The sequence below is a fragment of the Pistacia vera genome, unplaced genomic scaffold (genome assembly GCF_008641045.1).
Source record: "Pistacia vera cultivar Batoury unplaced genomic scaffold, PisVer_v2 Contig81, whole genome shotgun sequence".
NCBI classification, from domain to species: Eukaryota; Viridiplantae; Streptophyta; class Magnoliopsida; order Sapindales; family Anacardiaceae; genus Pistacia; species Pistacia vera.
This window is the reverse complement of record NW_022196679.1, coordinates 431,038-503,126: the sequence shown is the minus strand read 5'-3', so window position 1 is coordinate 503,126 and position 72,089 is coordinate 431,038. Positions and strand designations below refer to the sequence as shown.

At 35.0% G+C, this 72,089-nt stretch overlaps 2 protein-coding genes across 2 annotated transcripts; one reads left to right on the top strand and one right to left on the bottom strand.

Annotated features, from left to right (window-relative positions):
• Positions 1-36,677: 36,677 nt before the first annotated feature.
• LOC116117454 (putative disease resistance protein RGA3) lies at positions 36,678-40,539 on the top strand. The gene is made up of 2 exons (XM_031403478.1): positions 36,678-39,262; positions 40,308-40,539. Exon 1 carries the CDS (start codon positions 36,717-36,719, stop codon positions 39,252-39,254), a length of 2,538 nt encoding a protein of 845 aa, XP_031259338.1. The 5' UTR covers positions 36,678-36,716; the 3' UTR covers positions 39,255-39,262; positions 40,308-40,539.
• An 18,496-nt stretch (positions 40,540-59,035) lies between these two features.
• Positions 59,036-68,355, bottom strand: LOC116117440. The gene is made up of 6 exons (XM_031403461.1): positions 68,044-68,355; positions 67,456-67,483; positions 66,870-67,364; positions 66,583-66,732; positions 60,364-60,653; positions 59,036-59,221 (listed from the first exon to the last, which is right to left on the bottom strand). Exons 1-6 carry the CDS (start codon positions 68,353-68,355, stop codon positions 59,036-59,038), a joined length of 1,461 nt encoding a protein of 486 aa, XP_031259321.1.
• Positions 68,356-72,089: the final 3,734 nt, after the last annotated feature.

Genomic DNA, 72,089 nt, shown 5'->3' with positions numbered 1-72,089 from the left:
TGTTGGAAAGTTTGTATTCGTCTTCTTATCTAGGGTTCAAAACTCAATCAGCGATAAAGCCACTAAGGCATGAGTGGGCTGGACTTGGAACAATTTTATTTATACCCTTCTACTCTGTGTTTTAACATTAACACCCATTTATTTTATTTAGTCAAAATAGCCTAAATCAAAGCATTATCATCACTTATTTTTTTTATTTTGTTCTTCTGAAATATCAAATATATTTTAATTAGTTTCTTTTGTTATCGATCAAATACATAAAATAAATACAAAATTATTTTGTATATGAAGATCTATTAATAAAACTTAATAAATCAAAAAGTTAATTTATCATGGATAATAATATTTAAAATGTTTTTCACTTGTCCCCACTAAGACCAAATCCTTGCTCCGTCACTAAACCCAATCCACAGTATATGGTTCTCAAGAATTTTTCTCAACCAAAAACCACATATATTCGACTACCGCACATCATTCTCATTCAATGTTTTAACACAACAAAATATAATTCATTTGCGTCAAATACACAATTTTACAAGTACAACATTTGCAAATATACAATGGGATTGATTGTGTACTAAGAAACATTATGGCTTTGGAGCAGTATCATTATCCATGGGACACTGACGTTAGGGCGTCATAAGCTATATCTAAAACTAGAGGGGATTTAAAGTAATTTTTCTTTTATCTAAATTAACCCACTTTATTGTACCTTTGGTTTTTAACTGTACTAGATTCCTTCCAATCAAACATTAAGGTGAAGAGCAAACGAGAAATCTATGGATGGCAAAAATGGTGGATTAGATAGGATCCGATACAATCAAATTCAATCCAATCCAATCCACATGAATTTTTATCCCATCTAAGTCCAGTCCATTCTTAAAATCTTAAGGATGGATTAGATTGGATTTTTGTGGATAATGGATTGAATTATGGATTATTCAATTAATAATTTTAATATGTATGTTTAATCTAATTTTTGTATTTTTAATCAAGTTTTCATATTTTCATATTATTTTTTGTATTTAAGCCTAAGTTATTAGGCAAAATACAAATTCTCCTTCATACTAATTTGTATTTTAATAAGTATTTAATAAATATTTAAAAATGACAATATTAGTTGTTAGCAAGCACCAGTCAACCATGGTTGATGGGTCTACAGTCGGTCAACTATCGTTGAGCATTGTTCAATGCCAATCAAAGGTGGTGTGTTGGCATCACCTCTGATCTAGTCCGGATTAGACTTTCCCAGTCTATAGGAATCTAGTTGAATCACTGGATTTCGATGCTTATTTTGGCTGCAGAAGACGAAAGTGAATATTTGACCATCTTTTGCAGCCAAAATCGACACTGAAATCCGGTGATTCAACCAAATTCCTATAGATCAGCTTGTTCCTATTTTAATGGATCCAGATTTGATGCTAACGGGCCACCTTTGATCGATGTTGACCATTGGCAGTGGTGCCAACAACTATTGCCATTTCAGATTTTTTTTTTAATTTATAAAAAAATTATAAAATTATTTATTCAATGAATTAAACGTTTATTTAATTTTATTATTATTATTATATTTGAATAATTGTGTATAGATAATGGATAAGGGATTGGATATTAAATATCCATAATCTGGTCCAATCCATTTGGATTAATATGGATTTATGTCCATATTGATCCAATTTATGTGTGGACTGGATCCAATCCTTGGATATCCAATTTGTTGGATATTTTTGTCATCATGGACATTCAGAGAAAACATGTTAAACGTAATTGCATAACACATCCCTGCTGTGTGGTGGCTGTGGCTTTCAAGGGGAGGAAATCAACTCAGGTCAGGATACTATCATGCTGCTATTAAACTTTACTTAAACTAGCCAAAGCATGCACTTAATATTCATTTGCTTATTTATCTTAATCAAATTCAAGATCAATGGGATTGCCGGATTCCAACGCTGGAGAAAAAATTTCCAGCGAGTGAAATGACACCTCCGACGCCAATGTGATCAATGGCTATAAATCTAGCCTAGCAGTGTAGTCTAAATCATCACATATTTGTAGTTTCTAAAAAAATGAAACTTTAAATATAGATCTCGGCCACATCAAACCTTCAATGACCATGAAACTTGGACAAATATGTTTAGAATTATCTTCTCTTTCGTTTGGTGATAACAAAGTTAAAAATCTCATTTGCTATGGCAGTTACCAACCACTTTATTATTATTATTATTATTATTATCATTTTAAATTAAAAAGAATCTAATTGAACTAAATTTTAATCATTAATGTAATTAATTGAATTCATATGATTAAAGTATATAAAATAGTGCAATACATTTTTTAATCTACCTTTTTAGTTTGTATTATATACGGTTATGCTAATTATTACAGTATTATAATGTTAAATGCATAGTATTACTTTGGGGGGTATGTTATATACCTATTAACCTGTTGAAAGTTCTTTGATAGCATGAATAATGGTTCAGATGATGAAGTCTGTATGAACAAGACTTGTTTTCATTTGGATCATGGACTCGAGGTAAAATCAGAAATCGGTTTGTTAAATACTGTCATAGATAAGTTAGAGCTTTTGACCAAGAAGCTTGAAAACTTAGACAGGAGAGTGAATTATACGGTGTATCGTATATTTGCTCTGAACGAAGAATTGACCCAGATCGGGAATCAGATTGAAAAGGTTAATTATGTACTTCAAAAGGTCAAAACACTGGAACGAGTTCTAACTATTTTACTAAGCCGATGAAATATGAGATGTCTCTGGTTTTAAGTGACATCGAACAAGTGTGGCCTATTGAAGGATATACTGAACAAGAGGTTAAACGAGTTGTTTTAGACCTCTGTAACGGCAACCCAGATATGCGGGAAGAGTATCTGACTTGGCTAGGTGTTAAGCGTCTTTTGGATATTATCCAAAAGGCTTTTAGTCAAGGGTGCACAAAGATTTTGTGTTTTATTTGCTGGATTTCAACTATTGAAGTTGTCGAGTTGGAACTTCGGAATAAGTGGTTGGAAAAGGCTGAGGCGGTAATTCCTTACTGGTACGGTGAATCCCAGTCGGATCCAGATCCTAAACCGTATAAGGAGTTGGACTTTGCAACTAAGTTGAGAACTGATTCGGATTGACCATGGGTGGTCAGGACGTTTTGGATTAGTTTGCAGGAAAAATACCCTGGATTGCCTCTAGGATATGCACAGTTCGTAGCCAAGGAAACCCAAGGTGATTGGGAAAAGGCGGAAAAACTCTTTATGAAAGGTGTTAAGGAAGAAGACTTTGTTTCTAAGGTGGACGGAAAACGGAAGGTTGATTTTCCAAAAATTTCTACCTCTGATGCTGAACGAATCAGCAGATATTATGAGGAAGAAATGAAGAAACAAAGGAAAGGAGAAGAAACTGGAGGATTAAAAATTACTCCAAGTCCTAAAAAGGCAGAGCTCGATGAGCTAATCTCGAGACTCAGGGAATCTGAGTTTAAAGATGATCCCCTTGAAGGAATTCGTAACCCTTTAAATTCTTTCGAATGACTTCTTAAGGAAATATCCCACAAGGATAAGGTCAGAATTTGTACCTAGGGGAATACCTAGAATGGTGGAGATACCATCTAGCGGAAGTTTCCTAAACATCGATTGTGTTACGAATGTGACGGATGTGATCGAAGCATAGGAAACCGTTAATTGGGTTCATGTGGAAAATAAAAATTTTGGACTCAATGATACTTACAAGTTTCTTAGATCCACACTGCAGGGAGCTGCAGGAAGCTTTTGGAGAAGTTTAGAAGTTGGTACGGGTCTGTTAGATACTGTAAGGGACTTGAAGAATGCAGAGGCTATTTTTGCACTCTTTAAGGATATGCTCTGTAGAGAATTTACTGGGATAACCATAACCAGTAGGAATCTCGCAGAGGTAGTTGCCTTAGAAGCTTTGACAAAGCTTAGGCTTTGTGACATGTGTCTTTTTAAAAATTTTGTTTGTGAATATAGACGATATTTTTATCAGTTGCCTGGTGGTACACAAGAAGTCATGAAGAATACTTTCTTTGCTAAGCTTCCCCAAGGATGGGATAAGGCAGCAAACGAGGCGTTTAAGCTTCTACTTGAAAAGAATCAAGTTGTTGATTCTTTGGGAGAAAGAATAGAAGCTGTTAGACAACTCCTGAGGACAAGGTGTTTGAATGCCAAGCTGAATAAGGAAGCAAAAAGGCTTGAGTTCAACGAATCTTGTTGTCAAAACTTTGATGGAGTGCTAGGACAATATGGCTGTGAGTCAAGGAGTTTGACAAAACATCAAGGTTGGAAAACCCATATGAAGCGAAAAGGATCGTTCGGTAAAAGGAACTTTAAGCTGAAACGTTTTCGTAATATGGTAAAGAAATCTGTTACTAAGAAACGGAATCTTCCGGATCATGGAAGGTTTATTAGGCGAACAGGGAAAGGTAGACTAAACGCGAAAGAACGTGAAGCGCGTAAGTTTTGTGCTACTTGCCCATCTGGTAAAAACGTAAAAGATTGTAATTGTTGCTGGATTTGTGGTGACAAAGATCATTTTGCGGACAAATGCCCTCATAAGGGTAAGAAGAAGGCGGCGGTAAGATTTTTAGAAATCAACGCGGAAAGCCAAACTTCTGAATTTGAGCCAGTTTGGGGATACGAAATTAATTCTAATGATGAGGTTTATGAATTAATTTTGGATTACTCTGAAGATTCAGATTCTTCGGAAGATGACTTGAAGAACATGTCTTTTGAGGAACAATCTACAAATCTTCAACGCATAGGTATATTCATGCAACGGACTAGTAGTCTTAATGAATATCCTAGGAGTAGCGAAATTGGGAATGAAGATGATCTTATCCCAATTAGAAATGAAGATGAAAACCTTAACTTGGTAATTAGTTCATCATCTAATTACGAGGATCACTCGGGTAACCCGGAGACTTAGGTAATTCCAAGGTTAACACCTAGAGAAGTTTTCAAAAAACGCTCTAAGTGGTTATTCAAAGTTGAAGGCTTGGAAGATGTACACGAAAAACCTGTTCGTTTAGCTCTATCTCAGTCTCGAGAGGGTGAATTGATACTTTCGGACGATGAGTGGCTACGGAAGGTTAGAAGTCTTGCCAAATGGGCAAATGGTAAGTATAATTATTTACAACTTGGTGCTGTACAGATTCGTGGACAAGGACTATTCCGTGGAGGAATGAATGTACCTGTTCAGGTTGCTTTACTGGACAGACGATGGCTTATGTTTAGCAAAGCTTTGATTGGCGGTTTTCACGCTAATTTGGCTTTGGGGGATGCTTATGGGACTGTTAAACTAGGATATATGGTTAGTCTCACGGATCCAAATCTTAAACGGATTATGGTTCTTTGAATTCATACTTCAAGATTGGAAGACTTGCTGTCTTCTAGTGACGGAATCGCAGTTCAGTATAGGTTGATTTATCGGTTGATAAATTCGGTTAATCCTATACGAATGAACTCCAGCGCAGATACTGAGGTTCATGGCCCAGGACAGGATTCTGTACTTCTACTTCGACCTATGGTAGTTAATGCTAAGGCTCTTACGTGGCCGAAACGATGGGTTTTGGACTATTCAACGCAGCCTAGCGTGGTGGAATTAAACCCAAATCGGGGAAATCAAATCCAGGAACTTGATAATGAGGTTGAGGTTACTCTTCCTACGCCTAGAAACTCGGTGTCTCTAGAGCGGAATAAAGAGGTTCAGCCTATAATATCAAGGAAAAATATATTGGAAATAGATGACACTGCTAGTGGTACTAGGAGGAGCAGTAGTAGGAAAATTGTTGGGTATAAATCTGTGCAAATTCCAGTATATGAAGATGAGACTCCAAGCAAGAAAATGATGATGAGTCATGAAATGCACTGTCATGCAATAGTTCAGGGGACTATTGACACATACATACATGCGAAACTGTGTTTTTCAAAATATGAGGAATATACTCTGGATATTCTTGTAGACACAGGAGCAACCAAATGTATTGCAAGGAAGCAATGTTTTCCACAAGAGCTTTGAAAATCATTAGAAAGACCAATCCTCAATACGGTTGCAGATAGAGGTCAAAGTATGATCACGGATGTGGTTGAAAACATGGTTGTATAGTTAAATGAGAAAAGATTCACTCTAAGGGAAGTCCTGATAGTGGATTACTTAGAGGTAGATTTCATTCTCGGAAATAGCTTTCTACGAGGTCAAGCAAAAGTTAGGCCATTTACGCAGGATAACGACCACATTATCCTTGGAGGTCATAAAATCCCTATTCTTGCTAAGCCTGAAGTTTCAAAAATTAGAAACGGTTTTAGATCGGTGAAACTGAGGCAAGAAGTAGATCACATTGTTTTCCAAATTTCGGAAAAGGAAAAATGGTAGTTGAAAACTTCTGAAGCAGAAGAAGTGGATGAGGCTTGTAATGTTTTTTTTTCAGAGATTGTATCCTAGTCATCATATAAACCGGATCGCATGGGATATATCGCAGGAGGTTAATCCCTCTGGTGCATATCTTGAGAGCACGGATAAGTTCATACATAAGGAAAAAATCTTGAAGGTTGAAAACAAAAGCCAAAAGGACTCTTTAAGGATTGAAGAACTTGTAAAATCCTTTAAAAAGGAACTTTCTCCATGCTTTGATGATCAACCATTAAAGTTATGGGAAAGGAACGGTATATATGCTTCGCTTGAATTAAAAAGAAAGGATGATAAGATAGTGACCAAATCCTATCCTTATACTCCTGATGTCGAGGAGGAATTCAATAAGCAAATACCGAAATTGCTGGAAAAGCAATTGATACGCACCAGTAAAAGTCCACACTCTTCGCCAGCATTTATGGTTATGAATAGAGCTAAGCGGGAAAGAGGTAAAGCGTGGATGGTTATCGATTAAAGGCAGTTGAATGAGAAAACCATTGACGATGCCTATAAGATACCAAACAAATCGGCTTGTTTAAATAAAGCTAGATTTGGAAAAATCTTCTCAAAATTCGATCTAAAGTCAGGATTCTAGCATATCAGAATAGCGGAGTCAAGCATTCCTTTGACGGCTTTCATTTGTTCGAAAGGATTGTGTGAATGGATGGTATTGCCTTTTGGACTTAAGCAAGCACCATCAATATTCCAGAGGAAAATGGATTCAGTCTTTGGAGAGTTATCTAACTTTTGTATAGTCTATGTTGATGATGTTTTGGTTTTTAGTAAAACCAAAGAAGAGCATGTAAATCATCTTAGACTGGTAAGCAAAAGGTTCCTTGATAATGGAATGATTCTATCTGAAAGAAAGATAGAATGGTTTAAGAACAAGGTGAAGTTCTTAGGCGTAGAGATAGGTGAATGAGGTATTCAACTCCAAGAACATATCTCGAAGAAGTTGCTGGATTTTCCCGATGTGATAGAGGATAAGCACATGTTACAGCAATTTCTGCGATTAGCCAATTACATGCACGAGTATGTTCCTAATCTCGCTAATGTAATCAATGGCTTAACGCTTAAGGTTAGTGACAGAGTGCCTTGGATTTGGACACTTGAAGACACTAATTGTGTTAAGCAGACCAAGGCCTTGACAAAGCAATTAAAACCTTTAAAACTCTCGGAAGATGAGGATAAACTCATTATAGAAAGTGATGCATCTCATTTGTTTTGGGGAGGAGTTCTTAAGGCTAAGGGAACTGATAATATTGAACAGATTGTTCGATATGCGTCAGGAAAATTCTCTCCTGTTGAAATAAACTATCCTGTCCATGAGAAGGAAGTTTTAGTAGAGAAAGAATGTATTGACCGATTTTGATTATTCGTAATCAGTTAGGAATTTACTTTAAGGACAGATTCCAAATATTTAAAAACATTTATGAAATTGTCTTTAAAGGATGACAAATCTAGATTAATCAGATGGCAAATTTGGTTTGTAGATTATAAAATCAAGTTTGAATACATTTCTGGTAAATTTAACTTTGTTGCTGACTTTTTGTCTAGACATTTCACTGAAGAGTTGCAGGATAATGGCGGACAAGAAGGAAACTGGAAGTCCCTTCTCATGCTCCAAGTGTAAATAACGGGGACATTTGAGGAGGAATTGTCCTTTGAAGGTAACTTCGACTTTAAAGGTTACTGCTAAAAATGAGAAAACTGCGGATAAGCAGGAGGCTTCTTCTTCTAGACAGGTTACTGCGGTAAAGCAGGTTAGGGAAGGAAAGAGTCGGGATTATGACTCTAATACTTCGGAAAGAAGAAACTCAAAATTTCAATGATTGAAGGGTGAAGCTTCTACGAAGGACAACACTTCTGAAAAGGAGGTTACTCCTAAGAAGAAAAAACTCAGAAGAAAGCAATTGTTTGCTGGTCTTGTAAACATGAAGGACATGAACAGGCTAATTGTCCACTGCCAAAGATAAAAAATTCTGAGGAATCTTCGTCAGGCGCTGTAAGCGTGGTGACTCCACATACTCCACAAAAAAAGGTTGATTGACGCGGATATTTGTGAGAGGTTTATCTTTCCAGAAGGAGTAAGGTTAACTTCAGCTAGTCAAACACTCTGGGAGGATCTGAAAACCCAAATTAGGCTTGTTATGGTGATAGGCCAAGGGGAAGTACAATTGCAGAGATGTTTAGAGAAGCTAGCAAGGAGGTTAGCATGGCTGGAAGCTGATAAACTATTCTACGAGAATGAGGAGTTTAGAGGAACTTCTCAACTCTGTGAGGCAAGAATTCAAAAACCTGAGGTAATGAGGAAATGTCATTTGTTTGACATGATAAAACTCAAACTCGAGAATTTGAATGAATTAATAGTGAAATTGGGAAAAACTGACTTGACGGATTCAGTTCAAGGATTATCAATTTATCCTAATGGAGCTATGGAATTGTTCGTTCCATGGAAAATCTTTAGAAAAGGTTTTTGTAGAGATCTTTTGACTAAAGGATGGATCGATACAATGCAAATTGACGTACACGAAGCAATGGTGGACCCAAATATGCTAGATGCGATTAAGCAGATGCTCTGTGTATTGAATCGGAAGGTCGACACATTCACTTGCATGATTACTTCCTCATTGCAAGAGAGCTACGATGTTCAGCCTGTACAGATATGCGAATTTCTTGTAAGAGAACCATGGTACCGAATTATGTTAGATAGTGAGGTAAAAATGGGTTCTTACGCACTAGAAGAAATTCAGAAGAAAGAAGAGGAGGATTGGAGCAGATTACATATTGCAAAAATGTTACTGGTAAGTCCAAACTTGAGAAGCTTGTTAAAGCAAATGCTACTGTCCATATCCATGATGGGATAGTGGTGGTTCTACCAGACAAGTATGCGATGATCCAGGATACTCTTTTCCAACACAACCAGGCCCAATTGGAAACATTTCTAGAAGGGTTCGAATTAGCCCATCTATCACAGCAGGCCTTGATGGAGGAACTATTGATCTTCTAAGGTTGGTCTTGTTGGAGTAGGTGCCCTAGAGCCAATCAATTATTGTGGAATTGACTCTTTGTAATAATGTTCATTAATCAATAAAAGGCATTTTATTCTATATTGCGTAAATCATTATTATTGCAATATGTATTGATATATATCCTTAGAATGGTAGAACCGTGACGAGGGTATCAAGTGTTTCAAATCTTGATAGTGAGAACCCTATGAGCACATATGGTGGCCATTCTAGAAACGTTTGTAGCCCCAGTATTATTCTGAAGTAAGGGCACAGATAATACGGTAAGGCTATCATAGTGTTGAACGACCCTGTCGAAAGACAGTGACTGATCTCACTTGTCAAGGTTGTTTGGTGACAACCTGATGCAACACATGGGTGCTTGCTATAGGCGAATACATCGCAGCAAGTTCACTAGACTGACCCACCAGAGGATTCCATATGGATGGTAACCCTAGCGTCTATGGAACAAATCCTTTAACGAATGGGGGTGCATGTGATCCTTAGACTTGAGATCAAAGGAGCGCCTTGTGCATCGATTGGTGTAGTTTGACACTAGCCTAACGTAGTTCTTTTCAAAGCTGTCAATACGGTGGTGATTGGCTGCATCAAGGAGTGTATCAAGACTATGGTGGATCGACAGAGGATTCATCACTCCCGAGTACGAGAGAAGTTATCTCACAGTGTAATTCAGTATATGGCAACTATGGCCACAATGTGATTGAGTTGTTGCTCTATCTAGTTTATAATACAAGTCATTGGTCCAGAAACTGAATACATATTATCGAGAGTAACCGAAGGTTGACGCTATTTCTATGCCTTCATCTCATCGAGATAACGTATGATGAAAGGATCGAATTGCACGGTAACTATATCATTGACAGGTAGCTACTTTGCTGAATCCGAATCTATCGGGTGGCCATGATGCCTTGCTAGGGGCCAATCTTGGTCTGTGTATTAGTGAGACGATTAATTGGTGTTAATCGCGATACTATACACTACCGGTATGATGAGGAGCCTATGGGTCACACACATAGAAGATAATTTAAGACTCAGGAAGAAAGAAGAGCGTTTTCGTCTTTTAAGGCGAAAGGGTATTTTGGTAATTTCACAGTGCAATTAAATTTTTTGAGGTCGCAGCCTTTATTTAATTTATTAGAAAAATTAAATAAATGAAATTGGGTTTAAATATGTGTTCGCACATATTTAAATATATTATCATTATTGTTAAATGTTAATATATATTAATTTATTTTAATTGAGATAATGATGGAAAATAAAAATATCAAATTGGGAGTGTTTGGTAACATGGGGTGTTTGGGTTGGAGCCCAAGCTTATTCCATATGGGAAAAGGGCATTAAAGTTTTACTATAAAAGAAAATGTTTACTTGTAAAGTGTGTGAGTTTTCATTAGTTCATTTTTCTCTTTGAAAGAAAAACACACAGCCCCCATTTTTCACTCTCACGGCAGATTCATTTTTTTGCCTAAAAATCAATTTCATTGATTTTTCTTCTTCTTAATCTTAAAGCCAAAGAGGATCTAGCAAATCCCTCTTTGGTTCTTTGTGATTGTCTTCGTGTGGACTTCATAAGTTCGATCCTATGCTTGGGTCGGTAGCAAATACGTACAAAGACTATTTTGGAGGAGCCTCCAAACGTGCGTATGTTTTCCTAAACTCATGTTTAATTTCTGCAGATTCTTGTATTTATATAAACTGTAAAAATTGTACCTTTGATCTTGGCTCAATGGGAACGATCCTTGTTATTATCGTTTTGTTTTTCTACTGTGTTAACGGGTCATTTCCTAACACGTCTTAGCCCATGACCAGGAAGCCCAAGAAGAGGACACTCTGAAGGATTTTACTGATCTAATAGAAGTGGATAACTTCAAAGGTTGATAAAAATCTAAGAGGATGGAAATTTGGACAACCGTAAACGTCCAACACGTAATACGCTGACGTGTATCAAACAGCGGAGAATATACATGGACATCCAGGATTTTGTCAACAGAATTCAATGATCCAGATATAAAGAGGCATTGGATGTTAACTTTTATATTTTAGTCGATTGTAATATATTGTATGTAAGGCACATGGAAGACATGTGGACCCTAGTGTCTTTGTCTTTAAATTTGTTAGTCAAAATTGTATTTACTTTTTTTTTTTTGCTAAGTCAAGTCTTATTTAAGACATTTTGTACATTATTTAAAGCTTTGTAAGCTTTTGTACGTTAGCTTAGACTTTTGTAAGTTTTGTTTTGTTTCTTTTTTACGGATTCAATTCCAATTGAAGTCCGAAACTTCTCTATATAACGAGAAGTGTGTGTACATTTTATTCAAGAGAAAATTAATAATATTTTCAGTTTGTGAAAAATTCTCTCAATCTCTTGTTTACTTTTAAATTGTACACTGGAGACAAGAAAAAAAGTTTATTCAAGACGATTGATATCCACCCAGTCTAACAAATATTATTACAATTAATTACTAAACAACCTAGTTAATTAATTGGAGAGAAAATACATAGATTCAGTTTAACAGATTAATTCATACCTGGATATCAATCGTCTTGAATAAACCTTTTTCCTTGTCTCGAGCATACAATTTAAAAGTAAACAAGAGATTGAGAGAATTTTTCACAAACTGAAAATATTATTAATTTTCTCTTGAATAAAATGTACACACACTTCTTGTTATATAGAGAAGTTTCGGACTTCAATTGGAATTGAATCCGTAAAAGAGAAACAAAACAAAAATTACAAAAGTCTAAGCTAACGTACAAAAGCTTACGAAGCTTTAAATAATGTACAAAAGGTCTTAAATAAGACTTGACTTAGCAAAAGAAAAAGTAAATACAATTTTGGCTAACAAATTTAAAGACAAAGACACTGGGGTCCACATGTCTCACATGTGCCTTACATACAATATATTACAATCGACTAAAATATAAAAGTTAACATCCAATGCCTCTTTATATCTGGATCATTGAATTCTGTCGGCAAAATCCTGGATGTTCACGTATATCCTCTGCTGTTTGATGCACGTCAGCGTATTACGTGTTGGACGTTTACGGTTGTCCAAATTTCCATCCCTTTAGATTTTTATCAACCTTTGAAGTTATCCACTTTTATTAGATCAATAAAATCCTTCAAGGTGTCCTCTTCTTGGGCTTCCTGGTCGTGGGCTAAGACCAACCTTATAAGATCAATAGTTCCTTCCATCAAGGCCTGTTGTGATAGATGGGCTAATTCGAACCCTTCTAGAATTGTTTTCAATTGGGCCTGGTTGTGTTTGAAAAGAGTATCCTAGATCATCGCATACCTGTCTGGTAGAACCACCACTATCCCATCATGGATATGGATAGTAGCATTTGCTTTAACAAGCTTCTCCAGTTTGGACTTTACCAGTAACATTTTCGCAATGTGTAACCTGGTCCTATCCTCCTCTTCTTTCTTCTGAATTTCTTCTAGTGCGTAAGAACCCATTTTTACCTCACTATCTAACATAATTCGGTACCATGGTTCTCTTACAAGAAATTCGCATATCTGTACAGGCTGAACATCGTAGCTCTCTTGCAATGAGGAAGTAATCATGCAAGTGAATGTGTCGAACTTCCGATTCAATATATAGAGCGTCTGCTTAACCGCGTCTGGCATATTCGGGTCCACCATTGCTTCCTGTATGTCAATTTACATTGTATCGATCCATCCTTTAGTCAAAAGATCTCTACAAAAACCTTTTCTAAAGATTTTCCATGGAATGAACAATTCCATAGCTCCATTAGGATAAGCTGATAATCCTTGAACTAAATCCGTCAAGTTAGTTTTTCCCAATTTCACTATTAATTCATTCAAATTCTCGAGTTTGAGTTTTATCATGTCAAAAAAATGACATTTCCTCATTACCTCGGGTTTTTGAATTCCTGCCTCATAGAGTTGAGAAGTTCCTCTAAACTCCTCGTTCTCGTAGAACAGTTTATCAGCTTCCAGCCATGCTAACCTCCTTGCTAGCTTCTCTAAACATCTCTGCAGTTGTACTTCCCCTTAGCCTATCACCATAGCGAGCCTAATTTGGGTTTCCAGATCCTTCCAGAGTGTTTGACTAGCTGAAGTTAACCTTACTCCTTTTGGAAAGATAAACCTCTCACAAATATCCGTGTCAATCAACTGTTTTTTTGTGGAGTATGTGGAGTCACCACGCTTACAGCGCCTGACGAAGATTCCTCAGAATTTTTTATCTTTGGCAGTGGACAATTAGCCTGTTCATGTCCTTCCTGTTTACAAGACCAGCAAACAATTGCTTTCTTTTGAGTTTTTTCCTTCTTAGGAGTAACCTCCTTTTCAGAAGTGTTGTCCTTCGTAGAAGCTTCACCCTTCAATCGTTGAAATTTTGAGTTTCTTCTTTCCGAAGTATCAGAGTCATAATCCCGACTCTTTCCTTCCCTAACCTGCTTTACCGCAGTAACCTGCCTAGAAGAAGAAGCCTCCTGCTTATCCGCAGTTTTCTCCTTTTTAGCAGTAACCGTTGAAGTCGAAGTTACCTTCAAAGGACAATTCCTCCTCAAATGTCCCCGTTGTTTACACTTGGAGCATGAGAAGGGACTTCCAGTTTCCTTCTTGTCTGCCATTATCCTGCAACTCTTTAGTGAAATGTCTAGACAAAAAGTCAGCAACAAAGTTAGATTTACCAAAAATGTATTCAAACTTGATTTTATAATCTATAAACCAAATTTGCCATCTGATTAATCTAGATTTGTCATCCTTTAAAGACAATTTCATAGAAGTTTTTAAATATTTGGAATCTGTCCTGAAAGTAAATTCTTGACTGATTACGAACAATCGAAATCGGTCAATACATTCTTTCACTGCTAAAACTTCCTTCTCATGGACAGGATAGTTTATTTTAGCAGGAGAGAATTTTCCCGACGCATATCGAACAATCCGTTCAATATTATCAATTCCTTTAGCCTTAAGCACTCCTCCCCAAAACAAATGAGATGCATCACTTTCTATAATGAGTTTATCCTCATCTTCCGGGAGTTTTAAAGGTTTTAATTGCTTTGTCAAGGCCTTGGTCCGCTTAACACAATTAGTGTCTTCAAGTGTCCAAATCCAGGGCACTCTGTCACTAACCTTAAGCGTTAAGCCATTGATTACATTAGCGAGATTAGGAACATGCTCGTGCATGTAATTGGCTAATCGCAGAAATTGCTGTAACATGTGCTTATCCTCTATCACATCGGGAAAATCCAGCAACTTCTTCGAGATATGTTCATGGAGTTGAATACCTCCTTCACCTATATCTCTACGCCTAAGAACTTCACCTTGTTCTTAAACCATTCTATCTTTCTTTCAGATAGAATCATTCTATTATAAAGGAACCCTTTGCTTACCAGTCTAAGATGATTTACATGCTCTTCTTTGGTTTTACTAAAAACCAGAACATCATCAACATAGACTATACAAAAGTTAGATAACTCTCCAAAGACTGAATCCATTTTCCTTTGGAATATTGATGGTGCTTGCTTAAGTCCAAAAGGCAATACCATCCATTCAAACAATCCTTTCGGACAGGTGAAAGTCATCAAATGAATGCTTGACTCCGCTATTCTGATTTGCCAAAATCCTGACTTCAGATCAAATTTTGAGAAGATTTTTCCAAATCTAGCTTTATTTAAACAAGCCGATTTGTTTGGTATCTTATAGGCATCGTCAATGGTTTTCTCATTCAACTACCTATAATCGATAACCATCCGCGCTTTACCTCTTTCCCGCTCAGCTCTATTCATAACCATGAATGCTGGCGAAAAGTGTGGACTTTTACTGGCGCGTATCAATTGCTTTTCCAGCAATTCCGGTGTTTGCTTACTGAATTCCTCCTCGGTATCAGGAGTATAAGGATAGGATTTGGTCACTATCTTATCATCCTTCCTTTTTAATTCAAGCGAAACATATATACAGTTCCTTTCCCATAACTTTAATGGTTGATCATCAAAGCATGGAGAAAGTTCCTCTTTAAAGGATTTTACAAGTTCTTCAATCCTTAAAGAGTCCTTTTGGCTTTTGTTTTCAACCTTCAAGATTTTTTCCTTATGTATGAATTTATTTGTGCTCTCAAGATATGCACTAGAGGGATTCACCTCTTGCGATATATCCTCGTGCGATCCGGTTTATATGATGACTAGGATACAATCTCTGAAAGAAAACATTACAAGCCTCATCCACTTCTTCTGCTTCAAAAGTTTTCAACCACTATTTTTCCTTTTCTGAAATTTGGAAAACAATGTGATCTACTTCTTGCCTCAGTTTCACCGATCTAAAACCGTTTCTAATTTTTGAAACTTCAGGCTTAGCAAGAATAGGGATTTTATGACCTCCAAGGATAATGTGGTCGTTATCCTGAGTAAATGGCCTAACTTCTGCTTGACCTCGCAGACAGCTATTTCCGAGAATGAAATCTACCTCTAAGTAATCCACTATCAGGACTTCCCTTAGAGTGAATCTTTTCTCGTTTAACTGTACAACCACGTTTTCAACCACATCCGTGATCATACTTTGACCTCTATCTGCAACCGTATTTAGGATTGGTCTTTCTAATGATTTCCAAAGCTCCTGTGGAAAACATTGCTTCCTTGCAATACATTTGGTTGCTCCCGTGTCTACAAGAATATCCAGAGTATATTCCTCATATTTTGGAAAACACAGTTTCGCACGTATGCATGTGTCAATAGTCCCCTAAACTATTGCATGACAATGCATTTCATGACTCATCATCATTTTCTTGCTTGGAGTCTCATCTTCATATACTGGAATTTGCACAGATTTATACCAAACAATTTTCCTACTACTGCTACTCCCAATATCACTAGTAGTGTCATCTGTTTCCAATATATTTTTCCTTGATATTATAGGCTGAACCTCTTTATTCCGCTCTAGAGACACCGAGTTTCTAGGCGTAGGAAGAGTAACCTCAACCTCATTATCAAGTTCCTGGATTTGAATTCCCCGATTTGGGTTTAATTCCACCACGCTGGGCTGCGTTGAATAGTCCAAAACCCATCGTTTCGGCCATGTAAGAGCCTTAGCATTGACTATCGTAGGTCGAAGTGGAAGTACAGAATCCTGTCCTGGGCCATGAACCTCAGTATCTACACTGGAGTTCATTCGTATAGGATTAACCGAATTTATCAACCGATAAATCAACCTATACTGAACTGCTATTCTGTCACGTTTCGTATGATAATTATTCTATATTATTATTACAAAACCTGTTATCATAACATTAATGGTGAGTAACAGAAAGAGGGCAACTTTGAATAGAGTATATTTTAGCAATCTATGGAGAGGAACAGCAACTATTGCAACAATTATACTCTTGCTTATATTATACAAACCATATGTTCTATCTTGCAAGTTGTGAGACTTTAATTCATATATACTTTAAATTCCACGATGACAATCCAGATGACTGAAGAGTAGCAAACTTTTGTAGTTCTATAATTTAATGATAAATCCTGAAAACATATTGTATAAACTTTAAGACATGGATCACAACATAAGGCTATCCTGCTTAGCAATTCAATACACAACAATTTTTATGTTAGTTCTCACCGTTTCCACTAAGAAAAATCAGATTTTGCGGATCTTTAACATCTCCATCAATCTGCATTTGTCTTCCAAAATTTTTATAGAAGATGTGACTAAGCCTTGGATTTCTTCCCTTTAGCTTCAGCAACTGGTTTTGTTTTGAAAGGCAGGAAAGTCTTGCCACCCATGAATTGAAAGACTGTTGGTACTTCAACACCTTCTTCATTTTGGTAGTTCTTAAGGATACTGCAAATGGTCCTTTCGGTTACTGTGAATGTAGAGTTCAATAAGTGGACGTATTGCTTCGTCTGTTCATTACTCTGCAACATTTCAAAATTACAAAAGCAAAATTGTGAGGTTGGAAGAATTCTGGCCACAAAATTAATATTAAAAGATCAGTGAATGCTCTATTTAAGAGGTGTTTGTCTAAGCTTATAAGTTGATCAAACTAGTTTATACGCTCTAAAATTAAGCTAACTTTTTTATTTATAACTTTTTTGGGCTTATAAACTAAGTTTATAAGACAAAACAAAAAAAACAAAAAAAAAAAAAAAATGGGGCGAAGGTACCTTTTTTTTTTTTTTTTTTTTTTTTTTTAATTTGACGAAGTATATTACCACATTATTCTTATTTAATTTTAAAATTGCATCTTATTATTTATTATTTGATAAAATAATATAGTACATTTTTTAGTCATTTTAATAATAAAATGTACTTATAAGCCACATTTTACCAAACACGCCCACTACTTATCAATCACTTAAATACTTTAAACAAATACATAACTGTTTAAAATGGATAACAATCTGTGTGTAAAACCAGCAGAAGTTGCTAGCTTCTATATCATAAAAGAGTTTGTTTATTTTGAAAATGAATAGGGGCATCACACTACTCATATCATATGGCTTTCCCTGCACTAAAAAGGAACAAGCAAACAGAACATACCTTTTTCTGTCCATATCGAATCTCCAATCTTCTCCATTGATAATCTGTATAGTTTGAACATGACACCAACTCTCTATAGGTTTGCGATGTAGGAAACCATCCTTCTAAATCGTACTTCTTCGCAGCCGCAACATTCAAAGCACCAAAGACAATGGCCACAATTTGATAGGGGATGCCTAGCTGCATGTAAAGTAAAATCCAATTAGAGCCAAACCTTTCCTCATTAATTAGTTGATTATTGCTTATAACTTTGCTACTAAAAAGATCCATATAAGAAACAGACTTATTATAGCCAGTTTAAAGCTTTGATACTTCAACGCCATCTTCCTTTCGGTAGTTCTCAAGGATAAAGCAAATGGTCATCTCTTATTGTGAGGGAAGAGACCAATAACTGGACATATTGCTTCCTCTGTTTAGTGCTGTGAAACAGTGCAAAATTACAAAAGAAAAACTTGAGTTTGGGAGACCTTTTGCAAAAAAAATTGATATTTAAAGATTAATGAAGGCAGGTTCACTTGCTCTAACACCAACCAAGTTCTATATGCAAGCAATATAGTAGTAATTGTTCACTATCTAATCAGTGCAGCAAACAAAATGTATGACAATCTGTGAATCAAACCAGCCATAAGCTACCAACAATCAAACTAAACATTGCTGAGAACTTCCTTCCCTTATAAATATAGCTTTGCCAATCCAGTAAATAGGAACAAGCCCATGTTGAATCTCCAATCTTTTTGCTCAATAATCCGCACAGTTCAAACAGGACACTTGTTAGAGTCATGAAAGTGACTCTATTTTTGTGATAAAAATACCCCATGTGTGATGAAATTAAAGTATATTGAGACAATTAAAGAATTTATGAATTTATTCACGAAAATCGCTTCCTAATATTTTTCTTATGAATTTAACGTGTTTGGAATGATTTTGGAAAGGATATGAGTTGATATTAGGTTGTGGTTTATGGATTAGGGGTGATTTTGTCTCATTTATGTTGTTTAGGGGGTAAACTGTCATATTTATAAGGGTTGATTTTGTTACTTTTCAATCTATAAAAGAAAACGAAAGGTCGCGTTTTCTAGGGGCACTATTCATCCATTGTCCGACGACGCTTCATCTTCTTTTCCGACGGCCCTCGACGACAATCCATCTTCCCGGTGCACCGATCTTCACTAGCCGCCATCACCACCACAAATCACGCAAAGGTCCAGCGACGTTTTGCATTCTAGCGCCGTGACTCTTCGCATTCCAGTCGAGATTTCGTCATTTTTCGGCAACATTTCGGCTCCTTGGAGGTTGATCTTCCTTCCCCACGGCCGGATCTACCCATTCCAAGCTTCAGCCTCCGCAAAAACCGTCGGAATCCACCAAATAGCCGCCGCACCTCTTCATTTCCAGCTGAGATCTTGCTCATTTTTGACGATCTTTCACCTCCCCAAGACCTGATTTGAACTCCCCATCACCAGAGCTTTCCATCGGTATCTTCGAATCCCATTTCCGCCACCATTTTCTGGAAGACCAGCCAGAAAATTAACGTTTTCTGGTGAGTGCAACTGTTCGTATTCCGGACTGTCCGTTGGTCGTTTTCGCCCCTTGTTCACATCATATCGCTGTCGGTTACCTCCTCTTCGCCATGATCAACTTCGTTTCCACCGTTTCAGCCTTCGTCATCACCACCATGAGCGGCTAAGTTTCCGATTGTCTGTTACGGTGTAGGCGAGATCGAGATTGGCTCCACGGCTCTGTTCATAAGCTCTGGACTAGTTGGATGAGGCTGATTGTAGGACATTTGGTAGTATTGTGTTTCGAATTATATTTGTTTTCGTTTCATGTTTGATTTCAATACTTTAATATGATTTGAGCATAATTTGTGATGAATATTGTTGTCCATTGTGATTTAATGTTTTCATAGAACTTGCTGAATGATAAATGTTGGTTTGAAATAATTGAATGATGAATATTGCTTTTCATTACTTCGCATCAATTGTAATTGAGTTGTGTTCGGATTTAATTTCATTTCTACTGTTGTTGCGTTTATTGTGAAGTTGGTTGATTGGAAGATACGTGTTGACAAATTGTATTTGTTAATCGTGTACCAACTAGTGGTATTGTTGTGTAGCGTTTATCGGCATTCAATGATAGTTTTTAACCATGATAGATTATACCTAGAGTGCCGAGAAGCTATTTCATTGATTTACCTTGCCTTGTAGGTTTAGGGGATCATAGAGGGTGGAGAAGAATTGTGTGAGTCAGCCTCATGTCGAACCAAAATCATAACGGCAACATTTTTATTATAAAGTCTTCATTTGTTTTAATTTCACGCTTTTATTATTTGCATTTAGTTTGTTTTGTTTAATTAATCAAATTACCAATTTCATTTCTGCTACTCAATATACATTAGGTTATTAGTCTTGCTCTCTGTGGATTCGACTCTGCTTACCGCTAACTATGGTATTTAGGTTTAATTTTGTGACCGTGACAACCGGTTCGACAAAATTTTGGCGTCGTTGTCGGGCAGCAACGTGCTTTTGACTTTGTGTGTTTGGGTAGTCATTAGTTTTTATTCTAGGTTTATTTTAGTTGTTGTTTTTGTTTGTGTTATTTTCTTTGTAGTGATTATTTGTTTGGGTGAATTGTTTAATTTTTGAGTTCCGTTTAGTTTGTCTCTTTGCATTGTTGGTCAATTATTTTCTTTTTAGGTTGTTTGTGTAATTTCATTTTTACTTCGTTTTATTTTATTTTCATTGGAATAGTTTTATTTGTGTTTGTTTTTGTTTTGTAGGAAAATTGCAATTGGGAAAACGCTTCAACGTGTCATGAGCAGTAAAGATCTTGCACGACCCGATTGTGAAATTCTCTTAACCTTTGATTTTTTATTCCTAAGATTTAATTTTTGTTCTTAGTACTAAATTCTTTTAGGTTGCATTGATAACTTTAGTTTTGATTAAGCATATTTGTTGTGTGAAATTTTGTTGGGTATAGTTTTGTTAGATTTTAGATTTGTTTTAGTTTTGTTTCGTGTGCTTACTAAAATTTGTTTCTTAGGATTTGCATTTAGTTTGTTTTGTTTAATTAATTAAATTACTAATTTCATTTCCGCTACTCAATATACATTAGGTTATTAGTCTTGTTCTCTGTGGATTTGACCCTGCTTACTGTTAACTACAGTATTTAGGTTTAATTTTGTGACCGTGACAACCGGTTCGACAAAGACACCTATGCTATCTATAGGTTTGTGATGATGTAGGAAAGCACAGATCAAAATCAGATTATCCTTCTTTGCAGCCACATCATTCGAAGCACCAGAAACAACGCAATCAGGAAGGGAAGATGATTTGAGATATGCAAGGCTGCTGTAGAATCACTCTCCAACTAGAGATACTTCCAAACCTTCAGGGAACAAACTAAATATGTTTTAAAAAAACTCACCTTACAATATAGCTTTACGGTTCTTATCACAAAGACATTTGAATTGAATTTATACTTCAAGTTTGCTATATGCTTTTCGCTTTAACACGTTCTACTAAGCCCATTATCTAATACTTCAAGTTCAAGTTTGCAATTTATTTTCTCTCAAATTAAACCAGCACCATTGCTAGATCAATCATATCGGGAGAAAACTATTCTCTGGATTACTAATTAAACTGAACAGCGGTCTGTTATGAAGATATTGCAACATTGATCTCATTTCTGTAACAGTGCCAGAAAATTACAGAACAAAATTTATAAATTTGAAAGAACTTCAGCCATAAGAATGAGAACAAAAGAAATAGGGAGTGCTAGCAAGTTCTGTGGTTCAATTGAATCAATTCCATGATCAAATCTAAACTAACTAGACATTATTTAAGAGACATAGATAAGAAATTTTTTAACTTAGTGGGCAAAACTATATTAGATTCAAAACAATTATCTAGTAAAAGTATGCTTATCTTTAAAATGTCAATAAATTGAACATATTTTGTACAGTAAATTATTCCACTTTATTTTATCGTTCGTCGCCTATTTGTAATTAAACATATTTAGTTCTGTAAACTAAATGTCACTTGATATTCCCCCTGGTTAGGCTTTATAAAATCAAAAGGGCAACCAAAGGCTAGCACTTAAGTATTACGAGTGATGTCATATTACAAGAGGATCACGATCGGTATATAAGATTTATTCTTTGTGACAAGTTAAATCTGTCACTTTTTCGTTTGTACAAGTCATAAAGAATTGCAGTAATACTTCACGTAATTTACTTCATTTGCATTTATAGTAAGTGTATATAGTTTTTGTATTACTAAACGGTAAAACCCAATTAATTTATTTACACCGACTTTATCTAGACTTTCCTTTATTGTTCGATTAGCATATTGAAATGGGAAATATGTGCATAATACGAGCAGGGAAGCTTATATGTGACCACTTAGTGAATATAAGCCTGGTGGTTGACTTAACTATAGTCCTTGTTTAATCGTTAAATTGAAAAGAGGAACCACATGATTAATTATATAATCCAATATCAAGATAAACTTGTATATATATAACACATAGTAAGACAAATTTTTCAAGTAACACATCCCTGGGAGCTGTGAAATTATAGTTGGAGAGAAGGACGAAGGATCTCGGGTTACTACTGCTCTCAACAACACTATTAATTATTTCTTAATTTCAGGCCAAAATATTTTCGGCTCAAATTGATGCACTTATTTATGTTCGTAATTTGTTTTATGACATGTACGATAACCAGACAAGATGTTAGTGAAACATTTTACTCATTTGATGAGAACTGGTCTATTGAAAAATTACCCAAAAGTGACTTAAATTTAGGCTTACCTTGTGTAGTGATTACATGAGTCAAGAATAAAAGTTTAAGCGTATTCAAAGAGAATGCCGTTTACTTGACATAAAATTTGAAAAGCGAAAGCATTGAATCCCTGGTTTGAGTTGCAAATACCACACAGTGCTATCAAATTGATATTCTGATTTGTTACTATTAATTTTGTTCTTCAACTATGATACAACTGTGAAGTAAATATACATTCAAGCACCATTAAGCCTGAGAAGCTAGAAACCAGCAGAGCTTAAAAGAAAAAGAAAAATATATAATCTCTTGACTAATAGCAGGGTAATTGCTGCCAATTATTCAAAACAGAGGTTTGATATAGTTTGGCTAAATTACAGGGGATTTGACCAAAAGTTTACCCGCACTACTTGATGTAAGATTCCTAGCAATCGAAAGAGTAAATTCTATAAAATAAAAAATAAAAAAACAACTTTCTAGAGAAACAAACAGAAAATTTAGAAAGAAAAATTTTAAAGAACAGAGCTGCTCTTCTATTTATACAATATTGAGTTTATAAAACACAGCGTTTCATCTGTTGACTTGTCAAAAGCGCAGCACTTCATTAATTGACTAATAGATGCTGTTAACTTCCGTTATTCTGAACTTGTTGCACTAACGTTTCCTGTTAAACGAACGTTACCAGACATTCAAGAGACTTTCAAACACTTCAAACTCCCTTTTTATCAAACAGTTCCCAATAAGCAATAGCAGCCGCTGAATCAACCTTCTGAGCTGCTTTCCTCCACTGCGTTTTCAATCTCACCTTTATTACTGTCTTCATTAACACATAAGCGTATAACACTATCCAGAAGAAGAGTAGCAAAATTTTCGTTGTTCTATTATTCAATAACAAATCCTGAAACATCTAAATGTATAATTTTTAGGATAATTAATATGGTGCGTCTAAATAAGATACAGTATCTGTTCCTTCAACTCCGGTGACTAAAAATTCAAAAATAAGAGATGGTGAGTTACACAATCACTCTAACTTTAGTCAGTTCTTACTGTTTCCACCAAGAAAAATTTTGCAAGTCTAAGCCAATTTCAGTAGGTCTTATTTCATTAATCTTAACATATACCACATTTGATTTGACACCACTTTGTTACCTCGCATTTTAACATACTCTTACTAATTAAAGATATTAATTTTATTAGTAAATCTCTCTCGTCTCTCCAATATACTTTGCTCATATATTTGTTTAATTTTGAAAATCTTTAATTGCCTGTCTCTTACCCCCTTTACCATTTTAATTATAACTCTCCTCTGTTTATTATCTATTGGGTACAATCAGATAATCAGATAAAGATCTAAAATATAGCACCATTTAACATTTACAAACGGTAGAAAAATTATTCAAGTACTTACCATCTAGTGTAATAAGAGCATCACCAATAGTACTCTTTATTTTAAAGAACATCTTCATTAGTTTCTAACTATAAAAAATAAAATTTTTATTTAAATCCAATTGACTCTTTAAATTAGACTTAATAAATAGGAGAAATATTTGATAAAAGAGAGAATTAATAATAAAATACATAAAAACTTGTAATTCATTAAATAAAATTGAGATAGAGAGTGAAATTTGACTATCTAGATGTGGAGAGTTAAATTCACTTTTTAATTTATATTTAAAGAATAAAGAGTCTATTAAACTCTTATTTTTGTGGAAAAACTCTTTATAATAATAAGTTTGGATTATATAAATTTTTTTTGAAGATACTTATACACTTAAAAAACTTAAGCCGGACATGTACATATTAAGTAGATCCCTATATTTCAGGAAAATGTTAGATATATATTTTTTTATTATCTTTTTTTTTTTTTTTCAAATAATTGTAATTGTAAATGATTTTTAATGTGACAAATTTTGGTAAAACGAAGCATTAATTGACATGAAACATGACAGGTCACCTCATTTAAGATTTTACAGAACCATTTCTTTTTAGGATCCTTTATGTATTAACTTTCTTACAGATGGTTGTTGCCCATTTGGTATTTTATTTAATTATTGACCTGACGTGCTAGATATTTAGGCACCTTAACAAGATGGTTGAAGTATGTCAAACCTATATATAGTGGACGTGTCGAGAAGAGAGGGAGTGAGATACCATAAGTTTAAGTGGCATTTCTCTATGATTAAAATATATATTTGAGAGGAGGAGCTCTGGTGCTATGGACGACTACTTTAATTTCCGGCCAAAATATTCAGGTTCAAATGCGCACTTATTTCATTATTTTTAATTATATATTCATGTTCTTTATGTTTATCATTCTGGTCCAGAAGAAATTATTCCTAGTTATTCCCATGTTTGGTTTAAAAAATTAATAAACTATGCATAAATAACATGGAATGAATATCAATGTATATGCTTACAAAGAAAACGAAAAATTTTTGTTCTATATTTCTATAATTTCTAATAAAAATAGTTTAAGATGTTATATTTATCAACTCATTTTAAGGTACTACAGGATTTATATATTAAATTGAATCTTATTTTTAAGTTGTCATTTCACCTAAAAGCATGCATAAACTAGTAAGTGGTTAGTTAACATTATATTAATCTACCTTTTTTATTTATTTATTTTAGGATTATAAACAAAGAAGCCCTTAATTAGCATCCAAGTGATTGAAACAATCTAGAGTAGTACAAAATTAAAACATTAAACACACACAAATAACAAACTCGTAAAGAGAAAGAATAATACATACGATTTACCTTGATTCACCTAATTAACAGGCTACGTCCAACAAAGTTAATATTATTGAAATACTGTCTCACTTCTCTTGTTACAATGAATGTAATGTGTCCTATGATTTGCTATTACACTCATACAAGAGAAAAATAAATTTATATACCATGTTTAAATGAGTTGACGTAATATTACAAAAATCCATTTTCCTAAGCCCAAACCCAATTAGGAATTAATTACTTAGAGAAATCTTTCAACAGAACCCCCGAATGCATCTACGTGGCCCGTTATTGTTGAAGTGATCAACAACTCCAATAGTGATGCGGATATGAGAGATTGTGTAGTATCTTAAATATTTGTGATAAATGAGAGAATAATGCATGCATATAAGTTAGGAACTCGAGACAATTTGAAGTAAATAACCTCATCCACAAAAATGATTTCTTTTTGAGTTGCATTTATCTATTTATTTTTAGTGACTATTTGGTCTGCACGTTGTGTTAAGCATATGATACAAAGGGTGCAGATTGTAGTTCGGGAAAACATAAAGGGCCACCCAGTAAATTTCCAATATGCTGTCGTTTTGAGTTAGTTTTTAGTTAAAACACTTGAGCTCAAATGAGCTACTGTATTTTTACTTTACTAATTCTCTTCTCCTTCGTGTTTTCTCTCCTCTGTATATAAGAGGGATTTTTTATTGTTTTCAATTAATTTAATCAATTCAAATCAGATCCAGTTTTTGCTCTTTTCTTTTTAATCTTCACATGGTATCAGAGCCACTGACTCGCGTCAATGGCTGAGAATTCTAGTGTTGACAGTTCTTCAAAGAACGTGAATAAGCTTGCGTCAATGGCTGAGCTTCACACATCTATCGTTCCTTCAAGTCTTCAAGTGATAAATCTGAAGCTAACAAGGGACAATTACCGTGATAACTACCGTTTTTGATGCTCACAAGTTTTGTTTACAGTAAAAGCTCACGGATTGGAAGAGCATTTGACAGGTTTGATCTCCTGTCCTGAGCCTTTACTTACCTCACCTATTGATGTTTCAACTGAATCAGGAATAATTAGTTCTAAGGAAACCCTAGCTAAAGAGAAAATTAATCCTGAATATGTTGCTTGGAAACGCATTGATAAGTTTCTTGTCACCTGGTTACTTGCATCAATATCCGAGTGTATGTTTAGTTGTGTTTCTAAGTGTCAACTTTCTACCGATGTTTGGTTTACACTTGAAAAGGAGTTCCTGTCAGAGTCTAAAGCTAGGGCACTTCACCTGAAAAACTTACTCCAGAATACTCAAAAAGGTAGTCTTAGTGTTAGTGACTACATCAAGAAAATGAAAGGCATAGCTGAAAGTTTAGCATCCAGTGGACAAGTTGTTTCAAATGAAGATGTTCTTCAATATGTTCTGGATGGATTAGGTCCTGAATTTGATGCTGCTGTAGTCAATTTGACTTCTAGACTTGAGTCTAGGTTTGATTATGTGAGTATTCAAGAAGCACAGTATCTTCTACAGAAATATGAACTAAGACTAGAGAAATTTAACTCGGTTGATTTTCCAGTAAGTTCAGTTCACATAGCTGCAGTGAGTAATTCCAGTAATTCTCAATTTAAACCTACTCATTCAAGCACTGTAAACACCTCAGTTAGCTCTACTGGCAGTCCAGCTTCTTTCACACAGTTTATACCTTCCCTAAACACTTTATCTAATCCCTCCTACACAAAACATTATCCTCTAGGAGCTACTGTTCCCACTGAACAAACCTATTCACACTATACTCCTCCACAACCTTATTATAATCAGTCAGCCTATAGACCTGCCGTCTTTCCCAATGTTGGCAGAGGTCGTGGTAGGAGCAATGGTAGAGGGAGGCCAATATGCCAAGTCTGCAGCAAGATTGGTCACACTGCAGTACAATGTTACCACAGGTATAACTCCAATTATAATGGGACCTCACCTCAATACAACCCTTCCCTACAACAACCAGGTGCTGGATCATATTTCTCTCCTGGTTCCCAAGTTTCTGACACCTCTGGACACAATTTTGCCAGCAATTTCACTAGTAACATCCTGCCACAACAATCTGTCCAGTCCTCTCAGTCACATGAAGGATCACAATTTCAAGGATAGTTTATTGAAACCTCTCATCAACCACACTCACAGCCTCCAACAAAACAACCAGGATTCCAAGTACCCAGCAAACAGCAACAAACACCTAACCAAGCCTACCTAGCCTCTCACCAGAACATACATCACCAAACATCTAACCAAGCTTACCTAGCTTCTCAAACANACCATGATCTAAATGAAAACAAGTCTTATTCAAACAGACTTCATCATTTAAATCATTATTCATGCTACCAAGAACTTTAACAGGTTAACAGGTATAAACACATACCCCCCGTCTTCCAAAGCTCTGATACCATTTTCACCCACATAATATTTGTAATACCTAGTCTTACAAATATTATGTGGGTGAAAATGGTATCAAACATCAAACACGCCATATGAGATGTAAAATTTGGAAATAAATATTTAGGACGATTAGTATTGCTCTTATTATAAATTCTTCCATTTTATGATTCTTTAGATTACATAGATTATATTTATTTGCACAAGTACTTTGATGATTCTCATTTGTTAATATATAGAGTTCAATATGGATATCTTGAGTCAATACCTAAATAAGATCTTCAATAGCATGACAGAAGATATTCATATGAGAAAACATAAGTAAAGGATCTCTACCTAAAAGCCTCTAAAGATACAATTACGTGAACAACTATTTCCTTTCTAATTTGTCTTATTGTTTAATCCATTAAGAACTCTCTTGATAATTGCAAATTTACATAAGGGCAATCCAAATATGAAAATATATAGAAAAAATTGTTAAATTTAATTAACATGAATGTAAATTATTAACAAACTTTTAATCTTTTTTTATAAAATAGGGAAAAAAAAATCTAAAATACTACAAGTACTATATCATGTATATCACCATTAAGTGAATTTGTACCACCTTTGAGTTTTTTCTCTTTCATCTATCTTTAGATTAAATATGATTGATAATTACTTGACACGTATGTATTTACTTATTTTTATCACATCAGTTATACCATCATGGTATCATAGACTTTCTCTTATAATTCACACAAATGATTTTGGCTTTACCAAAATCGGGCCGATATGTAATGTTTAATGGACGACAAGGCCAGAGATTTGAAAGTTACATTTTTGGGGCCATGGGTCAAGTTCAAAAACTAAGGGGGCTACAGTGAAAGTTTAAATTAGAGGGACCAAATATTTTCTATATAAATTTTAAAAAATTCGTGGGCCTCGGATAGCCTCCACCTTTGGGTTGGAACACTAACCAACTACTATTAAGTATTAACCTTAACCTATATTTAATCTAATGGTTGAGTGAGGTTAGTGAAATAAAACTATACATCACTCACGCCCAATAATTTCCTTTAAATCTTAAACAATTACACAATCTTTCAACTATACCTAACAAAAAAATAATAATAATAAAGATTATATATGGAACAAGAAATCAATTGAAACTTTGATTTCAAGAATCGTAATTTTTAATTTTTAAAGTTTTTCTTAACAATATTAATCTAAAGAAAATATTCTCGAGAAATAACAAATATGAATTATAGATATATATATTTTTTTCAATTTATTTTGCACACAATTTTTAGGGCAAAAAACACTCAGGAAGGAATACATACATGACATAATAAATCCAGATGAACATGAAAAATATATATATATTTTTTTTTGAGTGATTACCAATTTTCAAGCTTAATTGGTAATTCTCTAATCAAGACGTCCTAATATAATTTTATCACGATCATGCATTGTGTCACATCCGACCCAAGCCCAAGTCCGTATAAAGTCGAATATCCAATTAAAGAGGATTGACCCAAACTTGACCCAGAAGTATCAAAGAATATACCAAAGAATATTTTTAGAAGCTTCCAAAATATTCGTTCACCAAAAAGGCAACAGAATAAGATTATGATTCTACTGCTTGCATACTTAATCCTAGCCATTCATTTTAATGGATATGTATGGCTCTAGACCATTGGATCTACTTGTAAAATCCTATATAAAGCTAGCTAGTATTAGTTTTAATTCAATGATTCTATTGCTTGCATACTTAATCCTAGCCATTCATTTTAATGGATATGTATGGCTCTGGACCATCGGATCTACTTGTAAAATCCTATATAAAGCTAGCTAGTATTAGTTTTAATTCACTCCAAACATCGTATTCAATGAAGAGCAATACAATAGAGTCTCTCCATTTCGTGTTCTTATTTTTCTTTGAGAGTTTATGGGTTTATTTAGGTTGACTTAGTGTTTGTTAACCATATAATGCAAAGGGTGCAAAGTGCATTTCTGTAAAGCATAAAGGGTCTCACAATAATTCACCAATATGATGTCGTTTTGAGTTGACCTTCTTTACTTTGAGCTCAAACAAGCTACTGACTTCATTTCACTTTACGAATTCTTTCATGTATTCTGTCTTTTGTATATAAGAGAGATTTTGGTTATAATGTTTGGCTCAATCAATACAATACAAATCAGATCTATACATTGTTTCTTTCTTCTTTAAATCTTCACATGGTATTAGAGCTCTTCAAGTCACCTGTCCTAAACAAAATATTTCATCACTCTGGCATAGACGATTAGGACATCCATATTCTGAAGTTTTTCAGAAAATTATGTTGCAAGTTAACCATAATCCTTCGAAACATATTCCTTCCATTTCCTTTTGTGATGCATGCCAACTTGGCAAAATGCACAAAAGCAGTTTTCTTGTCTTTAATTCCAAAGCTACTGTTGCTCTTGAATTAGTTCATAGGGACATTTGGGGTCTGTCTCCAGTAGCTTCCATTGAAGGTTTTAAGTACTATGTGCATTTCCTTGATGATTTTAGCAGGTTTACCTGGCTTTTCCCTTTAAGAACCAAAGCTGAAGTGCATTCTGTTTTTGTTAAATTTCATCATCTAGCTGAGAGACAGTTTAATCAAAAACTCAAGTGTCTACAGTCTGATCACGATAGTGAATATAGAGGTTTAGTTCCTTACCTAACCAAGTCAGGCATTCAGTTTAAGCATTCTTGTGCTTATGTCCATCAACAAAATAGACGAAGTGAGAGAAAACATAGGCATATAGTTGAAATTGGTCTCACCCTACTAGCACATGCTTCCATGCCTATGAATTTTTGGTGGCTTCCATTTGATACTGCTGTATTTCTAATCAATAGGATGCCATCTGCTGTTCTTGATTTTCATTATCCTTATCAGTTGCTGTTTTGTAGATTGCCTCTTTATTCATCTTTAAAAGTTTTTGGATGTGCATGTTTTCCTTACCTAAGAGACTACAATAGGCACAAACTTAGTTTTCATTCATCTAAGTGTGTGTTTGTAGGATATAGTCTAGTTCATAAGGGCTATAGGTGTTTAAGTCCTGAAGGTAAAATCTTTATTACTCCTAATGTCATCTTTAATGAAGGTGAATTTCCTTTTGTGCACAACTTCCTTCACTCTTCAGTTTCAACTTCTGCACAGCCAACAAACATCTCTTCTAGTATTAGATTTCCCTCTTTGTCAATACCATCATCAGTGTCTCCCACTGGTTTAGCAGCTCCTAGTAGTAAAGTTTCTCCAGTAGTATCATGCTCTGCAACCATTCTTCCTTCAATAGTTGGTGCACAAAATTCATCCTCAACATCACTTTCTCATCAATCCAATAATGTTTTCACCAACACTTCATCTTCAGAACATGTACCAGTCACAACATCTCTTTCAACACCTTCAATATTACACCCTATCACCATTCAAAAACAACCCACCACATCACAACCTCACAGCTTACAGAAATATAAATTTTCACAAAATCAGGAACCTCATTTCTGTCCTCTTACAGTAGACTTAACACCATCTCAATTAGTCATTTCCTCCACTGATAATCCTACTATATCATAGACTCTTATCACACAAAATCAATCCACTACATCTCAATTCCACCAGTCACAAAATCAGGAATCTTCTCACAGCCCTCTTGTAATTGATTTGACTCTATCACAGTTCCGTACTTCATCAACTGGTCTACCTACTGCATTAACCCCTACTAAAACAGATCACTCACTGTCAACAACCTGTCCTATACCTCTAAACCTTAAACCCTGTGTTAACTAGAGCAAAAACCAGTCTTCAACACAAAACTACCCTTATCATATCTGGTCAAAAACCTGTTCTACCTGAACCTAATTCAGTTACTGAAGCCTTGGTCAGTAATGAATGGAGAGAAACTATGCAACTTGAGTATGATGCATTGTTAAAGAATAACACTTGGTCCCTTGTTCCCAAGATGAGTGATACGCAGATTGTTAAACAGGCTCCAACAGCCTAGTTTGATAAACTGAAGTTTGCTCTTCTGCACAAAGGATTTAAAAACTCTATATCTGATTCCAGCCTATTCATTTTCAAAAATGTTTCCTACATCATCTATGTCCTTGTATATGTTGATGATATCTTAATTACTAGCTCCAATATCTCATTCATACATTAGCTTGTTCAAGATCTTAATGATCAGTTTGCCTTAAAAACTCTTGGGTCTATTAAGTACTTTCTTGGTTTGGAAGCCACAAGAACCTCTGCTGGAATTCTTTTGAAGCAAAAAAAATACATTGTTGATTTGCTATCCAAAACCAAGATGATGGATGCTCATGCATGTCCCACACCCATGGCTATTGGCACAAAACTGTCTTCCACTGATAGTGAACTGTCCAAAGATCCCAACCTCTACAGAAGTACCATTGGAGCACTTCAATACCTAACTCTAACCAGATCCGACATCAACTTTACTGTCAATAAGCTGAGTCGGTTTCTACAAGCACCAACGGAGCTTCAATGGCAAGCTTGTAAGAGAGTTTTAAGGTATATCAAAGGTACACAGCATCATGGGTTGCAATTCAGACCAGCTGCGTCTTTGAATGTTGAATGCTATGCTGATGCAGATTGGGGTAGCAGTTTAGATGATTGACGGTCCACAAGTGGGTACTGTGTTTATCTAGGCCCTAATCTTATCCAATAGAGTTCCCGAAAACTGAGAGTTATTGTTCTTTCTTCAACAGAGGCTGAATATAGAGCCTTAGCACACACAGCCACTGAAATAGCTTGGTTGCAAAGTATGTTTTCTGAGTTAGGTTTGATTCTAAACACTCCTCCAGTAATTTGGTGTGATAATGTCAGTGTTGGTGCTCTTGCTGCAAATCCTTCTTTTCACTCAAAGACCAAGCATATTGAGATTGATATTCATTACATCAGGGATCAGGTTTTAGCTAAAAAACTCATGGTTCAATATGTTCCGTCTAAACTACAAATGGCTGATGTCCTTACTAAAGCCTTATCAATAGCGCAATTCCTTGAATTAAAGGAAAAATTAAATTTTGTAGCAATGACCAGTCCAGAAGTTGAAGCAGAAGCTCAGATTACAAAGTAGTAGTTTAGTTGTAAAAATGAAGCTCTAGAAGTGATCTGATGTCTATGTTTTTTTTTTTTTTTTGTAAGTGCAATGCTGGAGGTTTGGAAGTGTTCTGAGAAATTGATGCAGGTCTGGAAGTAGCAGTTTAGTTGTAAAAATGAAGTCTGGAAGTGGTCTAATGTATATATTGTTTTGTGAGTACAGATTTGCAATTCTGGAGGTCTGGAAGTAGTAGTTTAGTTGATTGTTGTGAGTGCAATTCTAGAGGTATAAAGCTGTGAAAATGAAGTTTGATGTGTGTGAATATGAAGTTGATGTGTACTAAGTAAGAAGCAGTTCAGTTATGAAAATGCAGGTCTGAAGTTGTGAAAAATGCAGGTCTGGAAGTAGCAGTTTAGTTGGTTTTGTGAGTGAAGTTCTGAAGGTTTTTGTGAGTGCAATTCTGGAGGTCTAAAGCTGTGAAAATGAAGTTTGATGTGTGTGCAAGAGTTCTTTGTTAATGTGCAGGTCTGAAGTTGTGAAAATGTAGTTTTGGTGTGCACTATGTAAGTAGTAATTCAATTACAAAAATGCAAGTAGCTATGCAAATGCAATTCTAAGTGCAAATGCAGTTCTGTTCTTTGTTGATGTGTACTATGTTGCTGGAAGAAAACAAGAAATCTGATAAGAAATATGTAGTTTCTTTTTGGTGCAGTTCTAAAGCTGTACTAACTGTAAATGCAGTTTTGAAGCTGTAAAAATGTAGTTCTCTGTTGATATGTAGTATGTTGCTGGAAGAAACAAGAGGTTTCAACCGTATGAAGAGTAGTCTAGTTTGAGGGGAAATGTTAACCATATAATGCAAAGGGTGCAAAGTGCATTTCTGTAAAGCATAAAGGGTCTCACAGTAATTCACCAATACGCTGTCGTTTTGAGTTGACCTTCTTTACTTTGAGCTCAAACGAGCTACTGACTTTAGTTCACTTTACGAATTCTTTCATGTATTCTCTCTTTTGTATATAAGAGAGATTTTGGTTGTAATGTTTGGCTCAATCAATACAATACAAATCAGATCTATACATTGTTTCTTTCTTCGTTAAATCTTCACAGTGTTCGATCTCTTGTTTGTTCAATCTTTTGTTTGTGCACTAAGGCCGCACAATTCTTATAGGGTCTTGACAATTGGTACCGTTAGATTTGAGTTGTGAAATGTCATTTCAGTTTACTAAGCTGAACCCAACAGTAGTTTAGCATAGTCATGACAAAATTAATATAAAGACATCTTGACTAGATAACCTAATATCCCTAATTCTCTAATTAGGGTGTCCTAGTATAATTTTATCAAGACCATGCATGTATATCATTGGATTTGAGTTGTAAAATTATTTTAGTCCAATATAATGAACACTTGTTTCTTTTTTATTTTATTTTTTTCTTTGATTTTCTAATCTACCACATAAAAAAATATATTATAAATTAATACTTTATGCTTTACTTGAACAAGGAAACACGAAAGTCTTTTTTTATTTTGTAATGTAGTAAATTTATTAAAATTTAATATTAATGCCTTGCTCTTATCTTATTAACTTTAATAAAGAAACAGGGCTAGTTAGGGTGTTTATGTCTAATAATTTAGTGATAATCTCCTTAATACATATGTAACCAATCGACAAGCGTGACACCTTTTCCTATAATAATTTTTAATTCCTTCCGTAGTAATAAAATTTTTATTTCATTAGAGGGATATTATCATTGAGGTTCACAAGTTTACTAAATTATTAATAAGAGGATACAAGTTTCAAAAATATCAATTAGAGGACCCTTCCGGTCATTGCCCATGTGGAGTGTGCTTTCTTGATGGATGGATCCATATGCATCTACATATAAATACTTTTGGGTTCTTATCAATGTTTTACAACCCGGCTCAGCCTGACTAGTTCAACTAGTCAGACTGGGAACTGAGGGCTTCGTCGGGCCGGTTACACCAGAAAATTGTTTTTAGCAATTAACTTGCTTTGACCTGCAATTGGACTGAAGGAACAATAGCGAACCGCTAGTCCAACCGATCCGGTGCCGAAACCAGGTTAATGAAAAATGAAATTGTGAAATCCCTACATTATTCTCATTTGGCATCTTCAAACTTCAAAGCAAATTTCTTCTGAATCTTCACTGAAATCTTCTACTCCTGCCATCTGTCGTTTATATTGTTGTTGTTTTCATTGTTGTCATTTTGGGAAGTCGAGAAAAGGTGAATGAGAGATGGGTTAGAAAGGGATCTGGGTTTGGTTTTACAAAGATGGATCCCCTTTATATTCAGCGAAAGTGCCTTCTTGCTTTGAAGCTGACTTGGCAGAAATGGACTCTTCTTTTCTTTCGCCGTGAATTCTGATTTTCTCTTCAATCAGTAATCGATTCTAGGAGTAAAAGTGAAACTGTTTTTCCTTTCTCAATTGAATTCTATTGCCACTTCATCAGACAGTGTGATAGCATAGTATGAAAGACTAAGAGTGATGAAATGGAAGGCTAGGGTTTGAAAAATGAAGGGAAGGGAAACAATGGTATGTTGGTTTAGTGGCTTTGGTTTGAGAGTTGGATTGGGATATTTGATTCATTAATCTAGGGTTTCCTACCCAAATAGCAAGGGTGTGTTTGCTAGATTTCAAACTTACAAGGACTGATAGAATTTCTCAAGGTATGTGTGTTGGATTTCAAACCTGCTAGATATAACAGTCAAACCATTGGCCCAATCAGTCCAATTGGTCAGACCGGGTCAACCTAGGAACTGGCTCCTTGACCGGGTCAAGGCGTGGGCTGAGTTTGAAAACATATAATTATGAATAAATGACATAACATTATATTATATAATAAATAACAGTTTGTATAACCAAATGTATAATATTACTTTTAATTAATTTATTAAAAAAAAAAAAAAAGAGTTTTAACTGAAAAAAATAAAAATAAAATGAGACCCCTATATTAAAAACATATATATTGTTTATGATGCATAATTATGTCTTAGGGCAACTCATAGGGTTTGAAGTGATAACCTTTTTTAAAATCATATAACTTTTTTAAACTTGTGCTAGAGCCTAGCTGTTATCCTTTGAATCCTTTCTATGAGAAGGAGACAGCTCACATTAGAAGAATCGGTCCTGATAATTCTCTTTTCTTCTCTAAAACCATTCAAATTTGCTTATAGTTAAAACTTATGTAACGTGTAATCCTTACTTTTAGCCGATAAAAAAAAAATATATTTATTCGAATGTAACATGTAATCTTATCAATTAATAGAATACATACATGGATATTAAATACAAAATATTAATAATAAACACAAATAATTAATAATAAACATAAATAATTAGTAGTACACTTCTTTACCTCTTGATTTTATGGGTGACAGAGCAAGAGTACCTAACCGCATTATAATAGAGCTTTGTTTTTCAAAAGCACACACTTTTAATTGGATACACTCATCACATAGATCCTTAATAAAAATATTCTACTACAAGTAATGTTACCGTTTGGGCAAAAGGATTAACCAAAAGATAAAGCTACCTAACAAGGTAGTTAAATCCTTACCAGGGTGTGAATCTAAATTACGTAACATTGCTGGCTTTGTTTTAGAAGTCCATGTTTCATCCTTTGAGCTCATAACCTAAGTTGTCTTGTATCAACCTACTCATAATCAAAAGATCAAAGCATCGTTTTTCACTTCTCAGCCAAGTTGTTATCCCAATTTTTCTTTCCTCTCAAAGAACATGGCAGAATCATTTCCGTCAACGATTGCAGCTAACATTTTGACGGAGATAGACTTCCTTACTTCCTCAGACAGTGGCTTGTCATCAAGGATTCGAAAAGAAATAATGAAGGCCAAAGAAATCTTGTTCAAGGGGAAAGCCGTACTCATGAAGGCAGAGGCACAACAGTTACATAACTGCGAGCTGCAGGACGGGCTCGAAAAGCTTTCAGAACTGTTGTATGACGCTGAGGATCTGTTGGATGAATTGAAGTGTGAAGTACTGGCGAAACAGGTAGGCAAACTCAATATTGTCAAATATAATCTTAAAATCAAGGTGACTAGAAAAATATTAGATGAAAAGATAGATAATATTCGGTCTATATCTATAGCTGTTAAGGATCCAGACACCAAGCTTGTTTCTTCAGGAGAGAATGTAATGACCCATCCCTTTGTCGGTACTCCTCAAGATTTTGGACGAGACACTGATGAGGAAAACATTATAAAATTGTTGATGAAACCAAACAAAGAAGCTGAAAGGGTGTCTGTAATTCCTATAGTTGGATTAGGAGGTATTGGAAAAACAACTCTTGCCAAACTAGTGTATGATGACAAAAGGATAGATGAACACTTCAAGTTAAAAATGTGGGTAAGTGTACCTGAGGACTTTGATATGATTAAGATAATGAAAGAAGCCTATACTTCTGCAACTGGTAAAGATCAGTCTGAATTAGGAGTCGTTGAGTTAGAAGACTGCTTGTTAAACGAATTGGCTGATAAGAAATTTTTGCTCGTCTTGGATGATGTGTGGAATGAAAATTATGATCGATGGAACAAGTTAAAACAATTATTCACGCAAGAAGCAAACGGAAGTAAAATTGTGGTTACAACGCGTAGTAGCCAAGTTGCGTCAATAACGGGCACTGTTGATAGTTATCTTTTAGAAGGCCTTTCTCCGGGGGATTGTATGTCGTTGTTTGTGAAATTCGCGTTTGGGGATGAAACAGACAAAGCAGAATCAGAATTCATTGGAATTGGGAAAGAAATAGTGGAAAAATGTGGCGGTGTTCCCTTAGTTTTAAAAACTTTAGGAGCCCTACTTTATAAAAACACAGATCCGGAGGAGTGGAAATTAATTAGAGATAGTGTCAAATGGGAGCCAGAAAAAGATAGAGATAACATTCTATCAGCGTTAAAATTGAGTTATGCTCATTTGCCATCTCATTTGCGAAGATGTTTGGCCTATTGCTCTTTATTTCCAAGGAATACTTGTTTTAACAGTGATTATATGATTTGTAATTGGATGGCGCATGGTTTTCTTAAATTTCCAAATGAAAATGAAGATTTGGAAGATGTTGGGTTGCGATATTTGAAGAAATTATTTTCGAGGTGTTTCTTTCAGGATATTGAAGATCGTGGTTATTTTTTTACATTTAAAATGCACAATCTTATATATGATCTTGTGGAGAAGATGGCACAAAGAAACTACAAAACGGTAGATCTCAGAATCTTGCTTGACGATGTAAATTGTCGACAGTTGTCATTTCTTGGCAATGCTCGACATTTTTCATTTCTTGGCATTGCAAATGGTAATAAAAAAGTTCCATCTATTTCGAACAACTTGCGGACCATCATCATGCAAAGTCTACAATCTCAGCGTGTTGCTGAATCTTTCGTCAGTAAATGGATATCGAATTTTAAGTGCCTCTGGCTGTTATGCTTAAGCGGTTTACAATTCAAAGAGCTGCCAGATTCTGTAGCTGCATTGAAACATTTGAGATTTCTTGACTTATCCTGGAATTCAGATTTGGAGAAACTCTATGATACTATTTGTAAGCTTCTGCGTTTGCAAACCTTAAAACTTCGTGGTTGTTCAGCTCTTAAGAATTTACCCCGTAATATACAGAAGATGATTAGCCTTAGACATTTGGAATTAACTATACAGTGGGAGCGTCTACCACCAATTGGAGCTGAATGTTTCAAATCTCTCCAGTATCTGCACTTATATAAGTGTAAGAATCTAGAAAGTTTGCGTGAAGGGATGGAAAGTCTCACCACCATCCGAACATTGATTTTGCAAGGTTGTGATAGCTTGACCACGTTGCCAGACAATGTAAAACTTCTGGAGACGTTAGAGAAGCAAGTGATATCCAGCTGTCCGAAGCTTAATCTGAAGATGGACTTGCAAGGGGAAGATCTCATCCTGACGCTTAAAGTGTTCATGATTTATGAATTGAAAGAGCTAGAGGACTTACCCCAATTAATACTTCAAGGGTCTGCTAACACTTTAGAGTACATCCGTATTGAAGAATGTCACAAGCTCACAGAATTACCGGCATGGCTTGCAAGTCTCACAGCCCTTCAAAAACTTGAGATTGTGAGTTGCTCAGGATTGTCATCTCTGCCTCCTGGGATGGAGAAACTCACTGCCCTTAGAGAATTGAAGATACAAAAATCTCCTCCCCTGAGTGAAAGCTGCAGACGGAAGCCGCTAAACATTCTTAATTTGGAGAGTCATCTTGACCCTGAAGTTGCTTCATCATCGAGGGACAATGAATGATCGATCAGGTACGTGTAGAAATCTCTCTTCTTATTTTCATTGTTATAATTAGGGGTTTTCGGTTCTGGGTACCCTATACTTTTTGAAGGAACCGGAACCGGAACCAGAACCGACGGTTCCTTGAAATTTGGAACCAGAACCAGAACCGACGGTTCCGATTCCTAGATACCCAGAACCAGAACCTGTAACAACTGTTCCAGTTCCGGTCCTGGGTATCCTATAAAATTACAATGACCCCCCAAAAGTTTTTAAAATGGTAAAAAAACCCTTAAAAACTTACAAATACGCCCCCACCTGGCACTTGTTAACAAAAATAAAATTACAAATTATAAATTCAAAATGATAAACTCCATTACTTTATAAAAGCAGATTCTCAAAAGTCAAACCAACTTACTTTAAATGTTATGAAATATAAATATAAATGTATTCACATTACTTTTTCTACAAAAGTTTTTATTAACCCCCCTAATATTTAATTTTATTTTATATTAGTCTCGGTTCCTGGTTCCTAGTTCCGGTTCCTAACTATAGGAACCAGAACCGGAACCGTACAGTAACGGTTCCAAAAATTTGGAACAAAAACCTACCCATTGACGATTGGTTCTGGGTAGGAACCGGAACCAAACCCAGGGTACCCGCCGGTTCCGGTTCCAACCGGTTCTTTTGAACACCCCTAGTTATAATTGAGCTTGGAAATTGTTTAAATGTGCTAGCTATAATGTTATTGTTGGAATACCCTTCAATACTGGTTATTGCACTAAGGAGAAATTAATTTATTTCTATTTCTATTCATACTTCCATAACAGCAAAGTTCAAAATAAAATTTTCATAGTTATAGGCTCAGCCCATCGTTCATAAGTTTGACAATCCACGGATGAAAACAAGCTGTATTGATGATAAATATATTATTGTAGTTTTTGGATTAATGTTTCGTTGCGTAGTTTCTGTGTACAATGTCTCTATAGGCTTTTTTTTTTTTTTTTTTTTGGTATAATTATTTTCTAATATCTACTTTTTGCTTATTGTGTAACTTGTGTTGTTCGACTGTCCCAGTTTTCCTGGAGGTTCTGTCAAAGTCTTCAGCAAGTGCAAGAAGTTTCGATTCCGATTGCTGCTAATGTGATGTTTTTTTATCTTTGTGTTCTTGAATTGTTATTTGGGGTGTATTTGTCACTTTTTGAAATTTGCGGTTGTTGTACTTCATTGAACTTAAAGGGAAAATGGAAATTCCCTATTTTTCTGCTTGATTGAGTGCATGTTTGTACTGAATAACCCTTTGGAAAGTTTCCCAATCGACTGTTTGTTTGGTTATCTCTATTTCTATTATTCTGAATAATCTCAAAATTAAGTAAAGCGTAGTCTAGATAATTTTTCTGTTTATTGATTTTCTCTTTGTTGAGTCTATATGTTCTCTCTGTTATTTCTCTCCTATATATAAAGAAAATTAAGCTTGATGTACAAAAGCAATAAAAAATTAAAAAAATGAAGTGAATGAATTTAGTTCGTGCATACCCATTAGCAATCCCTTCCCAAGATTTTATTACTACAATTATTAAAACTATTATTGTCACCAAATAATTCTTATACACTTACGTTTATAAAGAAAATAAATATATTCTTATGCACTTATGTGTATAATACTTTATGAAAATAAGGGATGTTGAAAACTTTAATAATCCTTTACGCGGTTGAGTTATTTTGGTTAGTTAACACTACAAACTGATCATTAAATACATTTAAATTTGGTTCACTTTCAAGCTCATGATTTAACAATATGCCAATTACTAAATACCCTTATGAAAGAACGTAAAAGATGAAGTAAATTAATAATAATAATCATTGAATTTAATCTATAATTTAATATCTTTTAAAAATAAAAAACAAACATTGGTTGTGTCATTGATACTCAGTCACTATGCATCCAATTAACGCCATCACCAATCCTAAACTAATAAGGATTAGTTGATCTATTAAAATTACAATAACAATAAACGTACAAAGAAATCTTATAAATAGTTTTGTACAAAGTGATGTGATAGAAAATTAATAAAATAATGAATTTGACAAGTTTGATTTTTTGTATTTGTAAATCTAGCTTAGGGTTTGCAAATGAAATAGAAAAAAAACAGAGAAAAGTGTTTAATTTCGTATTTTCAATGATTCAATTATCAAGCTACAGTGAAGAGCTACTTTACTCTTTTTATACAGAAACAAGAACGAAGAGTAAAGTGGTTTTAAGTAAAGTGTATTTTACAACTAACTTTACTGAAAGCAAAAACGACATCGTATTGCAGAATTACAATGTCCTCCTGCTATTTGAATTGTTTGCAGTTTCATCCTTTGACCAACATCCCCTCTCAAACTAGACATTTTCCTTCTGCTGCTTCAGCAATCTTTCTTCTACTAGCATTCCAAATTTATTGGCTCTTTTACCAACACCCCTTCTGAAACTAAAGTATCTGTCTGATACCTTTGTGTTCATATAACCCCTTGAGGTAACACACACTCAACTTCTTCAATTTCAGCTACTCAGCTACTCAGGATAAGCAGCTCAACTTCAGTTCTCCATATGCATTGTCAATTTAAGATGAGCAGCTTTTCAGTGGCATTAAAAACAACAAGAAGACCATAATCCAGCTCAAAGCTACTCTGCAATTTCAGCTTCACCAGTTTTAACTTCAACTGATCACTCTGCAGCAAAACATTTTCAGTTGCAAAAACAACAAGAAGAACATAATCTAGCTCAAAACTACTCTGCAATTTTAGTTTCACCAGTTTTAACTTCAACTGATCACTCTGCAGCAGCACATTTCCAGTTGCAAAAAAAAAAACAACACCGATGCAAAAACAACTCTACAATTCTAGTTTCAGCAATTTCAACTTTACAACACCAATGCAAAAACAACTCTGCAATTCTAGTTTCAGCAATTTCAACTTTCAGTAGATCAACTCATCAGTGGCACATTTTTAGTGGAACTCAGCATATTTAGCTGGCTAAATCATAACACCCAATGAAGAAAAAAAAACCTTCAACTAACTAACTTCAATTAATCAACACCAAGAACAAAACAACTAGCTCAAAACAATATCTCAACAACTCAACTTAACAACTCCTCAAAACAATATCTCAACTACTCAACTTAACAACTCCTATCTCAATCATACAGTTCAACCACAACCTCCAGTTTAACAACTCTACACCCAACTCTTCTCAATTCTGTAAACTATCTCAAAATCATCAAAAAAAAAATCACAATCTGCCACTACTATAGACCACCCATCTGTCACTACTGCCACAACTCTACACTCTACCACAACTCCTTCAAAACTCCATTTGTAAACAACCATCAAAGAAAAAACACATCTGTCACCTTCTGTACTACAGAACTAGTAGCACAAACACAGAAATCAGTAAATCAGTAAAATGACAGTTGAGACTCAGTACAGTATAGACTGCATTTTTCAACCATTTTTCAACAGCAGATTTCAACCACTTTCCAGGTGCATTTTGATCTTCTTCTGCATTACAGAAACAGATAAGAATCAGTACAGTATAGACTGTATTTTTCAACCATTTTTCAACAGCAGATTTCAACCACTTTCCAGGTGCATTTTGATCTTCTTCTGCATTACAGAAACAGATAAGAATCAGTACGTATTACAAGAAACTGCAACCACATTTAGTTTCTGCCTCAGCTAAGTAAATTGAGCAGCAGATAAAGCCTTTGTCAACACATCCGCAATATGCAATTTCGATGGTACATACTGAACTGTCAAATTCTTGGCAAGAACTTGCTCCCTAATATAGTGAGCATCTATTTCTATATGCTTTGTTCGTGCGTGAAAAACTGGATTTGAAGCTAAGGCTCCAGCACTTGTGTTGTCACACCAAATGACAGGTTTCGAGGGCAGGTGAAGATTGAGTTCAGTAAACATACTCTGAAGCCATGCAACCTCTGTAGCAGTTTGTGCTAATGCCCTGTATTCAGCTTCAGTAGATGATAATGCAACAACTTTTTGTTTCCTAGAGCTCCACTGAATTAGATTAGGTCCAAGATAGACACAATATCCACTAGTAGACCTCCTATCTTCAACATTACTACCCCAATCAGCATCAGAATAGCACTCAATGTTTAGAGAACTTGCTGGTTTAAACTGCAACCCATAGTGTAGTGTCCCTTTAACATATCGAAGGACTCGCTTGCATGCTTGCCATTGTAACTCAGTTGGAGCTTGTAAAAACTGACTAAGACGATTAACTGTGAAGCTAATATCTAGTCTAGTCAATGTTAGGTACTGCAAAGCTCCTATTGTGCTGCAATATAATGTAGGGCTTTCAAATAAATCACTATCATCAGTACTCAGTCTACAGCCATTGGTGTAGAGCATGGGTGAGCATCCATCATTCTGGTTTTGACAAGCAAGTCTGAGGCATATTTGGACTGCCTGAGATGTAAACCAGTGGATGTCCTAACTGCTTCTAAGCCCAAAAAATATTTAAGTGATCCTAGAGTTTTCAAGGCAAATTGCTCATTTAAATCTTCCAACAACTGAGTTATATAGGCTGCATCAAAACCAGTGATTAAAATATCATCTACAAAAACAAGAACATAGATTAGTCCTGATGATTTCTTAAGAACAAATAAACTCGAATCTGAAACTGAGTTTTGAAAGCCTTTGGCTTGGAGAGCAGCCTTGAGTTTATCAAATCATGCCCTAGGGGCCTGTTTAAGGCCATATAGAGCCTTGTTTAATTTGCACACATATGATGGGTGAGCAGCTGATTGAAATCCACTTGGTTGCTGCATAAACACTATCTCACTTAAAGTACCATTAAGAAACGTATTGTTGACATCAATTTGTTGAACATCCCATGCATTAGTTACTGCTAAAGTGAGAACTATTCTGATAGTGGATGGTTTGATAACTGGACTAAACGTCTCAAAATAGTCCAAACCAGGAGTTTGTTGAAACCCCTTAGCTACTAGCCTGGCTTTGTACTTCTGCAAAGTACCATCAGCATTCAATTTTGTTCTGAAAACCCATTTATTGCCAACAATATTCATGTCTGCAGTGGGAGAAACAATATTCAATTTTGCTCTGATACCATGTTAGAATTTGAGTTGGGCCTAACTCCTCACCCAAAAGGCCTTATTGAGTGGGAGGATTGTCCACTCTTATAAACCCAGTGGCTTGAGTGTGCCTAGTCGATATGGGATCTCCAACACTTCCCCTCACAGTCAAGCCCATATGGTCCACTTGCCTATGAATGGGGGTAGTTTGGCAGCCCACCGCTGGTCAATCACTCAGCTCAAATGGGGCTGGCTCTGATACCATGTAAATCTAGCTTAGGGTTTGCAAATGAAACAGAAAAAAACAGAGAAAAGTGTTTAATTTCGTATTTTCAATGATTCAATTATCAAGCTACAGTGAAGAGCTACTTTATTCTTTTTATACAGAAACAAGAACGAAGAGTAAAGTGGTTTTAAGTAAAGTGTATTTTACAATTAACTTTACTGAAAGCAAAAACGACATCGTATTGCAGAATTACAATGTCCTCCTGCTATTTGAATTGTTTGCAGTTTCGTCCTTTGACCAACAGTATTCACTCTTTTATTATTTATTTTTTATCACATCATTTTATACATAAATTTTTGAAAAATTTCTTTATACGTTTAACATTACTCTTAAAATTAATATATAAATCCACGTTCTAAAAAACATTACAAACGTGCTATTCTTATATCAATAATTTACAGTATATTATTTTATATAAATTTTGAAATAAAGTAATAAATATATTTTTTAATTTCTAAAATACTGTACTGTAAAATTATGCTTGTTTAACATATATGTTAAAATATTCATCTATAGAATACTAATAAAAGAATATTGTTTATTAAATAACAGGGATATTCAAATCGTAAACCTGTTAAGTTTTACACTTTAGAGAAGCCAATATGCCCTGAAAAGTTTTTACACTGTAGAATACATATATGTTAAATTTTTTTGTATATATAAGAATTTAATACAATTAAATACTTAACAAATGTGAATGAGTGATATGATAAATACATATAATATAAGTTTGCCGAAAAAAATTGTAAGTGTAGTTTGTTTACGTAAGATAGTAGACAACTATGTCAAGTAATGCAAGGTTTACAAGTCTTTCTTTAAAATTGAAATTGTTATTATTATTTTAAATATAAAGTTGGATGTCAAAAACACGATATATTAAAGTTGGCCAATTATATGTTTAATTAAAGACCAACTTGCTCGTCACCTACCATTATTAATTTATTCGCACTACTATTATTACGTAAAGAAATCTTATATTTAAATTTAAACTTAGAGGTAAAATTACTTTAAGATATTATAGTTGGCTAATCTTGTGTATAATTAGAGGTCAACTTCTTCTTTACCGACCGTCATTTATTGGCAAGACCTAACCTTGGTCTTTCTTTATATTAATATAGTCTTAATCAACTAATTGTATTCTTCATTGAGCGAACCCCCTCAGCTACATTACTTAAATTTTGGATCTCACTTAATAGGTCATGATATTGTTACTTAAATTTTTAACTTAATTTTTTGACACTCTTTGTGAATTGTTTATCATTAATGATCCAATGGTGATAAGATACACTAGGTTAATATTAAATGTAATGATCTTAAACTTCTCTTCTATCATTATTGGATTAACAAAGATGAACCGCTCATGTGAAATGTTTAAAATTAAATCAAAAAATTTAAGTCACAAAATTTCATCCCTTACTTAACTAGAATATTAACTTTACTAAGAAACACAAAATCTTTTTTTTTTAATAAGTTAATACTCCATCCTTTACTTTAATAAGGAAACACAAAGTCTTTGTTTATTAATTCTTGGTCCACTAGTGTCTAAAAAATTACAATATTGGTTCTGAAATTTTCCTTTTCAATGCACAATGTCTACTCATTTAGGGTTAATCTCCTTAATACGCATCCAACCATTCCACAAGTGCTACACTTTTTCCTATAATCATCTTAATACTTTTCTTACTGCGTAAATAAAATAAAAAGATCTTACGTTAATAAATAAAAATCTGATTTTATCTTTATAAGCTTTTATTTTCTGTATTTTTTATTTTATTTAGATTCAATGGTATTAGAAAAGATGCGAAGTACTTGTACTAGAAAATCAGGTCCGTTTTCAGGTTTTAATTATCACCTAAATTAAAATTAGAGTAATGCTACAGTCACATAAATAATACACCGAATGATGTTTGTTTGAAAGAATTGGGTTTTCAATTCATTGATTTATCACTAAGGAATTACACCCTTTGTATAGGGAGTATACGATCTCCTAAATCTCTTAATTATGTCAATTGTGGATTATAGAATATTTTGTCTGACATAATTAGGAGATTACATAATCTCTAGAATATTCTGAGATCGTATACCTGACATAACTAAAAGATTACATAATATTCACTTGATTACAAAATATATACAAAATATTATGAAAATCTTAACACTTCCCCTCAAGTTGGTGCGTAGATGTCACATATACCCAACTTGTCTAACACTTGTGANGTTGGGCTTGGATCCACATCCCAAATAGGGATGGTATTATTTGAATTAAACAATATGAATTCAGGTTCTTAAGTACATACGAGGAAAAATGGTATTCGAACATCACCAAAATTCTTAATTTCCAGCTACTATTAAAATGAATAGATCTTACATTAATAAATAAAAATCTGATTTTATCTTTATAAGCTTTTATTTTCTGTATTTTTTATTTTATTTAGATTCAGTGGTATTAGAAAAGATGTGAAGTACTTGTACTAGAAAATCGGGTCCGTTTTCAGGTTTTATCACCTGAAATTCGACCCATTAAAATTAAGCCCAACCCATTTTAATTTCAATTCTATTATAATTACTATTATTATTTTGTCCATTTAGTTTAAATAGACCTAAAGAGTATAAAAGGCCCAATCCAAAATATTGTGAGTAATGGGCATATTTGGTTGGCCTTAGGCTCGGCCCAAACACAAGATATTGTAAGAAATGGGTATATTTTTTTTTTTTTGGATAAGTAAGTAATGGGTATATTGGGTTGGCATTTATTTGTTTTTAAAGGAAAATCCAAATCCTTCAATTGTTGTAAAAACAAAATTTTCTTCTTAACCCTTTTATTTGCAAAAAATTTAAATTGAGGCTAACAAGAGCCAATTCTAGCTCTATCTACTGACGGCAATCTATGCAGCAGTCTAATTTTCACCGGTGTAGGATTTAAGATATGAAAAACAAAGCAAATTTGAATATCAAACTCATTGTCTTCACATTGCAACCAGAAGTGATTATATAATAATGATATCAATATCAATAAACTACAAATCATGATGCAACCCTTAAATTGTTTAGTCAGTCCCTAAGGGCATGTTTGATGTGCAATATTGTATAGTATAAAAATATCATATAGTAAATACTTAATGCAGTATAATGTTTGGTGTAAATTTCCATTGTTTGAGCTAATACAAAGTTACAAATACTCAGTGAAAATTCATATACATTATATTATTTAATGCAAAGCGATAATATTACTAACAAATTTATAAAATTTTATATTTTATTTTTATCTCATCATTATTTGATTTTAATAATAATTCATATATAAAATAATCTGTTTTACAGATTATTTTATATATGAATAATATTAATTATTATTGACATAAAAAATAGATAATAATTACATTGGAATAACTACTTTTTAAAATTTCTTTTTGCAAACTATAATAATTAAATAAATTATTAATTATTCTTTATAAAATAATTCTAATGATTTATTTTGAAAAAGATATTATTATAATTTAACTAAAAAATAAATGTAAATTAACATAAACAAAGCGCATGAAAGACACCCTTATATTTAATATACTATTATAGTGTTAAATATCCAATACAAAGTAATACCATACATTGATACAACACCATGTTATACAATGTCGCGTACTAAGCATGCCCTTAAAAGTNTTACACCCTTTATATAGGGAGTATACGATCTCCTAAATCTCCTAATTATGTCAATTGTGGATTACACAATATTTTGTCTAACATAATTAGGAGATTACATAATCTCTAGAATATTCTGAGATCATATACCTGACATAACTAAAAGATTATATAATATTCACTTAATTACAAAATATATACAAAATATTGCGTCACGTCATTGGATGTACAAAATCGGTACATTACTTTCGATGTCTCTATTATTTCCCTTAAAATTAAGTCTAACCTATTTTAATTTCAATTTCATTATGTCCATTTAGTTTAAATAGACCCAATAAGTATAAAAAGCCCAATCCAAAATATTGTAAGTAACAGATATATTGGGTTGGCCTTAGGCTCAGCCTAAACACAAGATATTGTAAGTAAGAGTAATGTTAGGTCCACAACCCAACCTCGCAACATTTTCTCATAAACCGTGACGTAATAATTCGTCATTGGTTAGCTCGTAAAATGGGTCATGTCTGCTTGTATGGGTTTTGCCCATCCATTTGCGAGTTAACCAATGACAAGTTGTCATGTTGAAGGTTGTGAGAAAAGGTCGTGAGAGAATGTTGTGAAAGAAAGTTGTAGATCAAGCATTATTGTGTAAGTAATGGGTATATTGGGTTGGCCTTTATTTTTTTTAAAGGGAAATCAAAACCTTCAATTGCTGTAAAAAAACAAAAATTTCTTCTTAACTCTTTTATTTGCAAATAACACACACACACACACACACACACACACACACACACACACTCACATATATATATATATATATATGCAGTTGCCTTTTAATTTTAATCTCTGTGATTATTTGTTTTTTCCAACAGTAAATTTTCACTATTAAACTCTAAAAATATCTTTTAATTTTAAAAAATTGAAATTGAGGCTAACAAGAACTAATTCTAGCTCTATCTTCACATTGCAACTAGAAGTGATTTTATAATAATGATATCAAATTATCAATATCAATAAACTACAAATCATGATGCAACGCCTAAATTGTTTAGTCAGTCCCTAAGGGTATGATATTATTTTTATCTCATCATTATTTGATTTTAATAATATTATTAATCATAATTCATATATAAAATAACCTATTTACAAATCATTTTATATATGAATAATATTAATTATTATTGACATATAAAATAGATAATAATTTCATTGGAATAACTACTTTTTAAAATTTCTTTTTGCAAACTATTATAATTAAATAAATTATTAATTATTCTTTATAAAATCATCTTAATGATTTATTTTGAAAAAGATATTATTATAATTTAACTAAAAAATAAATGTAAATTAAAAAAAACAAAGCAAATGAAAGACACCCTTATATTTAATATACTATTATAGTGTTAAATATCCAATACAAAGTAATACCATACATTGATACAACACAATGTTATACAATGTCGCGTACTAAGCATGCCCTTAAACTGTAATGTAAATTAAAAAATAAAAATAAGACACAATTATGTATATTCACTAGATAAATAAACCAAGACATAAAAGAAAATATATAAAATAAGATGAAAGTTCACAGATAAATGTAAATTCAACTATATAGAAATAGAATTAACAACGAAATTTAATATTTTTTTTTCTCTCTTATCTCATCACAGAGAAAAGACACGTGTCCACCTTTGCGGGAAATGACAGAGCGAGTTTTCTTGTGGAAAATGCCCGGGAGATATGTGCAAACGTGTAAGTCTCGTAAAAGGGGAAACTACGAAAAAGCATACATGAATACTGGTACCAAAGCTGATCCAACCACTAAACCAAGTATCCAGTAAGCCCTTTTGTCGGTAAACACCAGATAAACAGTGGCACAAAACGCTACTATCAGCGATAATAGGGAGAGGAACAGCATGAAAAGACCCCATATTAACCTTTTGGGGAGGGAATAAAGAAAATCATCTTCTGCATAGCGAGCAGTGAGGATGGATAAGAAAATTATGATGGCAGTAATTGATGAGGATAGAGAGAGTGCATCGGAAATGCCAAAGATTGTGAAGGATGTCATTTTGTAAAAATTTGGTTGGCCACTGTTGTTATAGTCACCAGGTGCAGTGATTGCTGCTGCTACTGAGCATGAGGTTGCAGCTTCTTTCATCCATTTCTCACCTTCTATAACCAGTTGCTTATGTTCCTCAGTAATTGACTTTTGGATGCCAATTTTCCAGCCAAATGCAAGACATTGTTCTTGTCAAAGTCTTGTGATATCATTAACAAATTTTTGCGACCCTCCATTTGATCTATGAGGTTAAATACCTTCTCTCGACAATCCATGACTGATAACTGGAATATATTATGATTCTTTTCATTTGTAAACCACATTGCATCAGAAAATAGATTTAATAATATCAAACTCACGCTCAGGAACGATGAAGTAGTGCCAATACTTTAGCCTTCCTCCTCTTCCCCTTGGAAATGCAGACGGCTTTCCTGCTAATGTGCTCAAAAGAGACTCACCAGAAAATAACTTTTTTGTAGCCAAGTCTTCATGTTTTCCAGGTATGTTTAGAGCCAAGTCTGAGATATGAAGGTTTGAATTATTAATTTCAAGCTTAAATATAAAGACAATGGCTATCAACAAAGTAAAATGAAACTGCACTTGCAAAGTTTCTAGTAGCAAAAGGAAGCATTAACTCACCATAAAATCCTGCAATTATCAGCAAATTTATGAAGAAAACACCAGATTTATCTTCAACGCGTGTGATAATAATTAAAATTATGTAATAGATAATAATTCATGTGAAATGACGGGGAGTATTTATGGAAGGAGTACCAGCTCAGGCAAAGTAAGAGACTAACATCAATTTTTTTCCTTAATTATCTCATAAAATGTTCTTTCCTTGCGGATGATGCCGGGGCCGTAAGTGGAAACCATCAAGTCCCATAAGAGGGGGTACTATGAAGACGCAAACAAGGACAGAGGGAGTAAAGCTGATACGAACATTAGAGCAAGTATCCAATACGCCTTTCTGTCGCAGAACACCAGATAAAAAGTGGCACAAAATGCTACCATCAAACATGTTAGAGAGAAGAACAACATAACAAGACCCCATATTAACCTTTTGGGCAGGACATAAGAAAATCATCTTCTGCATAGCGTGCAGTGAGGATGGACAAGAACATTATGATGGCAGCAATTGATGAGAAAAAAGAGACTGCATCTGAAACACTGAAGGTGGTAAAGGCTATCTGTTTGTAAAAATTTGGTCGGCTAGCATCATTGTAATCACCAGGTACAGTGATTGCTGCTGCAAATACTATGGTGGCTGTTATGCAATCAACCTATAATGCAAACTGAAACAAACCAGAAACCAGAAAAACAAACAATAAACACCGGATCTTTACCGTGGTTCACTTGCCCGATTTGAGCAAGCTACATCCACGTTGAACTCTGGAAAAGGAGTTCGCTGCACTATGATTAAAGAACAACTGATAACAGTCACGATTACAAAGAATGACGCCCAAGAAACCCAGATCGAACAACTCTGATCTGAACCCGTAATCTGCCCTAGGACTCCTCTATCCTGGAAATCCCTATAACAAGAACACAGTAGTTCTTCCCTTGATTGATTAACCCAAACCACTCAAGAAACCCACAGATTACACAGAAATCAGACCCAAAGAAAGAACCCTAGTTTTTCTAAGAAAAACGAAAAACTGCTCTCAACCCTTTTTGTGTTTGATCTACTGTTACAACAGGAAACCCTAATCCTTTTATAGTGTTGACTGAAGGCTTGATCTCAGCCGTTGGCTTTTCCTCTGAATCAGCGGTCAGGATCATCCAGGAGCTGTCTCAAAACGACACCATTCCATTAATTCAGTAAGACGCCGTTTCAGCATTCACTCACAACAATCTCCACCTTGAATGCTAAATCTTCACAGTGCAGCAAACCCAAACAGTTCCATCATTGTTCTGGTCTTCACAGTTTATCTTACATGTAGCAAGTTCAAACAGTGTTTGAACTTTGCAGGTGAGACAACCTTGGTTCCCATATCGGCAGGATTGTCTTCAGTGGAAACCTTTACAAGATAGATTACCCCCTGTGTTACTAAGTCTCTGACAAAGTGGAAGCGGACATCCACATGCTTGGTCCGCTCATGATAAACTGGATTCTTACTAAGATGGATTGCACTCTGACTATCTGAGAATACAGTAGCCTTGCCATCAGTCAGTTTTACTTCGGCTAACAAACCTTGCAGCCACACAACTTCCTTAAACACATCAGCAATAGCAATATACTCTGTTTCAGTTGTTGAGAGAGCAACAATGGGCTGAAGTTGTGACTTCCAGCTAATGCAATTTCCTCCAAGGGTAAAGTCATAAGAGGTGGTGGATTTCCTTGTGTCTTTGTCACCTGCAAAATCAGAGTCTACAAAACCCACCAAGTCAAGTGTATTATGACTTTTACAGAAGTTTAGACCAACATTCAGGGTACCATTAATGTACCTTAATACACCCTTTAAGGCAATCCAGTGCTCACTGCCTGGATTTGCCATGAATCTACTTAGTAAGGAAATAAAATAGGACAGGTCTGGTCTGGTACTGATCATTCCATACATCACAGATCCAACAACATTAGCATAGGGAACAGATTCCATTTTGATTATTTCAGCACTCAGTTGTTGTAACACCCAACCTTGAGGTACATGATTTAAATTATGTTGTATAGCCCTTAGTTAAATTTTGTTAGAATTATTTTAAGAGAATATGAAAAAAATGCCTTAAATTTGTATTAAGGGTAAAATGTCTTTTCACTCAAAACTAGTTGATTTTGTGGGGAGTGAAAAGAGATAGAAAATCATAAAGAATTCAATAAAAGTGAAGGAATTTTGGTAATTGACTAAGGGACAAAGATGGAATTGCTTCTAAGGGACAAAGATGGATTGCTTCTAAGGACAAAGATGGAATTCTCGGAAAGAGTAAGGGCAAAATGGGAAAGTGAGTTTATAAACTAAAATGTTAAGGGTTTGAAACCCTTATTTCGTTCATACCACCCACACTTCTCCTCCTTTTTCTCTCAAATTTCATTCACTTTTCCAAGGAATTTGAGGGCTTTTGAGTAGATTTTCATAGGGTTTTGATTCAAGACATCAAAAGGTAAGGATCTTACTCTTATCAATGATTTATTTGGGTAAAGGTTGAGTTCTATGAAGTTTGCTTAGGGTTAGAGAAGATTGGAATCCAACAAGAGTAGAGAGTTACTCAAGCACAAGGTAAGTAAATTCCACTCAAAATCCAACTCAAGCTAAAATTTAAGAATTCAAGTGAGTAGAGATTTATTTTAAATATGCATATGTTGTGATTATTGAGAAATGAGATGAGATGTATGATGTATTATGGTATTGTTGGATAATTTGAATATGAGAAGTATATGTGATGATTTGATGATGGGTTGAAATTGGAGAAATGAGAGAAATTTTTTTGGGAGTGTGTTGCCATGTAGGTATGTGATGCTACAAGAGAGTTTTTCTCTCATTTTGATGGTTTGAGAAATAAATAGAATGATAATTGAATTAGAGTTTGTTTGTGCACAACTAATGTTTGATGGAATGCCTAAGTGAAACATGTTACCAAACTGCCTGTCACAACCGTGACTTTCTAAGTGATTTTTGGGCATCTTACAGATCGAACTGGGTTTAGACCAAAACATAAAAGTTGTAGCTCTGTTCTACGCTTTAAAACGAGACCAAATTGTATCAATCCGATGTGTATAACTCAAGTTATGTCTTCTTGAGTGTGACAGGCAGATGACTATCTTGATGCAATATTGCATTTGTGTATTTCATAAGTGATTAAGTAAGAAACTTTAAGCATGAAACATACTTATGCATTAATTGTGCATTGAAGTAGTTTGAGAAAGAGTAGAGAACTTTGTGAATGAGCTACTCTAAAAGTAAAGAGAATGAGAAAAATCTAAGAATGGGTTGGTGCTTTGTGAACTCACCCCGGAAGTCACGAAGAGTGGGTTGGTGCTTTGTGAACTCACCCGGCCGTGCCTCCGGTAAGAGGAGCCGTGACATTCAAGTAAGAAAGAAAGAGAAAATATGAGAAGAAGAGAGAAAACAGAAGAGTAGAAGTCACAAAGAGTGGGTGGGTGCTTTGTGATCTCCACTCAGCCGTGCCTCCGGTAAGATGAGGCTGTGACATACAACAGAAAGATAATAGAAAAGAGAGCTATGTGAAAGAGAAACAGAAACAGAAAAAGAAATAAATGAGAGGAGAAGAGTGTAAGGAAAGAATTAAGAGAAAGAGTTACGGGGATAGACGAATAGAGGATTACTTACTGAGCATTATTTTGTGCTCCCCGTTGTTTATCTTTTGTGTTGCAGGATCTAGGTGAGGACGCGGTCGGATGGGCGTTGGCAAGCGAGGAGCAATAGCTACACTGTCCACTGTTTTGATAACTTTTACAAATGATACTACTTGGATAAAGAATGATTATATGTATTAAGAAAATTTCGGGCCCATTACTTTTGCTAATATAAATGCATTTACTTATGTATTTCTATGAGTAACCTAGTATGAAGCAGTTATTACAGTTGTGGGGCATTGGCTTTTGTTTACACAACATGGTTTGCAAGAGGCATAGACACTGGTTTTGAGTCAGCCATACCAAATTTAGTCACGTTTTTCTAAGTATGATTTCTGCCTAATGATTAATTCATGTTGTCCCTGTTCCTGATAATGTCCATCCCTAGGATTCTTTTGGCATTTCCGGGTCCTTCATGTCAAATTCTGATCTAAGCTGACCCTTTAACTCATGAATTTAGACTTAGACTTACTCACAAGTAACATATCATTCACATACAGTAAAAGATATACAGGCAGATTTGATTCAAATTAAAATAGAAACAGTTATCATATCTACTTAGTGTATCCTATACTTACAATGAAATTGTCAAACCTTTTATACCATTGTTCTCGGGGATGTTTCAGTCCATACGTGATTTGTGCAGAATGCAAAAATGGTTAGGTTCTTGGGATCAATAAAGGCTCATGTAAATCTCCTCTTCTAAGTTACCAGCAGAATGGCAGTGGTAACGTCCATCGATCTAACTCTAGGTTATAATGGGCAACAATGGAGAGCATTAACCTAATGGTTTATACTTGACTACAGGGGAAAAGACTTTATTGAAGTCTATTCCTTCACGTTGGGTGTAACCCTTAGCTACTAACTGGCCTTGGACCTAAGGGGGTCAGTAGCTGAGATTCCCTCTTTTCTTGTACAGCCATCTGCATTGATTAGCTTTGATCCTTCGGTTTGGGAACCAAGGACCAGGTTCTGTTTACCTCAAGTGACCTCATTTCCTCTTCATTGCTTGCCTCCATTTTCTTTTCCTTAGAGTTATGGCTCTTCATATGAGCTGGTTCTGTTCTTTGAATCCCTGTTCCTGCAAGCAAAGCAGTGTATATTAGTTCAGCATAAGAAAACCTGGCAGGGGGTCTTACCTCCCTCCTTATTCTGTCTCTGGCAAGTTGATAGTGTTCTAAGTGTGCATGTTGGGCTCTGAGGCATTGCTTCATTTTCTTCACTATCAGATCAGGATCCTTTGATCCTGGTTGGTTTTCAGGTGCATGTTCCTCATTGGGTTGAGGTGGTTCAGCCTGCTGACCACAGGCTCCACTCAATGGTTGTACTCTCAGTTGTATCTTGGTAGGTTCAGTTGGGGTGCTGTACCAGTGTTCTGTTCATTGGTTTTACAAGGGAACTCTCCTTCATTAAAGACCACATCCTTGGAAATGATGATTTTTACCCCTGGTGACTTTCTGTCCCAGAGTCTATACCCTTTGTACCATCTTGATATCTAGGAACACACACTTGGTGGATCTAGGCTCTAACTTTCCTCCCACTGTATGGGCATAGGCTGTACACCCAAAGATTCTCAAATGGCTTAAACCAGGCTTTCTTCTTGACCAAACTTCTTCAGGACATTTGAAATTTATGGCAGTTTAGGGGCTCCTATTTATCAGAAGGCTGCAGTGGACAAGGCCTCTCCTTAGAAGATAGGTAACCCTAAAGTGAACAACAAGCATCTGAATTTTTCCAGGAGTGTCCTGTTCATCCTCTCAACTACCCCATTCTGCTGAGGGTTTTTTCACAGTTCTATGTCTTAGGATTCCTTGCTCACTACAAAACTTATCAAACTCATTGTTACAGTACTTAATCCATTGTCAGTCCTTAGGGTTTTTACCTTTTTGTCTAATTGGTTTTCCACAAGGGCTTTCCACTCTTGAAATTTAGACAGAGCCTGGTCTTAGTTCTAAGGGTGTAAATCCACACTTTCTGCTAAAGTCCTACAATGGACATAAAGTAGCTACTGCCCCCCATGAGACCTCACTCTCCAGGTCCCCATAAGTCTGAGTGTATGTATTCTAAACAACCTTTGGCCAGGTGTTGCCTTTTGGGAAACCGACTCTGTGCTGTTTTCCTAAAATGCAGTTCTCACAAATTCTAAGGTTGCAGCAGTTCCTTTCCTAACATGCCTTGGTTACTTAGGATATCTAGTCCCTCTGATATATGTCCCATTCTAAGGTGCCATTTTTCTGTTACTGACATATTTGGGGTGACACAGAAGAACTTAGGCAATCAGAATAATATTCTCCACATAGGATGTACAATCCATACCTTTTCTCCTTTCAGAATTAGATTCTGGTTTCTATACACATTCAGCCACCCATTTTCAGCTCTGTAACAGCATCCTTCTTATAAGGTTCCTAAGGATATGAGGTTCCTTTATAGTTCTGGAATGTACCTAACGTTAGTTTTATTAGTTTCTCATTACAGAGTCTAAGGGTTATACTGCCTTTACCTTTGACCCTACAGGCATTGTTGTTCCCCATGAACACAGTCTCCCTATCAATTCTTCAAAGTCATGAAAACAGTCCCTATTGGAACTCATGTGAAAAGAGCACCCGAATCTAACACCCATTCTCTTGTATTGTCAGTAACAAGACAGTAAGGACCTCTGTTTCTTAGCTAAGTTTTGGATGAGGCTAGGTTACTCTGTGTTTCCTGTTTTGTTTTTAAGCCATTCAAAACAATTCTTTTCAGGTGACCAGTTTTATTACAGAAAAAACATTTTCTAGACTCTGCCTTATGGTTATTGTTCCATTTACCCCGTTTCTTGTTTTTGGACCCCGGCTAGGTTGACTGCCTTTACCAGATTGAAAGGATCTGGTTTTCCCCTAACAAACAGGTTACTCCCACTTCGTTTTTGGACTTTCAACTCAAGTTCTCTAGCCTTAAGACAGCCACAATCAAGTCAATGCTACAACAGTATCGGAATACTGAAGTGCATTCTTAACAACAAGATAATCCTCAGTAATGGAGTTTAACAGAATCATGGCTAGACTAGTCTCTCCAATTCCTGTCTGTGCCCTTTAAAATTAAGGTCATTTTTAGGAATTCATCTAGGTTCTCCTATTGTCTTGTACTATCCATTTTATAAGAAACAAAGCACCCTTGAGAAAGCTAAGTTAGGTGCAGATTGAAAGCATACAAAGTTTCGAGTTACCCTATAACCCTAGAGGGGTTTCGATTCCATCAACCTTTCCAGTACGCTGTCTGAGAGGTTCATCACGATCAGATTGTAGGTAGCTCACAATCTCCTCCTTCTCCTTCAATTCTCCTCGGACCATTTCTTTTGATCCTTCTCCAGTGCTAGGGCGATGTTATGTGAAAGCAGAGCCTTCATTTCTTCTTCCAACTCCCGAAACGATCTTCTCATCGTATTGGTAGATCTCCATACGTGTAGTGCTCATGATGTTATATAGACAGTGTGATACAGTCTAAGGGTAAGTGGCCATTGTTACACCAGAAGTTGCCAAATACTGCCAAGCAGTTTTTAAGGCGGTCACTGGTTTCCAGCCTATATACCCTTAAACTGGACAGACAACTGAAAGAGAACAGTGCAAGTACAGACTCACGGCACTAACCAAGATTACTCTCCTTAACCAGTGTTTGTGATCTAATCTCACAAAGAAAACCCCAAGACTTAGTAAGAATCAAAGTTCTAAGGCTCTAGGAACCTTTAGATTAAGAAACCCCTAAAATCTGAGAAACCCTAATTTTTCGAGCAAACTCTAAATTTTTCGATCTGTCAAAAATTGAACGATTTCAAAAAGATTACACCCTAGGACGATGGCTCTGATACCACTGTTATGCAATCAACCTATAATGCAAACTGAAACAAACCAGAAACCAGAAAAACAAACAATAAACACCGGATCTTTAGCGTGGTTCACTTGCTCGATTTGAGCAAGCTACATCCACGTTGAACTCTGGAAAAGGAGTTCGCTGCACTATGATTAAAGAAAAACTGATAACAGTCACGATTACAAAGAATGACACCCAAGAAACCCAGATCGAACAACTCTGATCTGAACCCGTAATCTGCCCTAAGACTACTCTAACCTGGAAATACCTATAACAAGAACACAGTAGTTCTTCCCTTGATTGATTAACCCAAACCACTCAAGAAACCCACAGATTACACAGAAATCAGACCCAAAGAAAGAACCCTAGTTTTTCTAATAAAAACGAAAAACTGCTCTCAACCCTTTTTGTGTTTGATCTACTGTTACAACAGGAAACCCTAATCCTTTTATAGTGTTGACTGGAGGCTTGATCTCAGCCGTTGGCTTTTCCTCTGAATCAGCGGTCAGGATCATCCAGGAGCTGTCTCAAAACGACACCGTTCCATTAATTCAGTACGACGCCGTTTCAGCATTCACTCACAATAGTGGCAATCAGAGCTGCTGCTAGTGAGCATGAGTTTGCTACAACTTTCATCCAATCCCGACCTTCTTTAACGAGTTCCCTATGTGCCTCAGTAAATATCATTGCAGGAGTTTCTCCATTAAAATTTTTATCCACTTTGTAGGCAGGCTGTACAATATTCTCTATTTCCTGCATAAGATAAACTTGTTAATTACAAAAATAGAATATAGGAAAGATTGCGAGTGTACGTCATAAAAGTATTACCCTTTAGCATGGTATCACAACTTTGCGGGTATTGTAAATTTAGATAAATATTTTTTTTGAAAAGGCATTATCCATGCCCATGCTCATCTATTTTATGAATAACCAAATCCAACCCATTTTCCATTCTAAAAAATGGGACAGGTTTTGGGTTTGGGTTATTTATTTAGCTCATCCCTCTCTCTCTCTCTCTCTCTCTCTCTCTCTGTGTATATATATATAATTGAATCTAGCACACTATATACAATCTATTTCTTAGAATAAATTAATTAATCAAAATGGTAAACAATAATTTTAATTATCTAATATAAATTTATACTCAAAGTTTAATAATTCTATCACAAAAATTATCCAAACAAATTATAAACAAAAGAAATAAAATGATAGTGAATTTAATTATAATTTTATAATAAATCTGATTCTAGAAAACGTAAAATCATAATTCATCAAATAATTTATAACCTAAACTACCTAATTTGACAATATAAAAGAAAAAATTTAATATAAAGTTAATGTTCATACAATTTTGAAGTTGAATAAAATATATGATGTTAGTAATTATATATTAAACATTTAATAACATTCCTTATTTTCAGATTCACAATTGAAAAGATGGAAAAAAAAAATTTGAAGCCAGTCAATGGAGGAATAAGGTTGTGGTGGCTAAGGTTTTCTTTGTTTGAAAAAAAAAAAAAAAAAAAAGTAAAGAATATAACCATTTATTAATACCTCTTATAATTTTAATGTTAAATATTATATATAATTATTTATTCATATTTATATACTTCTAGGGCAAATGGGGCGGGTCAGAGTCAAAGTTAGCATTCTCATGCCTGTACTAAAATAATTTGAATCGAGATATTTAAACCCAAATCTAACCCACTGCAAATTTTTTACTAACCAAACCCAACCCCTGAGAGTGGGGCTCCTTGGAGTTCTAAACCCATGGGTTATTTTGACATCCCTAATTCCATATAGTAGTAATAGACTTCGCCTATAGAAATAGAGACTCGTTCCATACAGAGACACTAATAAGACACATTAGACACTCGTTTCATCAGAAGTCTTACCTTGAACCACTGTAACTCATGCTGCATTTGCAAGGCTGCACCAGGAATGAGATTTAGTTGATTTTCTGGTGCCAGCAGTCCAACAAAGTGCAAGACATTGTTCCCGTAAACATCACGAGACATCAGCAACAAATGCTTGTGACTACTAATTTTAAATATGAGGTTGAATACCTTCTCTTGACGATTGATAATTGTCAAGTGAAATATATTATGTTTCTTTTCATTTGTAAACCAAATTGCATCAGGAAACGACTTTATAATCTCCTTCACAATTTCGCAAACCCCCAATTCTGCTGCTAAAAGAAACGACTTTTTGAATATGAAGAAAGTTTTTTCATAGTCTAGATTCAGTTTAATTTCATTGCACAAGTATTTCACAATTTGAAGTACATTGTCATGCATCAACTTTGCCTCTCGTGTCTCCTTTATATAACTCGTAACTGCAAAGTTAACAAACAATGACATAACTATCCAATGAGTAAAATATTGTAAGCTAATTAAGAAGAAAACATCTTAGAGTTTCAAACTTAGAGATTATATTGTAAAGTAATTGTCTAATGGATTAAAATCTATATATAGAAAAGGAAATTTATAAAACCAAATGTATTACATTATCGACTACTAGTGAATAAAGTTTAAAGGTGGTATAAGCAGAGCCAACTTTAGACCAAAGTGGGCCCGGAATTTTCAAAAAATAAATAAACAAATAAATAGGTTAGTACAATTAAAGCCCAAATAATTCACATCATTTCTAAATTACCCATTTCAATAAAAGCTTTTAAACAAAATAAATGAAAGTTTATTCCATAAATAAATTAGGTATATCTTATACAAGTTTAATTAAACTCATTATATGAAAAAAAAAAAAAAAAACACTTAAAAAGGTCCATATTTTTTTTTTTTTTTTTCTAAACTTAATAAATTAGGGTTGTTATGTAGGATAAATTCCGTATTATTGTGTTTATAGATATTGGGAGTTATTTGGATCTGGGTTTGAGAGTTTCTCCACCAAATTTGTGTGTACTCCATTTTGTTATTCTTACTTTATGTTCGACTGTCGACAGGGGCTAAAAAGTCAAACCACGTAAATTATTGTGATTTGTGTGTTATAAATTTTCTCATAATTGTCTTGTGTTAATCATTCTCTATGGGGTTGGGCCTATTACAACAAATTGGTATCAAAGCCATTTTCGTAGGACACGTGCTTTGTTCCTATTTATTCCAACAAGGCTCTTTCGTTACTCCATTTGAAAATTTTTCAGACTGGTGACAAACATTTCGACAGCGAAATATGATGTCGAAAACTTTGATGGGAAAAATAGCTTCAATTTATGGTGAATTAAAACGCAAGCTCTGTTGGTTCAATAGAGTTTACACAACGCATTAGCTGGTAAAGAAAATATACCAAGCTCATTATTTGATGTAGAGAAGGAAGATATAATGGAGAAAGCTTGTACTGAAATTGATCAGTTGAGCTTGTCTAATGAAGTTCTGCATGAAGTTGCAGAAGAAAAGACAACTGCAAAGCTATGGCAGAAATTGGAGAGTTAGTACATGACCAAGTCTCCCACCAACCGTTTGTACTTAAAACAACGAATATATACTCTCCAGATGGCGGAAAACATACCTTGAAGTAGCACCTTGATGAGTTTAGTCAAATCATTGTGGTTTTGAAAACCGTTGATATCAAAATTGAAGATGAAGAAGCTTAATCCTCTTATGTTCCTTGCCTCATTCCTATGATCATGTCGTCAATACCATGCTTTATGGTAGAGACACCATCTCTATGAAGGATGTTAAAGCTTCCCTAAACTCCCAAGAGTTAAGGAAAAAGCTTTCTAGAAATGGAAGTGATATTCAAGGCGAAGGTCTTGTTGCGAGAGGAACATTAAAGAGAAAGGGCCCTGAGACAAAGGATTTAGAGGTCATCAAGCCAAGATCGAAATTTTAGAATGTTGAATGCCATTACTGCCACAAAAAAGGGCACATCAAGAAAGACTATTGGAAGCTCAAGAATAGAGGAGAAAAGTCTGAAAAGGCTAATGAAGTAGTTGGTGTTGGGAAAGTCAATTCCTCTATTAATGCTGAAACAATTCTATCAATATTGGATGTTCATACTGGAAACTAATGGATTCTTGATTTAGCTTGTTCATTGCACATGTGTCCTAACAAGGATTGGTACACCACTTATCAGTCTACTAGTGGTTCTCTGTTGATGGGTAATGATGCATCTTGCCTAGTTGTTGGAATCGCAACAATTCAAATCAAGATGCATGACGATATTGTTAGGACCTTGACAAACTTTCAACACGTTCAAAGAATTTGATATCCTTAAGTACTCTTGACTCACTTGGCTGTAAGTACTGAACTCAAAGTGGAGTTTTAAGAGTATGTAAATGTGCTCTTGTTGTGATGAATGGGCAGTTGACGAAAGGCTTACACTTTCATCAAGGAAGTACGGTTACAAGTGCAGTTGCAATATCATCTTCCTCAGATTTAGATTCTGATACTGCTTGTTTATGGCATATGCGTTTAGGACATATGAGTGAAAGAGTGATGGTAGAATTAAGTAACCGAGGCTTACTTGGCGGCAAAAAGATTGTCAAACTTGACTTTTGTGAGCACTGTGTCTATGGAAAATAGGGCAGAGTAAAGTTTGGTACTGCAGTTCATCGTACAAAGGGTATGGTAGATTATATTCACTCAGATCTATGGGGTCCCTTGTTTGTCCCGTCAAAAGGTGGCTATCGATGGATTATGACCTTTATTGATGAATTTTCAAGAAAAGTTTGGGTATATTTTCTAAAACACAAAAATGAGGCGTTAGTTACTTTCAAGCAATGCAAGAGTTTGATCGAGAATCAAATGGGAAAGAAGATCAAACGTTTCAGAACTGATAATGACTTGGAATTCTGTTCTGGCGAATTTGATGAGTTTTGCAAGAATGAAGGAATAATGAGACATCGCACTATTAAAGGAACACCATAGCAAACGAAGTTAGGAGCAAATGAACATAACACTTTTGGAGAAAGCTCGTTGCTTGCTCTCTAATTTTAGATTGTCCAAAGACTTTTGGGCTAAAGCAATTAGTACAACATGCTACCTGGTGAACTGATCTCCATCAACTGTTCTTAGTTTGAAGACTCCTCAAGAAGTATGGTTTGGAGTTCCTGTTGATTAAACACAATTGAGAATATTTGGGTGTCCGACTCTTACTCATGTCAATGATGGGGAAACTTGAACCTCAAGCGCAAAAAAAAAAAAAAAAAAAAAAAAAAAAATGCATATTTCTCCCTTCTCAGTTATGGTTCGAGTGTTAAAGGGTACAGTTTGTGGTATCTGATCCTAAGTCACCCAAATTCTTGTTCAGTAGAGATGTTATTTACAACGAGTCATCCATGCTTCATTCAAAAGAAAAACCAAATGATGAATGTTTGAAGGAAGGTGTCCACAAGTAGGTGGGCCTTGAGTTAGATGCTCAAAAATAGTGCAAGATGGCACTATGGATCACCTCATTGAGGAATAAGTACAAGTTTCTGATCTTGTAAAAGCACCTCAAGAGCAACAACAATATAGTATTACTGCTGGAAGAACAAAGAAACAAATCAGACAACCTCAATAATATGGTCATGCAAATTTGGTCCATTATGCATTGTCTATAGCAGAGGCCATTGACAACCAAGAATCTTCTTGTTACGCAGAAGCTATTTTCAATACAGATTCTGCTAGGTGGATTGTTGTCATGCATGAGGAGATTTAGTCCATTCATAAGAATAAGACATGGGAGTCGGTTAAACCACAAAAAGATAGAAAAAATTATTGGTTGCAAATGGATATTCAAGAAAAAGGAAGGAATCCCGAGGGTTGAAGCAACAAGATTCAAAGTAAGCTTGGTGGACTAAGGCTATAGTCAGAAGGAGGGTGTAGACTTCAATAAAGTTTTCTCACCTGTTGTGAAACATAGCTCTATTCGCATGGTGCTTGCCATTGTACCATTGTTCGACTTGGAGTGGGAGCAACGTGATGTCAAAACAACTTTCTTACATGGCAAGCTCAAGGAACAAATATATATACATCAACCAAAATGGTTTGTGATTTGAGGCAAAGAGGATCATGTGTGCTTATTGAAGAAATCCTTATATGGCCTAAAACAGTCTCCTCAATAGTGATACAAGCGGTTTGACTCTTTTATGATAAAACATGATTACTTCAAGAGTAATTATGATAGTTGCGTTTATCACAAGAGACTTCCTAATGATTCGTTTGTTTAGTTGTTGTATGTGGATGATATGCTTATTGCTACTAAAAGCATGTCTAAAGTCAACAAGTTGAAGGAACTACTTAATAAGAAGTTCGAGATGAAGGATTTGGATGCAGCTAAGGTTTTGGGAATGGAGCTATGTAGAGACCGAACGAATGACAAGTTATACTTGTCATAGAGAAAGTACATTGAAAAGGTGCTTAAACGGTTTGGTATGGATAAGTCTAAACAAGTGAGTACTCCACTCTCTACAAATTTTCGACTCTCAACAGCTTTATCTCCTCAATCATCAAAAAAGAAGGAGCAAATGTCTTGTGTTCCTTACGCAAATGCAATTGGAAGAATAATGTATGTCATGATTTGCACTCGCCCAGATATTTCCCATGTCGTTAGTGTTGTTAGTAGATATATATATATAGGTAATCCAGAAAAAATGCATTGACAAGTTGTGAAATGGATTTTACGATATTTGAGAGGCACTAGAAGTGCTAGTTTGGTGTATGGGAAAAACATAGATATTGATGGCAGTGTTGATTCTGATTATGCTGGAGATTTGGATAAGAGGAGAACTCTGATTGGTTATGTCTTCACACTTTCTGGTCATGCCATTAGTTCGAAGGCTACTTTACAGTCCACTATTGCTTTGTCCACTATAGAATATATAATGGGAACAGAAGTAGTAAAAGAAGCAATTTGGTAAAGGAGTTTGGTTATGGATCTTGGTTTACAACAGGATGCAACTATTGTTCATTGTGATAGTTAGAAAGCCATACATTTGAACTAAAATTAGATGTACCATGAGAGAACCAAACATATTGATGTCAAATTTCATTTCATCATGAGATTATATCTGAAGGCACTATTTTAGTGAAAAAGATTCCTACAACAGATAATCCAACAAACATGATGACTATGCAAGTTCTGTCAGTCAAGTTTAGGAAGTATTTGGACTTGATAGGCATTTGTGGTCAATAAGTCCTCCAAGAAACTTGGAGAAGATAATTGAAGAAGTTATGCATGGATTTTGTTACTATTTAAACCAAAGTGGAGATTTGTTGAATTAGTGGCTTGAATAGAATAGAGATTGTGTTCACATGAATGTCATGATCTTTTTCTTCCACATTCATCACATGTTCAAGGCTTCAAGTTGGACTTCTATGGAGACATTTAATGCCACCGGATTGGAAGCACAATTTTTGCTTATGTCTCACAAATAGAAGTCAATATTCTCAAGCTAAAGTTGGTGGCTTCATGGTCTTCTAAATCCCACAATTTGTCCCGTAAATGTTGGCATGCAACGGCTTCCCGTCACTATGAAAATGGGTGCCATTTGCAGGGAAACACAAGCCATTCACCAAAGCTCTCAATTCATTTTAGAAACCATGTTGAGAGAGCTAAGTGAGTGAGTTTTTGAGTGTGAGAGATAATGAGTGTATTTGGGATTTGGGTTTGAGAATTTTTCCACCAAATTTGTGTACTCCATTTTTGTTAGTGAAGTTCTTCCTTTATCTTTGCCCGTAAACACAGGTTAAAAAGTTGAACCACATAAATTATTGTGTTTTGTGTGTGTTATTAATTTTTTTCCTATTTGTCTTGTCGTTAATCATTATCCATGGGGTTGGGCCTATCACAACAGAAATTTTTATGGTTTTTCTTATTTTAATATATTTTCCTTTATTTGCTTTACCAAATATTAGTTGGAAACATTTTCCTATTAATAATAGTTATTCAATTCTTACATGCTAGTATTAAACTATTAATGCCAGAGTATCAGCTTTTATGAATAATTTTTATTAATTCATGATCAGGTAAGGGCAATTTTCTATCTAGCTACAAATATAGAAGAAAACAAATAAAGGAAGATATAACAGACTGAAGAAAACAAAATAAATTAAGGATATTCATGAGATAATAGATGATAGAAGATTAATAATGATATGAGAAATATATGAACTCACCCTTAGAAACATTAACGTATTGCCGTAACTTTATATTTCTTCTTCTTCCACTTGGAAACGCGGACGGCTTTCTGGTTATTTCAGTCAAAAGAGACTCACCAACATATATGCCTAACCTTTTATGCCGTCGAAGCAATTCTAGAGCTAAGTCTGAGACATAAATGATGGACAGGAATTTAGGATTAATTGTTAATAAAGTGAAATGAAACTTGCACGGCTTTGCATTTGTACTTAAAAAGTGTGAGATCAAGTTAAAGTCTAACAACAAACAGACAGAATTAACTCACCATAGAATCCTGCAATTATAAGTAAACTTAATAAATAACCACCAGAATTATCTTCAAAACGTGTTGCAGTAGCATACTCCAAATAACTTTTGCTAAATTGCATTAGAGATTCAGTCATCTTCTTTTGCCCATGTCGAGCAGCCTCAATTAAAGGTATCCCGTCAAAGTTGTTTTCAACTTCAATCAAGCTTTGATGTTCATCTTTCCTCATTATCATGTTGGCTGCTTGGAGATTGCCAGCCATTGCAGCAACAGAAAGGACTGTGTTGCCCTCTTTATTTTTCAGTGACACTTGATCCATTGACATCTTATTTACTAGATACTCCACAATATGATTAGCATTGGCTGTCCCAACAGCTACATGAAGAGCTGTGTCCCAATTTACCGTGATCCTGGCTTCTAACGCATCTTTATCCTCATCACACAGCTGTTGTACAGATAACAGATCACCTTCGAGTATAGCATTATATAGTGGCAGGTATTTCTTGCAATTCTCTGCAATAAAAACAAACGGAAAAATTTTAATACTTGGTTGAACTATTATTTATCTACTTGTGAAAATTCATTTTAGTTTTTTACTACTTACTTATATCCTGTTCTGGCAAGGGAAGAGTCTGTGATAGAGAAGAAGCGATAAGCCGTAATGAAGAAGCGGTGATAATGTTGGAGTTGTCGACTACTTCAGCATTAATGGGTAACGGAGACGCACTCGGGGGTCCCGTTGCCCAGTCAGCGGGCGGGTGCCCCGCTCCCCGGTGAGCGGGCGGGGGTCGCTGGGGCAGCGCCCCCGAGCCCGTAGACGATTTTGGGCTTTTCTATGTATAACCGCTGTAGGATTCCTTTTAAGTTATTAATTCCTTTTTGGGTTAGGCTTAGGAATAGGAATTCTTGTAAAACTAGGTTTAATCTCTTAAACCTAGTATATAAACATTCTTTTCTCTTGTTATGAGTGTGAGAGTAATTCATTCATTGTAAACGAGAGAGGTGAGGCATATTTTAATAATATTGACTCAGCTGGACGTAGCCCACATTGGGTGAACCAGGGTAAATCGCGCGTATAATTTCTTTGTTTACTGTTTATTTTGTTTTACTATTATTATTTTGTTCCTGTTGCTTCTCTATTTCGTTCAGATAAGTAGTAATGACGAAGAGATTTTAGTTTGGTACAGCTTACCTCTGAATTGCCTTGGAACTCTGCTTTTAAAATTTGCCATGCGTCCTTCGCCGTCTTAGCTTCAGAAATTCTTGAAAAAATATAATCATCCAGAGCTTGCTGAAGGATGAATAGTGCTGCTGCATCATTCTGCTGCTGCTGTTGTAACTCAAACTCAGACAGCGTGGAGGTGTTTTCCGGTCCCTCATTAACAATTTTCCATAAGTTTTGGGACAAAAAATATGTCTTCATCTTGATACTCCAAAAATGATATTTTTCCCCAGTAAAGATGGGGACAAGAAGAGCAACTGAATTTGATTTTCCATTGACCATGATCGGGAAGGAAGAGGTGCTGTCTATGATGAAAAAGAGACAATTTTAGAATTTGTTAAACCAGATAACATAGAAAACCGATAAAGGTTGAAGGCTATACAAAGCTGTAAACTTACTTTTTTTTTTTTTTTTGAAGTTTATACCATTAAATATATATGATATAGACCTCAAATTTTAAAAGATAAAAAACCATTCAACTAGCACAAGTTCAAAGAAGTTACTTCTTAATTTGAACATTAAAAGTTTTGTTAAGTTTAATTTGATGCAAAATCTCAAAGAAATTAATTTTGATGAATAATTCTATTAGCTTGTCATATAGTTTATGGTTTTTTTTTTTTTTTCCTTTTTCTCTTTTTAGCTTTTCTTCTCATATTTTTCGTTCAATCAAGAATTGCTATTGAATTTATGATTGTTACAAGCTTCTTTCTAAATCATTTATGGCCTACTTTTCAAATAATTAAGGAAAATTATTAATTTAAGGTCAGTCTTTTCAAAAACAATCACAAAAGGGATACAAGATTCAAAATACAATGAAAATATTTTTTAAATTATGGAAAATTAAAAAAATAGGCAAGCGGCGATGGCAGCTGTTGTCTCCACTAAAATGTAAGACAATATTGTGTGCGTGAATCTACACGGTAGTGTTGGTTTCAGAGTCGTAGGATGTAGCATTTAGGAAATAGAGGCTAGCAAATTTCAAACAAATCTTTTGTCGGCCTTTTGTAACTAAACGACACGCATACGACGATCTCAGTAGAGCCACTGCCAGCGTCGCAGCCGAATTTTGAAAATTATTCTACAAAATTGTTAATTTAATTTAAAAAAAAAAAAAAAAAACTATTGATAAATAAAAATTTTGAAATCTGGGATTACTCCTTGGGGTGTTTTTAAAATTGATACTTTCGCAAGTTAGAACAACCTCAAACTAAAGCTTTAATTTAATTTTACTAATAAAACACACTTATACTAAAATTACTGATTTATAATTAGTAATAAATTAAAATAAAAGAAAATTACCTCACCGGCAGAATCAATGGTTGCTGATGCGGCAGCGACCGGAACCGTTGATGGCGACCAGCCGCTGTCTCTGGAGCCACTCCAGCGACGGTTCGAACATCAAAACAATACTCTTAGAACTCTCTATCCATCTTGACCAGTTTCTCAGGCTAAAAATCTAGCGTTTAACCACAAGATCTAGAGAAGGAAAGATGAACGGTGACCTTTAGGATAATATATTTTATTTTTGTAATAATTCTTTCATAATCGTATAGAACTATAGATCAGCTAGAGAGAATATTTTCGTACCGGTGGAATCATATTCTAATATTTGATATTATATTAAAGCCGACCGAGAATAATATTTCAATAATTTATATATTATATTATATATTTATAAGTTAATCATATAACTCCTTTAAAAAAGATTTTGGGCAAAAACATCTCTCACCCAAAGAAGTTTTCACCCCAGGTTTTATTCATTTCCGATTCTTATCCTTAAATTTAAGAGTGTTTGGTTTCGAGTATCCTATATTTTTTGAAAGAATCAGAATCGACAGTTCTTTCAAATTTGAAACAGATGGTTCTGGTTCTTAAGTACCCATAACTAGAACCTGTAACAATGATTCCAGTTTTGGTTTTAGGTACCCTATAAAATTATAATAACCTTCAAAACTTTTTAAAATGATAAAAAACCTTTAAAAACTTATAATACCCCAACAAAAATAAAATTATAAATAGAGGAGGAAAAATTGTTTTTATTTTGTAATAATAGTTTCTCCTCCTCCTTACAGATAATATATTTTATTTTGTAATAATTCTTTCATAATCGTATAGATCAGCTAGAGAGAATATTTTCGTACCAGCGGAGTCATATTCTAATATTTGATATATTAAAGTCATTCTTTATTAATTCTCGGTCGACTGGTTTATATTTCAATATTTTATATAATATAATATTATATATGTATAAGATAATCAATTAGCTCCTTTAAAAAAAGATTTTGGGCCAAAAACATGTCCGAACCAAAGGTTAGTCAAAATGGCAAGTTTCCACTCCTGATTTCATTTATTCAGATTCCCACCCTTAAATTGATACTGTTACTAAATTTTGATTTCAAACACAATTGCAAATAATGCATTATCATATTCCCCTTGACATTTAATTCTCCTCCCCACCCCCCCACCCCCCCCCCCACCCCCCACCTAGTCACCATCACCATTCAGGATCCAGCCACCACCACCACCACCACCGTCGCACTCCTTCTAAACCCTAAAGTCAACCTCGCTGCCACCAAACAACCACCACCAAATCATCCACAAAACCACCACAAACCCACCCAAAAACCCACGTACAAACCCATCCAAAAACAACAAGAAATTAAAATTCACTCTCCTTCTAAAACTTAGCGAAGATGATGCACATGACCTTCTACTAGGGGTGCACTTTCACCCTTCTATTCAACTGATGGTGAACCAATTCTTGGCTCAGTTACGATTTGACTTTTTGGCCTGCTTTGTCGTCTCTGCTTTTTACCAGTACTTGGAGGATAAACGGGTGCACGTCAACCAGAACGGGCCAAAGAAGCCTGTTGGTGTTGAGGTGTTGTTGATCCAGAAGAAGGTCACTGGAAAGTTGTCGGTGGGGAGGTTGCCAAGACGGTGCTGTTTGTGGTGAAGTTCAGGATGGGGTAATTGCCACAAGGAAATCAAAATATGGAATATTTGTGTTTTAGATTTCATGTTTGCCATGAATAACTTTCAGGATTTGCCTATTAAATGTGAAGAGATTTTTAAGGGAGCTGTTGATGCGTGATTTTGACACCAACTAATCAACACGTGCGTAACGTTGATTGGTCAAGAGACACACGTGATTATGGATAGCAAGTAGAGTAAATACAATGAGAGCTTTTTAAAGTGGTTCGGATGCTAAGGTAGCAAGTCCTACGTCCACTGATTTGTATTAGAGTAATGGGTCAGGTCGCAACAGCGGACTGACTTACAAATGATTAGGAAAAATAAATACAAAGTTTTCTAGAGAGAGAGAGTTCCAGTGTAAAAAATAGCCGAATCCCCCTAATGAAGGGGTCTTCCTCTTTTTATATCGAGATGAATGCAAGTAATCATCATTAAATCTATGGGTTGGTGTGAATGTCAGGACATAATCCGGCTTTACAGCACATTGCCCACGTCTCAAGCTGATTTCACGTGATTTGGAGCAGGGAGATGGACACATGGGAGCTTCATAGCTTCTGGCAAGCCTGACGTGTGTTTACTATTCTGACGGAGCAGGTCACACTTCATCACGTGACTTCCCACGTCAGCCCTTGATTTCCCAGGCATAACAGAAGTCCTCTAGTTTTTAAGGTTTGATGATTGAACCTTGGAAACTAAGTCATGCCGCGATTGGAGGTTCTGGTGATTTCGATCTGAATGGAAGAAGCTCGGGACTGGGCCTTTTGCGAACACGACCTCACGCAATCTTTGCCCAAACGACTTAACAATCATCATCCTAGCGACCTGGATTCATCGGGCGTTTCTTACCGCACCTTAGGTTGGAGATTCAATGGGCCTGTTTCTGCACTGTCAAGCACTCTGCACATGTTAAAGTGTCTGGCAGGCGCATTAAATGCGTTGTGTGCTGTCCTGGCGTTGTTTTGACAGAGCATTAATTGCACGACACACTCGAAACGATAGCCCTTATCATAACATTGAATACGACGTGGGGCGTATTTAAT

Coding starts and splice junctions, on each gene's coding strand:
- LOC116117454 (XM_031403478.1), top strand. CDS start 36,717: ATGGCAGAATCATTTCCGTCAACGATTGCAGCTAACATTTTGACGGAG.
- LOC116117440 (XM_031403461.1), bottom strand. CDS start 68,355: ATGGTCAATGGAAAATCAAATTCAGTTGCTCTTCTTGTCCCCATCTTT. Junction 60,654..66,582: donor ATACGTTAATGTTTCTAAGG/GTGAGTTCATAT, acceptor TTTTAGCAGCAG/AATTGGGGGTTTGCGAAATT. Junction 59,222..60,363: donor ATGAGTTACAGTGGTTCAAG/GTAAGACTTCTG, acceptor TATCTTATGCAG/GAAATAGAGAATATTGTACA.